The 68,673-nt window shown below is 47.9% G+C and overlaps 2 protein-coding genes across 2 annotated transcripts; both read left to right on the top strand.

Annotated features, from left to right (window-relative positions):
• Positions 1 to 5,958: 5,958 nt before the first annotated feature.
• On the top strand, positions 5,959 to 11,590 carry ZNF683 (zinc finger protein 683). Its single transcript, XM_007935885.1, has 5 exons — positions 5,959 to 6,072; positions 6,706 to 6,916; positions 8,190 to 8,875; positions 9,921 to 10,049; positions 11,282 to 11,590. The coding sequence occupies exons 1-5, from the start codon at positions 5,959 to 5,961 to the stop codon at positions 11,588 to 11,590; spliced, it is 1,449 nt and encodes a 482-aa protein (XP_007934076.1).
• A 16,443-nt stretch (positions 11,591 to 28,033) lies between these two features.
• Positions 28,034 to 51,331, top strand: CRYBG2 (crystallin beta-gamma domain containing 2). The gene is made up of 19 exons (XM_007935768.2): positions 28,034 to 30,514; positions 30,940 to 30,987; positions 31,075 to 31,187; positions 31,340 to 31,460; positions 33,566 to 33,705; positions 34,557 to 34,683; positions 34,916 to 34,951; positions 35,269 to 35,405; positions 35,557 to 35,683; positions 35,948 to 36,087; positions 36,197 to 36,323; positions 36,553 to 36,585; positions 36,726 to 36,838; positions 38,747 to 38,876; positions 40,411 to 40,550; positions 40,935 to 41,058; positions 49,550 to 49,708; positions 50,976 to 51,135; positions 51,243 to 51,331. Exons 1-19 carry the CDS (start codon positions 28,034 to 28,036, stop codon positions 51,329 to 51,331), a joined length of 4,545 nt encoding a protein of 1,514 aa, XP_007933959.1.
• Positions 51,332 to 68,673: the final 17,342 nt, after the last annotated feature.

The raw sequence follows: 68,673 nt of genomic DNA, 5'->3' as shown, positions 1-68,673 counted from the left end.
GATGCTGTGCTGGAGTCATTCACTCAGTTATGCCAAGAGATTTGGAAGACAGCTACCTGGCCAACTGGGTGTGGAAGAAATCCATATTTGTACTCATTCCAAAGAAAGGTGATCCCACAGAATGTGGGAATTATTGAACAATATCATCAATATCACATGTAAGTAAAATCTGAAGATAATTAAAAAATGGTTGCAGCAGTATACTGACAGGGAACTTCAAGAAATGCAAGCTGGATTCAGGAGAGGACGTGGAATAAGGGATATCATTGTTGATGTCAGATGGATCTTAGCTGACAGCAAAGACTACCAGAAAGATGTTTACTTATGTTTTACTCACTATGAAAAAGCATTTGATGGTGTGGATCATAACAAATTATGGATAACATTGAGAAGAATGGAATTTCAGAACACTTGCTTGTACTCATGAAGAACCTGTACATAGATCAGGAAGTTGTCATTCAAACAGAACAAGGGAATACTGCATGGTTCAGAATCAAGAAGGAAGTGTGTCAAGGTTGTATCCTTTTGCCATACTTATTCAACGTGTATGCTGAGCAAATAATCCAAGAAGCTGTATTATATGAAGAAGAACGTGGCATCAGGATTGGAGGAAGACTCATTAACAACCTGCGATATGCAGATGACACAACTTTCCTAGCTGAAAGTGAGTGTGACTTGAAGCATTTACTGATGAAGATTAAAGACTTCAGTCTGCAATATGGATTACATCTTAACATAAAGACAACGAAAATCCTCACAACTGGTCCAATAAACAGCTTCATGGTGGATAGAAAAAAGAATGAAGTTGTCAAGGATTTCTTATTACTTGGTTCTCCAATTAACACCAATGGAAACAGCAGTTAAGACATCAGATGATGTATTTCATTGGGAAATCTGCTGCAAAAGACCTCTTTCAAGTGATGAAGAGCAAAGATATCTCCTTGAAGACTAAGATGCATCTAACCCAAGCCATGGTATTTTCAATCACCTCTTATGCATGTGAGAGCTGGACAATGAATAAGGAAGACTGAAGAAGAGTTGATGTTTTTGAGTTGTGGTGTTGGAGAAGAATGCTAAGAGTACCATGGTCTGCTAAAAGGACTAACAAATCTGTCCTGGAAAAGTGTAGCTGGAATGAATGCTCCTTGTAAGCGAGAATGGCCAGACTTCATCTCATCTATTTTGGTCATGTTGTCAGAAGGAACCATTCCCTGGAGAAGGACATCATGCTTGGTAAGCGGAGGGTCAATGAAAAGGGGAAGGCCCTCAACAAGATGGAGAGACACAGTGGCTGCAACGATGGGCTCAGATACAGCAAGGATTATAAGGCTGGCACAAGACCAGGCAGTGTTTTGTTCTGCTGTGCATAGGGTTGCTATGAGTCGGAGACAACTTGATGGCACCTAATAACAACATTAGCCCTGTGGTCTAGTTTCTTCTTTGAGCCTTTGATTACCTTCATTCCTTTTCGCTCCATGTGAGCAAAGACCAGTAGTTTTATTAATGCAGAATCCTTGTTTTGTAAGCTGCAGAAACTACTTCAGGAGGATATAAGTAAAAAGAAATTTATTGGAAATATATTGGAGGAGCTCACAGAAAGTCTAGGAAGGCCACAGAGCCAGTCTTAGAGGGTGGGCCGGATTTAGGGAGGTTGGGAGCAGCCAAGACTACAGCCACAATCACACCCCAGGACCAATTCAGTGAAGACTCTGTGGCCAGCTCTGGACCCCTTTCTTTCTTCTGCTTTCCTGGAAGCCAGCTGCAGCCCCACCACCACTTTCAGAGTTGCCTCCACTGCCCTGCTTCTCAGGACCATTGTTCTCTGATCCATAGTCTGGGCAGGGAGGTTGATGTCATGTGTCCATGTCATGTGCTGGGGGAGGGGAGATCGGAGTTAAGCATCTGGCCATAGTGGCTTTTATGGTGGGAGGTGTCCTTTATTTCCTTCAAGATTCATGCGAGGGAAAGGTCCAGATGCCGGGCATCTAAAAGTGCTACAAATGTCTACACAAAATACAAAGATGAGTAGACAGTGGTCCCTGTCCTTGAGCCACAGATATGTGTTGTTGTTAGGTGCCATTGAGTCGGTTCCAACTTATAGTGACCCTACGTACAACAGAACAAAACACGGTCCAGTCCTGTGCCATCCTTATAATCTTTGCTGTGCTTGACTCATCATTGTATTAATGCAGCATCCTTGTTTGTAAGCCACAACAATTACTTCTTATTCAGGATCTTCCCCCTTTTCACTGACCCTCTACTTCACCTAGCAAGATATCCTTCTCCAGGGACTGGTCCTTCTGACAATATGACCAAAATAGGTGAGATGAAGTCTGGCCATTCTTGCTTCTAAAGAGCATTCTGGCTGTACTTCCTCCAAGACAAGTTTGTGCATTCTTCTCTCAGTCCATGGTACATTCATTATCTTCACCAACACCACAATTCAAATGTATCAATTCATCTTTGGTTTTCCTTATTCATTGTGCAGCTCTCACATGCATATGAGGTGATTGAGAACACCATGGCTTGGGTCACAGGCACTTCGAAGTGACATCTCTACTCTTAAAAACTTTCAAGAGGTCTTTTGTAGCCAATTTGCCCAATGCAATTACATTGTTAGATTTCCTGACTGCTGCTTCTATCGGTGTTGATTGAGGATCCAAATAAAATGGCATCCTTGACAACTTCAATCTTTTTTCCATTTATCATGATGTTGTTTATTGGTTCAGTTGTGAGATTTTTATTTTCTTTATGTTGAGGGGTAATCCATACTGAAGGGTGTAATCTTTGATCTTCATCAGTAAGTGCTTCAAGTCTTCTTCACTTTCAGCAACCAAGGTTGTGTCATCTGCATGTCACAAGTTGTTAATGAGTCTTCCTCTAATCATGATGTTGTGTTCTTCATATAGTCTACCTTCTCAGATTATTTCCTCAGGATATAGATTGAATAAGTATGGAGAAAGGATACAAGCCTGACACACCTCTTTCCTGATGCATCAACCCCTTGTTCTGTTCAAAAGGCTGCCTGTTAGTCTCGGTATAGATTCCTCATGAGCACAATTCATTGCTCTGGAATTCCCATTCTTTGCAATGTTGTCCATGATTTGTTATGATCTACACAGTAAAAATCCTTTGCATAGTCAATAAGACACAAGTAAACAACATTTTGGTATTCTTTGCTTTCAGCCAAGATCCACCTGATATCAGCAATGATACTCCTCATTCCACATCCTCTTCTGAATCCAGCTTGCACTTCTGGAAGTTCCCTGTCGATGAACTGCTGCAACCACTTTTGACTTATCTTCAGCAAAATTTTAGTTCCATGCTATATTAATGATATTTTTTTGATATTTCTTGCATTCTGTTGGATCACCTTTCTCTGGAATAGGCAAAAATATGGATCTCTTCAAGGTGGTTGGACAAGTAGCTGTCTTTCAAATTTCTTGGCATAAATGAAGAAGTGCCTCCAGTGCTGCATATATTTGTTGAAACATCTTAATAAGTATTTTGTCAGTTCTTGAAGCCTCAGTTTTTGCCAATTCCTTTAGTGCAGCTTGGACTTCTTCCTTCAATACATCAGTTCTGATCATATACTACCTCCTGAAATGGTTGAGGGAGCACTGGTGGCATAATGCCTAAGGCATTTGACTGATAACCAGAAGGCTGAAGGTTCAAACCCACCCGCCACTCCTCAGAAGGAAGACTGGGCAATCTACTTCTGTAGAGATAATGCCTTGGAAAACCAAGGAGGGGTAGCTATGAGTCGGATTTGAAATGGTTGAACATCAACCAACTCATTTTGGTGCAGTGACTCTGTGTATTCCTTCCATCTTCTTTTGATATTTCCTGCATTGTTCAATCTTTTGTCCATAGAATCCTTCAATATAACAACTCAAGGCTTAAATTTTTTCTTCAGTTCTTTCAGCTTGAGAAATGCCAAGCATGTTCTTCCCCTTTGATTTTCCAACTTCAGATCTTTGCACATTTCATTATAATTATATGTAGGGGTCAGTTATGTGGACACATAATTATGACAGGAAGTGATGGAGGCCACGGTGTAGGTGAGAACTAGATCCAGGGGCTGAATTGGCAGAGAAGCATCAATAACATGCCTCTTGGTCAAGATGAAGAGTCTGAGATGTCGTGCATGCTCTACTGGGGTGGAGTTTAAGGATTGACTGGGGCTATGTCACACTAGGTCAGATGTTGTGGGACTTGGATACACTGTCCATGTAGAACATGTGTGTAGCCTTTGGGGTGATGCACCTTCTCCTTGCTCAAAGGAATAATGGAGTCAAAGAAGCTACTTCAAGGCCTTTGAGTCCTCCCTTTTGGCATCTTTCTGTGTCTTTGGATTATCTCTTGCCATGTCTGGGCTCAGATTTCTATCTGAGTTCAATGACAGAAGAGAATAGGGAGATCAGAGATGGAACCATAAGGAGGAAGAGGCTGTATCCTGGCCTCTGCTCTGTGGCACCAGATCACTGTGCTATTCTTTATCTCACTCCAAATCCTTCTTTGTTGCTTGTTGTCTTGGCCTGTTCCTGTCCTTGTCTGCCACCATCTCTGCCTTTTATGTTACCATCTGTGCCTGTTCCTTGTCTCTGGTTATCACCATGATGTTTTCCCTGTCATCATCACTGCCTGTCTCTATCTCAACTTCATACCCCTAGAAGGACCAGCCTTGAAGCCTTGCTATGTTCCTCTACTGCTCAGTCATACTGGCTCTCTGAAAACCAGAGGTAGTTCCCTTTCTCCCCTGCCCCCCACACACAGAAAAACAGAGAGAAATTCCAGTAGCCCTAGTTCACTGCAGTCCCAAAGCAGCAAGTTGCCCCATAGAGTTGCCACAGGTAGGTAAAGGCTGGGTGGGCAGCTCCTCTTTGTTAGGATTTGCAGGCCCTCCAAGCTTGCCTACCCACCCCCCTCTTCCTTTCTATTTGTGGCAACTTCAAATGAAGCATCTTCCTGTCATCTCTCACACCCACTGGGGCCTCAGCCATAGGCAGCTACTGCCCCTCTGCCCACCTTCCTTCCATCCCCAGCCACAGAGGACTGCTGCAGAATCAGGTGAAGACTCTCATGTACGTGGCTCTTTTAGGGTCCTGGTACTTTTTTTGAGGCTTGAGCCAGGTTTGGGAGGAGTCAGGAAAGAGGAAAAGGAGAAGGGGTTTGAGGCTGAGACAATGGAGTGAGAGGGTGCTGGGGTGTGAGGAGCATTTGGACTTAAGAGGGAAGGGTGATTGCTGAGGAGGAAGGGAAGGAGTCTTCGGATGTTTGTAGGTCTGAGGTAATCCCTGTGTCGTGAGGCCTGAAATGAAAGGTAGCAGAGAAGCAAGGTACTAAATGAGCAGACAACTGGAAACTCAGGGTAGTTCCCTGGTTAGTGAGGGCATGTCAGTCAGGGAAACCTGGAAAGTCTTGGCCCACTCTCTCAGGCCTCATCCCTGGTGAGGGAGCTGAGCATGAGGCAGTCTAGGTGGCAGGACACTGGGATTCTTCTTGATGGAGCTTTTGTTGGTAGAGTCACAGATCTCTTCCAACATGGAAGGAGGTAGCTTTTCAATTCCCTACAGCGCCAAAGTAATCTGGAATGCTTCCTCAGATCTCTGGGCTTACTTGGAAGCAACCCCCATGAGGACCTTCCTCTCTCCTCTGTTGGTCCCTCTGGGATGGGGATCAGGCCAGCACCTCACCTCTGATTGGCTAGTCTTCAGTTAATCCCCTTTTTACCCCTACCAGGAGAGTGTCATTTGCTTCTAAATGTCAACACTGAGAGTCTCCTCATCAAGCAATTCAACTCTCCCATTTTGCAGATAGGGAAACCAGTCAGGAAGGGAAGTGACTGGCCCAAGTTTGCACAGCATGTTAACGGGAGGGGTAGCCCTAGAACCTGTCTCTTATATGGAGGACTTTCGCTTTTCACCGGTGACTGTCTTCTCAGCAGGTAGTGGAGGTATGAAGGGGGAATTCTCTCCAAAACTGGACTGTTGCCATAAGCCCAAGCCTCTAGTGGACACAGGAAGCTCTCTGTCCCCCAATCTGGACTTCCAGTTCTTCCAAGGTGACCAGGTAAAGTGGGGTCTCTGCCCTATCTTTGAGATCAGTCTGCTTGTGGTTGAAGGGAGGTTAAGAGGAAGTAGGGAACGACTGAAGGGGCCCAGAGCCCCATTCTCCCCTGTTATGAGCGCTCACTACCTCTGAAACATCATGGGGATGTGCCCTTGAGGTGTCAGAAACCCTCTCCCCTGCCCCAGATGCCCAGACTCTCCTGCAAGGAATGAAAGGGGGCAGGGCCATACATAAGTCTTGGCTGTTGTGATCATGGCTTTGGGTCTTAGTGGGAGGGGAGCTCAGGACCATTCTGTGAGATTTCTAGTCTTCAATGAGAATTTTTCCCAAGTTCACTTTGGCTCCATTCAAAGCACAACGGATGATCTAGTGGGACCAGGGTGGTTAGGAATGACAGGGGATGAAGACAGGGTTATATGAGGATTCTGGGGAGTGGAGCAGGGAAATTCTTGGTGAGGATGAGAAAGTTCTTGGAGAAAGAAGTCTTTGGATGGGAGAAGGGTGATAGACATAGTGGTGGTGGTGGGGCTTAGCTTCTCCTTTCCCTTTGGAAACCAGAGGAGAGGGGTCCCATCCCAGGGACCCAAGAGTTTCAGCCACCAGCCCCCAAGTCCCTTGCCACTTGCACTCTAGGTTTCCTCAGCCTTCAGGCCACTACCAGACACAGACATAGTGAATACCCATGGCCAATCCTGTGCCAGCTGGCTGTGCCCCTTGCCACTGGTACCAGCCAGGTCTGCCCTGCTGGCCTGCCCTCAGGGCCTGGACCTCTACCTGTGCACCCTGCAACCAGCACTCCTGGGCACAGCCCCACAGGGCTTCAGAGACGACGCCTTGAATACAAGTAAGCCCAGGTCACGGGTCTGCACTTTGGTGCAGGTTGGAGGTGGGAGGCACTATTAGTTGTGGGGATGGGAGGGGGAGGGGAGTCAGTGTCACTGGTGAGGACAGAGCCTCAGACATATTTTATTTTCACATTTTGGCCTGGAGTTCTGGCCAGGGGATGCAGGAGATTTTCAAGGTGATGACACCTGAGTTGGAGGGGTCAGGTAGTGGCTTTCTCAGGCATGGTGGTATGGGAGCTGTGGAGGTATAACTGGTCAAAAGGGTTGGGATAGCACTTGTCTATCTAGAATATGAGTCAGAGGGGACCTTGTTATAAGCACATTGAACTGGGAGGCAAGGAATCGGGGTGGGATCAACGTTCCGCCTTTCTAGCTCTATGACCTTGGACACAGCACCACACTTTTCTGAGCCTCAGTTTCTTCATCCATAAAAGTAAGATCTCACCTAGACCCATGTCCTAGGCTTTGTTGTATTGTGATAGGCCATTTTCTTGGGCAACTGTGACTTCCTGTAGGGCAGAGACTATCCTTCTGTCTCCTTTATTTCTGGGACACCAGACAGAGCACAGAGTGCAACAGCTGATCCAACGAGACAATGTTTATGGAACTGCTTCTTAGTATTTTCTTTTTAGTATTTTACTTTATATCACTCCTGGTTTCACTCCTACCTCACTGAGTATCACATCTCAGTCCCCTTGCTAATTCTTCCTCTTCTGCTTACCTCCTGAATATTACTGTGCTCCAGAATGCAGTCCAGAGCCTTTCTCTTTTCTAGAATCATGCTGTTTGAGAACTTTCTGCAATGATGGAAACATTCTGTACCTGCACTGTCCAATACCAGACCTAGGGAGCACCTGCCTGTGGCTAATACAACTGAAGAGATGATTTTTTTATTGCATTTATTTTAATTAACTTAAACCTAAATAGTCACATGGATAGTAGCTACTATTTTGGACAGAGCAAATCTATATAATCTCATCCAGACCCATGGCACCCAAATTTATGTTTCTAGCTCAGATCTCTTCCTTAAACTCCAAACCAGTGTGTCCAGCTGCCCACTTCTCTACTGGATGTCTAATAGGCTCCTCAAATCTTTCCTATCCCTGAAATTGTTAAGTGTGACAGAAATGCTAGCAGTGCCATTGCAGACCAGGAAACTGAAGCCCAGAGAGGGGAAGTGTTCTTGCCCAACCTGAGCTGGGCAGGTTTGATGGGGAGCAGAGCTTGGCCCCAGGATGTAGGGTTCTGACCTGTCTTCCCTTTCTTGCTCAGAGCACCAGCCACTGCGGTTGCAGGCCAGCGCCGCTGATGACGAGAAACTCACAGCCAAGTACCCTTCAAGCAGGGAAAAGATGGGAAGCCAGCTGGAAAGAGCTGGCGAGGGGCCCCTGCCCTCCCCACCTTGCAACAGCTCTTCCCCAACCCCTTGGCAAAATCAAAAGAGCTCCAGCCCCTTGGCTTTCTGTCCTTGCCCCCCTCCCACCCCCACCTCCAAGGAGCTCCCATTCTGCCTCCACCCCTTCTACCCCACATACTCACTTCTGCCTCCTCTTTATCTGTTCCCCTATGGGGCCCTCCCTTCTGTCCAGTACACCCACCCCTTCATGCTGCCCCAAGGTACCTCCTACCCCACTATGGCTGTGCCCAGCTTGCTGATGACTACCAATGAGCCTGGGCATCACAACACCCATGGGGAGACCCTGCTCCCCAACCAAGGGGCCTTCCAAGCCTCTGGCCAAACCTTGCCCTCCCAGGCCCAGAATCAAGGCCTTAGAGCCGCTCGGACTCGCTCCTCAGGGCTGGAGCATGCTGGTGTGGTGGCTTCCACAAGGCGGGCCCCACATGGCTCCAGGGCAGGCACTGCATCCTTGCCTTACCCACTGAAGAAACAGGATGGCAAGATCCTGTACGAGTGTAACGTGTGCAGCAAGAGCTTTGGGCAGCTCTCCAACCTCAAGGTATCTGTCTCCTGGGTACGGCTGCCCTCCTCAGCACCTTTCAGTGACCCCTCACCCTCCTGCCAGTCCTTCCCTGGAATCAGGGCCCTGAAAGCCAGAAGGAACTCTCAGTCTGTGTACGTAACTTCGAATGGTTCATTAGGCTCCTCTGGGCTCTAGTCTCCCACCTGTAGAGAGACGATACAAGATAAAGATGGCTACAGTGTCCGCTCCACCCCAGAAGGCTGCCTATGAGCTAGTGTCATTTAAGTTAAAAACTAGGGAAACTGAAGATCCTAATAGGAAAGGTTTGCCCAAGGTTACTTTGAAATAATGGCGGAGTTAAGCCTTGACTTCAATATCCCAAGGTCTAGTGCAGAGCCCTTTCCTTGACAGCCATCCTTTTTGGACTCAGGTCAAGTATCTTTCCTTTACTGAAGGTCAGATGGGGAATTAGGTAGGTTTTAGTGAGTCTAAACTACAGACCTGACAACTAACCTTCCTCAAGGGGGATCCCACAAATCAGCGCCTGTCTGTCGATGCCATCATTTGCATCACCCAGCAGAGGGCGATCATGGACACGTTGCTGTGTATTAGTAAAATTATGAGTATTGGGATACTTAATCATCTGGGGTCTTAAACTTTAATGAGCTTCAGATCACCTGGAAAGGTAGCAAACATGTAGATTCCTGAGCCCTACCCCTGGATTTTGATTCAGCAGGTCTAGGGTGAGGCCTGAGAATGTTTCTGACAAGCTCCCTGGTAATGCAGATGCTGCTGGCCTGTGACCACACTTGGAGTAGCATTGCTCCAGAATATACTGGTGCTGCTCCTTACATGGCTTTTGGACCATTGTTACCTCCTCTCCCAGAGGGCATCAGAAAGAGTGGGATGCTCTAGACAATGGTAAAAAGGGCCTGAGCTGAGTGATAGAGAGGAAAGGGGATTGAGAGCCTTTGATGTCCAAATGTGGTCCTGTGGGGACCTGGGTAGAGACTCGGAGAGGAAACCAGCCCTGCTGGGTGGTTCTGGGCAGTCAGCAGCATTTCCCCCACACCTGGCTCAGGTTCACCTGCGCGTGCACAGTGGGGAGCGCCCGTTCCAGTGTTTCCTGTGCAAGAAGAGCTTCACTCAGCTTGCCCATCTGCAGAAGCACCACCTGGTGCACACTGGGGAGCGGCCCCATGAGTGCCTGGTGAGACTTTACTCCCCTCCCCTGTCCTCCCGCAGCTGGTGAGGAGCTCCAGGCTCCTGGAGTGATGGCACCTGTAGCCTCTGCCCCTAGTTCTCCTGAGAAAGCAGAAGCAAGGAGAGAGGTGGGAGGCAGACAGGTGAAAATGACCCTCCTCAGCCTGGAGGCTCTGGGATGAGATACTGGAGGGCACTCTCAGGGCCTGGAGGGGGAATAAAGATGTATATCTGTCAGGGTAAGTTGGGGGCATCCTTGGGGATTAGATACCCTTCATCACCCAGGGTTGCTGAAAGGGTTAATGCTATAGTGTATATAAAGTACTAAGTGGAAAGAACCTAGATCAGTGTCAGATCCCTCCCTGTCTGAGCCTCACTACAACCCTGGGAGGTCAGAAGGGTAGGGATTCTTTCCCTGCTGTACAGAGGCAGAAATGAAGGCAGTGTAGTGGTTATAAGTCTGGGCTATAGAGTCAGGCTGCCTGGGTTCAAATCCTATCTTGGCCTCCAACTTGCCATGTGACCTCGAGTTGGTGGCCTTACCTCTCTGAGCCTCTACTTTCTCACTGTAATACAGGAGATGTACTAGTACTTAGTCATAGGGTCTTGGGGCAGACTACATGAGACTATAGATGTACATTGGGTCAAGCAATGCCTGGCATGTGGCAACACCCAGTTAATTATGGACATAATGTTAATTATGTTCACTGATGCCTCAGCCCCGTGAACTGGGCCAAGGGTTCTATGTCATGATCTCATTCAGTCCACCATACCTTTGAGGTTAGATATTAATAGTCATATGTTATCAAAGGGAGCTCTGGTGGTGTAGTGCCTAAGGCCTTTGACTGCTAACCAGAAGGCTGGCAGTTTAAACCCACCAGCCACTCCTGGGAAGGAAGATTGGGCAATCTACTTCCGTAGTGATACCACCTCGGAAACCCAAGGAAGGGTCGCTATGAGTCGGAAACAACTCAATGGCAGTATGCTATCAACATGGAGAACAAAGCTTGAAGAGGAGATGTCATTTATACAAGGTCACACAGTGCATTAAAGAACCAGTATACTATATTCAGTATGTGGGCTCCAATGTGCCAGGCACTGTGGGTCCCAGTGAGAAATCAGTGGGTGAAAGCTGTTGGGCTTTGTTGTCAAAGAGGTGGGTGGGACTGTTACCAAGATGGGGAGGGGAAGAGAGATCCTGAGCCAGACAGAGATGACACCTCTACCCGTTCCCATCAGCTGTGCCACAAGCGCTTCAGTAGCTCCAGCAATCTCAAGACTCACCTGCGCCTGCACTCGGGGGTCCAGCCCTTCCAGTGCAGTCTCTGCCCAAGTCGCTTCACCCAGCACATTCACCTGAAGCTGCACCACCAGCTGCACACCCCGCAACCCTGCAGCCTCCCTCACACCCATCTGCCCCTGGCCTCCCTTGCCTGCCTTGCCCAGTGGCAAAGGGGGCCACTAGATCTTATGGCAGCACCATCAGGGAGAAAGGTGGGCTGGGACACAGATAAGGACAAGGTGTCCTTAGCACCCCAGGGAAAGTAAGAACAACCAGCCTGAATGGTGATGCCAAGACTGCTCTGGGGTGGGGGCAGGGGCTGAGTAATTAAAGCATTTTCTCTATGACAAGTTGAGGTCTCTTGAGCTCCAGTGGTGGAGGAGGGAGCCACGGTGTATTTGCCAAACTTCACACATCACAGGGGCAACAGCCGGAAGAGCCTGTGTTGTTCATGCATGGGGTGGGTGCTTGCAGCCAGCTAAGTCAAAGCTGGGTTTGAGTTCTGCTGCCTGTCTGGGCCCTGCCTGGGAGCAGCTCACGGATGGGAAGTCCAGCTCTCTAGGTCTCTACAAAGTGCAGACTGTGCTGCCAAGCACAGGGCACCGTGCCTTCTTTAGGACAGATGTTCCAGTCATCTGTCCAGATGTTTCTCTGCTGCTTCCCACCACCTCCTGGTCTCATAGTCACTGTTGCTGCTAGGCACAAGGACTTCTCAGCTGCCAGCCATGCTGTGGTCAGGTGAGGTGTGTGCCTCCTCCTGCACATGGCAGAATCTGTGGCCCCTGCAGGAGTGAAGAGGAAGATATAAGGATGCTATGTCCTCTCATGATGCAGAAGCATGATATTAAACAGGACCAGTCACCACACGGGGCAAAGGGCCAATGTGGTGCAGCACTCAGGGAAGGGCCAGAGGCCCTAGAGGGACTACAGACAGGGAAGACCTGCCCAAGGGAGCTGGGGAATCAGGACCCTTCTGATGGTTTTACTCTCTGAAGTCCCAGAGGATTCCCTCAATGTGCAAGATGTTCTCCACACCCTTCATGACCCTCATGAACCAGAGAGGCAACATTAGTTAGGAAAGGGAGATAGGAAGTCCAGGTTATAATCCTGGCTGCTGTCTTGCTGTCTGACCCTTTTCTTCTCAGGGTCCCAGTTTCTCCATCTGTAAAATGGGGGCATTGGGCTAAATGCTGTCTCCAGCTCCACAAAGACTTTCACTATTCAGGATGTCCTCATATACCTCCAAAGGCAGCTGGATGAAGAACACAGCCGAGCAGAGGACAGTTGGTGGGACTGGTATCCAGGCCACAAAACTGTCTAAGATGGAGGTCCCACTTGGCCACTTATCCTGATTACCTTCTGGCCCATGTCCAGTCCCACAGACTGAGGCAGGGGGAGGGGGGATCCCCTGCTGCCTACCACTGCCTACCTATACCCTTCCATGACATCTTCCGTGTTAGTCCCATTTTCCCCAGCAGAGTATAAAATGAATCCCTCAATGTCCATCAGGCCAAGCCCTTACCCAAAGCTACACTGCCCTGCCCAGGTGGTGCCAGTTGCCCATGTACACAATGAATGATCTTCCTTGGCCACTTTGGTTTGGATTGGCCTCTGAACTCTATCTATGTGCCCATCTGACCTCAGCTGGGCCCACTCTGACTCCAGCTGGCATCCCCAATAGCACTCTTAACTCTAGTCCAATACCCCCATTCCTTCCCAGGCCCTCAAACAAGACCCAGCTGCCTAACAGCTGCCTCTTGTCTTTCCCCTCCCTTACTCTCTCCCATAGGAGCTCTGGTAGCATAGTGCCTAAGACACTTGACTGCTAACCAGAAGACTGGCAGTTCAAACCCACCAGCCACTCCTCAGAAGGAAGGTTGGGCAATCTACTTCCATAGTGATACCACCTTGGAAACCCAAGGAGGGGTCACTATGAGTTGGGTCCAACTCAACATCACATAACAACAACAACACTCCCCCCCACAGCCCCCCCCCCCCCGAGTTCTTTCATAGAAACCACCACTAATCACATTACAGCAATTAAATCATAATACCTTGAAGGGTAGAAATGATGATTCCCATTTAACAGAAGAGAAATCTGGCTCAAGGAGGCTGAGCAACTTGCCTGAGTCGATACAGCAAATGCCAGAGCTGTGATTCATACCCAGGTATGTCCCAGTGAAGAATCCTGTCTGTCCCATGACCCCCACATCTCTTCGTGCCCATGTATTTAACAGCACACTTATGTAGGATCATGGAATGTCACAGGAGTAGAAAGAACCCATTTTCCATTTCACAGGTCACAGTATGGTAGGGAGAGGTCTTTAGACTGCCCTGCAATAGGAAGCCAGGAGTAGGGTGGGGAGGAGATGGGAAGAGAGGGATGCACAAAGAGGAGCCTGGAGTGTGTGAGGAATGGTGAGCAGTTCTGAGAAGCTCCAAGGCAGCAGTGGGGTGGGAGAGGAAGAAGGGGAGGCTGGGAAGTTTGGAAAGAGGCTTGCAAGTTGTGAAATTTGCCCCCAAAGGAGACATGGTAAACAAATCAGATTGGTGTTTTAGGAAGGTCACAGAGGGTAGGTCAGGGGGACAAGATTGCATCGAGGCAGGGAGCTCATTAAGAGGCTGTCACCAGCATTTATGTGTGAGGTTTTAAGTCTGAATGAAGGCAGTACCCGCTGGATGAAGACTTGGGGATGGGCCTGGGAGCTCCTTCTGAGGCACGGTCAACAACAGGTCTCAGAATTGATTGGATATCAGGGTGGGAAGAAGAGGGAGAAGACACTGAGGTTTTACTGGCTGGAGTGTTGGAGTGGATGACTCATTCACTGAGACAAGGAGCCCAAGAAGGGAAAGAGAATTCAGGGAAAGTGTTGACTTCAGTGTCAAGTATAAGGGGCCTGTAGGCCACCCAGGGGAATGTTCTATAGGCAGTTGGAAATGTGGTCTAGACTTAGGAGAGAGAACAGGAATACTGAGGCAAGATTAGTCTTTAGTCACTTAAAGCCCAATCTCTGCGGTACTACAGACCTGGGTTTGAGTCCCTGTCCTGCCACAGTGCTTGTGACGTTGGACAGGTTATATTACCCCTCTGGGTCTCAGCAGCCTTTCCTGTAGCAAGTGCTCAGGATCAGTCAGATGAAGAGCCTGGTTCGGTGGCTGGTGTTATAGGTGGTGATGTTAGCTGCTATTAAGTTGGCCCCAAGTCATGGTGACCCCATGCACAACTAAATAAAATGCTGCCCAGTCCTGCGCCTTCCCTCAGGATCTGTCGTGGATTGGACCATTGTGATCCAAATGGTTTTCATTGGCTAATTCTCAGAAGTAGATTGCCAGGCTTTTCTTTCTAGTCTTTCTTAGTCTGGAAGCTCTACTGGAACCCATTCAGCATCAAAGCAACATGCAATGTGCATGAGGCACATTGGCTGAGAATCAACCCAGGTCTCCCACATGGAATGTGAGAGTTCTATCCCTGAACCACCACTGTCTGCATTAGAGGCATAAAATAGCTGTTAGCTGTCTGACTCACGGGGATCGTACGTACAACAGAAAAGTATGTTGTCCGGTTCTGCATCGTCCTCACACTCACCAATGCTGCAGAGTCCATCATTGTGGCTAATGTGCCAGTCGGTCTCACTGAGGGTCTCACTTGTCCTGCTAGCCCTCTACTTCACCAAACACGATGTCCTCCTCTAGCAAACGATCCCAGTAGCTGTCAAATAATTTTCAGACAATGCGTGAATGGACGGTGTGGTGGTTATGTTTGTGTGTCAACTTGGCTGGGTCTGGTTGAGTGGCTGGGCAGCTGGTGGTAGTTATTCCCCATGATGAGACTGGCAATCAACTCCATGGTGGGATCTACCACAAGCAGCTGAGTAGCTGCCTTTGGGATGTGGTCTGCTTCCTGTATATAAGGAGAAACTTTGAGAACGGTCTCTAGCCTATGGCACGCTTGGACCCTGCATGTAGCTCTGTTGTTGCTCAGCAGCCTGCTATGCTCTGCCGACCTTGGGACTTACAGTGGACTTAAGTTAATAGCCTGCCGTGTGGATTGGTAACATCGCTACCATGCCTTTTTACTTGTCAACCTTGGGGCATCTCAGCCTCCGCAGCCAGCAGCTGTCTGAGTGAAGAAATGCCTCTAGCTCCAGTGGGCTGGGAGCAGGAGGCAGAGCTGGATCCCAAGGCTGAGGGGCTTCCACCCAGCCCCTAGAGCCTGGCACTTTGAATTTGAACTCAAAGCCTCCAAATTTTAAGAATAAACTCCTGTTTGTTAAGGCCATCCCATTTGTGGTATATTTCTGTTAGAGTGGCACTAGGTAACCAGAGGGAGCTCTGGTAGCATAGTGGTTAAAACACTTGACTGCTAACCAGAAAGCTGATGGTTCAAACCCACCAGCCACTCCTCGGAAGGAAGGTTGGGCAATCCTACTTCCGTAGTGATACTGCCTCGGAAACCCAAGGAGGGGTCGCTATGAGTCGGGCCGACTGGACGGCACATAACAACAACAAAAGGTAACCAGAACAGACAGGTTCCCTGGCCAACTTCCAGCAGGGGGCACCATTCGCACCCCTGTCGTTTTAGTGTCCTTTTCCCCCACGGGGTACTGGGCGACAGATTCACTTATCCCACGCGGCCCGCCTTGTGTCTTAGGTGTCTTTACGACCGAGAATGAGAATCCTGACAGGGACCACACCATTGCTGGGCAAATAGCAGGATCAGTTCAGCCCCCACCAGTAATCAGGCTCTAGTGTCATCCACCCCTTCACCTCTTTGGCCCCGCCCCAGCAGGGTTAGGCCCACCCCTTTGACACAGACCTCTCCCATTCCCGCCTCCGACCGCGGGCACCGCCTCTGATTTATAGCCCCTCGTTCTCGGGAGAGCCCCTTAGCCATCGCTCTGCCAACACACACAAGCCACCAGCCCAGGCCCCCCTTCTCCAGCCTCATCTAGTGCGGGTCCTGCCCGGAACTGCTTGCACGCGGCCGCCCCCCTTCCCCCCGGCACCTGCAGAAGCCTGAAGAAATAACGCAGAGTGCGCCGAGAGTTGGGGCTCTAGCGGGCGTGGGCTCAAGCGCGCATCCTCAGGCCACGGTCTGGGATGGGGGGCGGCCCCTTGCAGAGCGCACCCCAGACCTAGGCACCCGCGGCAGCTGGCACCGGGTTCCGCCCGCATCGGCCGCAGGCGGGGCCGCTGTTTGCTCAGGGGGGCGGGTCAGAGGAGGGGCGTTTCTCTGCAAATGCAGCGGATCCGGGTGGCCCCGAGGTCCGGAGCGGTCGATGCCCAGGCGGCCTGGGACTTGCCCTCGCCATGGCCAAACAGCGCCGGGGCCTTGGGGCCCGCCTGGGCCGCCTCCTGGCCAGGCTCGGGGGCCGGCGGGAGCACAGGGGGAAGGAGACCCCAGAGGATGCCGGAGCCCGGGATAGGTGAGGGGAGGTGGAGGTCCGGGTGGTGCCGCGCGCCCTTGGGCCCTAGGACGTGAGTGTGTTAGAGTGTGCAGTGAATATTTAAATGGGCGTGCGTGAGTGTCTCAGAGCATAAACATGTATGTATCAATGTACCATAATTTTGAATATGTGAATCTGAAAAAAGTGTTTTTAAAAAATTATTTTATTGTTGTAAATGTGTAACACCAAAACCAAACCAAACCCATTGCAACAGAGTTGATTCTGACTCATAGCGACCCTACAGGAAAGGGCAGAACTGCCCGTAGGGTTTCCAAGGCTGTAACCTTTATGGACGCAGTCTGCCACATCTGTATGTACACCTTTCTCCCCTGGAGCCCTGCTGGGATGGAACCGGCTGACCTTTCAGTTAGCAGCCAAGCACTTAACCGCTGCACCACCAGGTCTTTTTTACAAAACACAACCTTTGCCAGTTTAATGTTTGAACACATTCTTTTTTAAAGTCCTTGTGGGTCTTTTGAAACTTTAAAACAACTTTTACAATTTCCTAAGTATGACAGGTGACATGCAGACAATGATTTCCTCTCTGGAGACAAGTTAAAGGCAAACATAGTAGTCCCTCCTGCCACATTGGACTTTGAGTCCTGTTTACCCCTGGTCATGTCCCTTTGTTATCGAGTGTGCAGGAAAGGTTTTCCCCAGGCATTTCTGCAACCCGGAGACAGCTCTCAATTGTAATAATAAACTTCTATTCAGAGCTAGCTTCTTGCTCCTTACGTGGATTATCTCATTTTATCCTCACGGTAGTTCTATGAGGTAAGTATTCCATGTGATTCAGATAAGGAAATGGAGGTTCAGAGAGGTGAAGTCATCTGCCAAAGTTGCATAGCTGTAAAGTGGTGGAATGGTCTGACCCCAGAACCTATGTTCTGAAACTACGTGGCCCTGTTACCTGGAAAGACTGCTGGACTGCAAACCAGGAGGCCTGGATTTGGTCCCAGCTCGAGCTGTCACTAGCCATGTGACCCTGAGCAGATTGCTTCATTTCTTTCAGCCCATTTACTGGTAACTGAGGGCTCTGATGTCTGAATGGAAGTAAAACACTCTATGGGTGGCAGGGTCATATGGTTGAGAGGGCTATGGTGAAAATCCAGTGGGCCCAGTAGTTCACAGGCCCAGTAGCCACAGATAGCATGGGTGTGCATTTAGGTAAAAGGGGGTATTTATGTGTCTGTGCAGTTACTGGGCAATTTGTTCTGATCTTATGATACAGCTGGCTTCAGTCAGCCTGGGAGAGGATGGGGTGTGGTGGGGGCAGAGTGAGGGGAGGAGTTTGCATTGTTCTCTCACCCTAAGGAGGGAGGGGAGGGGAAGGCCCTAGCCACCCTATGCCTGGAAGCCTGGATGCCTGGGAATACCCACCCTCTGCCAAGGTGCTGCCCTCCCCCACCCAGTAGACATGCCCTTCCACTTTACCCTGCCTGGCAGAAACTTGCCCTATAGGCCCAGGTGGCACTGCCCCTCCCTCTTGGAAGAAGGCGGGGTTGGGGTGCAGGTGAGTCAAGGGTGGGGAGGGCAGGGGAGGGACTGTGGAGGCTCCCAGGCCTGTGTGATGACACATGCCATGCATCTATCAGGGCTCAGTTCTCACCAGCTGTGGGAACAAGTCCCGGGCCTTGAGGTATAGGCCTTCAATCCCTGCTGACTCCCTGGGACAGGCAGGCAGAGTACACAGGGGAAGGTTACACTTTATCACTCTGGGCTTCGGTTTCCTTATCTGAAAAATGGAAACACTAATAGCCACATTCTGGGAGCTCTGGTAGCATAGTGGCTAAGGCACTTGACTGCTAACCAGAAGGCTGGCGGTTCAAACCCACCAGCCACTCCTCAGAAGGAAGATGGGGCAATCTACTTCCATAGTGATACTGCCTCAGAAACCCAAGGAGGGGTCGCTATGAGTTGGGTCCGACTCGACAGCACATAACAACAACAACAACAACAATAGCCACATTCTAGGATTTTAAAAGGCATAAGGCCTAGTGCTAAGCCTGGCACATGGGAGAGTCACAGCAGGTATGAGTGTTAGAATTATTGGGACCTTGTTCTTTCTCTGGTGGCATAGTGCCTAAGGCATTTGACTGCTAACCAGAAGGTTGGAGGTTCAAACCCACCAGCCACTCTGTGGAAGGAAGACAAGGCAATCTACTTCCATAAAGATTTACTGTCTCAGAAACCCAGCAGGGGTCGCCGTGAATCAGAATCGACTCGATGGCGGTGAGTTTGGGTTTTGTTGTTGTGGTTCTTTCTCTGTGTTCTCTGATACAGGTCTAGTCCCCATTTTGGTCCCAAACTCATCCCTGTCTCTATCTCTGCCTCTGGAAGTGGAGTAGACAGCCGGGGAAGGGAGTAGAGAGGAGGCTTCCCCAAAAGATTTCAGGAGCTCATCCTACTGGGCTGTGGGCCAGTCGGGGTGGTGGTGGTGGTGGTGGTGGTGGTGGTGGTGAACAGGAAGAGGCTACTTCACCCCTTTCTCCTGTGCTTCCTTCCCAGGCCCTGGGGTGGCCAGAGCTGCCCTGACCTGGCCCGGGGCAGCTCCAGCAATCTTGACCTCAAGGTAGGAGAGAAGCCAAAGGGGTGGGGTGGGGAAGGGGGCAGAAGCTCAGGGAGGGCCTGTGCAGGCTTGAGAACCCTGGCTTACAAGTCAGGCAACTGGATTTCTAGTCTTTCGTCTGCCACTGATTCTTTATGCATGCCCCCCCTGCCCCAACCTCACAACCTCAGTTTCTCTGTCTGCAAGTGGGGACAATAATGCCTCTGTCTTAGGGCTGCTGTGAGAAATAAGGGAATGGATGTGGAACATCCAGCATGGGGCCTGAGTGCTCAGGAAACATGAGTGTCCTAATGCTGGGGCCCTCTGAGGAGGAGGTAGCAGGGGCTGTGCCTATTACCAGGGCCTCCTTCTCTATACCCCCTATCTTTGGTCCCTTCTTTCCTCCACTTCCCAGCATGGCTTCTCAGGGATGACCCTGAGTAACTTGCTTCATCTTCTGGCCACAGTTTCCCTATCTGCAGTTTAGATCTGAACCATGGATTGGATGGTGACAGGGTGTCCTTCCCTTTGTGGGGGCAGAGGACAGCCTCCTTGGTGGTGGTTCAAATAGCTGTATGTCTTTCTCTGACCCTGAATGCCATTAATAATTTCTTTGGTAGCATAGTGCCTAAGGCACTTGACTGCTAACCAGAAGGCTGGCGGTTCAAACCCACCAGCCACTGCTCGGAAGGAAGATGGGGCAATCTACTTCTGTAGTGATACTGCCTCAGAAGCCCAAGGAGGGGTTGCTATGAGTCAGGTCCCACTCAACGGCACATAACAACAACAACAACAACAACAATAGTACAGGTGAATGCTTGTTACATGCACTCTGCATGGACTGTCTCATACAATCTTCACAGCAATCCCAGGAGGCAGGTACTGTTATTCTCGTTCCTATTTACATATAAGACAGGAGAGGTCTTAAGTCCAGGCTGCCTCACTCTAAACCAAAACCAAGCTTGTTGCCATGGAGTCAACTCCAACTCATGGTGACCACATGTGCTACAGAGTACAACTGTGGTCCATAGGATTTTGTGAACTGAAATCCTTAGGGGAACAGATCACCGGCTCTTCTTCGTTGGTACTGCTGGATGAGTTCATACTGCCAACCTCTGTATTAGTAGTTGAGAGCAAACTGCTTGCACCATCTACAGGCTTCCAGGCCTCCATAGTTAATCACTACTCTCCTACAAGAGGCTGTGGGGTTCATTAACCGGGATGTCACATGACACCACGACCCTAAAACTTCAAACTAATAAACCAAATCCCCTTAGGTATTTAGCTGTACATAAACAGTCTCATTGTTTGTTTGTTTTTTTGTTACTGTAGAACATATATCACACATTTGCCAATTCACCTTTTTACAGGTACACAACTTATTGGCCTCAATTACATTAATTGAGTGTGCAGCTATTACACTTAATCAATGCAAATTTTCCATCACCATGAACAGAAACGCAGTGATCCATAAGCAATAACTCCCCCTTTCTCCCTCTCTCCTGCTGTTGTTTATGTTGGCAAGTTCCATTGAGTTGGCTGCAACTTGTAGCAACCCTGTGTACAACAGAATGAAACACTCACCAGTCCTGCACCATCCTCACAATCCCTGCTAGGCCTGAGCCCGTTGTAGCCACTGTGCCAACCATCTCCTGGTAACCACTTGTTCTAGTTCCCTAGTGCTTCTCTGACAGGCATCTACCACAAATGAGATGGCCTTAACAAACAGGAGTTTATTCTTACAATTTGGAGGCTTTAAGTCTGAGTTCCAGCTGCCAGGCTCTAGGGGCTGGGTGAAAGCCCCTCAGTCTTGGGCTTCAGCTCTGCCTCCTGCTCCCGGCCCACTGAAGCTAGAGGCTTTGCTTCACTCAGACAGCTGCTGGCTGGTGAGACTGACAAGCCCAAGGTTGATAGGTTAAAAGGCACAGTCCCAGTGTTACCAAACCACACGGCAGGCTGTTAATTCAAGTCCATCGAAAGTCCCAAGGTCGGCAGAGTATGGCAGGCTGCTGGACAGCGACACAGCCACTTACAGGGTTCAAGCATGCCATAAGATGGAGACTGTTCCCAAAGCTGCTTATTATATATGGGAAGCAGACCACATACCCAAAGGCAGCTACTCACATGGAGTTGATTACTAGTCTCATCATGGGGAATACTACATCCAGCTGCCCAGATACTCAACCAGGCCTAGCCAAGTTGACACACAAACTTTACCACATCACTTATAAACTTTCGTCTCCATACAAAAAATAAAAAAAAAAGAGGCTGTGGGGTTGTATTTCACAGATAAGTAAATCAAGGCATTTGGGATTAAGGGTCCCTGCTAGGAAGAATTTCAACTCCACATTTGTTTCCTCTGTTGCCAAGGACATAATCCATCCTTGAGAACAGGTTGGGGGCCAGGGTCCTATGGATTTGGGATCCTGAGCCCACTCTCTCACTCCCACAACCAAGCTAGGCCCCAGGGGAAGGAAACAGACAGAGGTCAAGTGTTGTGCCACTTTCAGGGGGACCCTCTTGCCTGGTTCCCTCATGCCCCAGGTACATCTCTATGCCTAAGTACCTCCTCCCAGGTGTGCTGTGGGACTCTCAGGCTGGGAGGGGTACCCAAGAGGTGATTGCAGGCTTTCTGGAAGCCTAAAGCAGGCAGAGGCCATGAGTACTTGCAGGAAGCATGTCCATACAATCCCTAATCCCCAGTGCAGCTTGGGAAGGCAGCAGTTGGCCTGAGAGGAAGCCAGGGTCATCACCCTTGGGAGATGTGGGCAGGCCCCAGGTGCCTCCGTCGCCTGGAAGGCTGTGTGGTGCCTGAGAGTTGGGAGTCCTCCCTGACTTGCGGTGTGACCTTAGACATGTCACTGTTCTCTGAGTGGAATGTGGAGGCCTACATTCCCCATGTGTGGAATGGGAGGTGGTGAATTAAACGCTGAAGGGCCTCTCTGGAGTTTTGTCCCTTTGTTCAGCTGTGGTGGCCCTGGATGCCTCTCCCTGGGGCAGTTCTGCTTGGTACCAGAACCCTGCTCAACTACCCCTGTGCCAGGTGGGCAGCCAGGGGTGTTCAAGGGTGTCTGGAGGACAGGGGGAGAGGTCACCATGCCCCTGCCGCTCTTGATGCCTGTTTCTGCTTTCCCCAGGCCCAGAGCTGCTCAGAATGGGACCTTTGGGCAGGGAACCGTGGGACCTGGCTTTGGAAGCGACGACATAGCTCAGAGGGCCCTGCTCAATCCCTGGGACGCCTGCAGAGGCCAGCTGTGGGCAGTGCCTCTGACCTGGCTAGCTATGCCTCTATGAGGCCTGACAGCCTGGCACTGACAGTGGCCTCAGCAGAGCCTACCTGTGCCAGGAGTCCCTCATGGCTGGTGCCAGCTCCTGGAAGTTTGGAACAGGGACCCCCAGACTGTGCTTGCCCACAGCCCCCATGCACAGCTCCAGAGGCCTGTCTGAGGCCTGAGGTACCCAGCAACCTGAAAGAAGTACACCTGCTGCCCCACCCAGCGTCTTTCCCCATGGCAGAGGGGACAAAGGGCAAGCCTGACACCACAGGGCCAGCACTGACAGAGCCAGCCCCAACTCTCTATGGGAGTCCCTCTACCAGGAGGACCCGCTACCACATCACCGTCACCCTACAGGAGTTTGGGCAGGCACCTGGGGAGGAGGGTGAGGAGTCTGAACCGGCCAAACCAGATCTCCACCCCTGCGGCCCTGAGGAATCCAGGGGCTGGCAGGAGCCTCCTCAGGGGCCCCGCCCCATCTCGGGGTGCCTGACCGACCCGCCCCAGGAGTCCTGGCTGAGAACTCAACCACATCAGGGGAGCACAGCTCAGCAGCAGGAGCTCCAGACTAGCCAGACATCTGGGTCCCCACAGAGACGGTGAGCGGAAGTTGGTCCTTGCGTGGGACAGTAGTGGGAGGGGAGGCAGGTCTCGCTGCCCCATTCTGGGTGTCTCTGCTGTGTCCCTGTGCTTCTCCAACTCAAAACCCATTCATTCAGCTCCCTGAGCCCAAGCTAACTCAACCACCCCTCCTTCCCCACTCCAACTCTGCCCTCCTTCCCTACCTCCACCCTGAGACTACTGCTGCTCTTCTCTTCCTCGGTCTACAAAAGAAGAAAACCTTGTTCCAGGGAGGATGGGGCTGCCTTCTCCTCAGCAACACCTGCCATTCTCGATTCTGTCTAGGAGGCCACAGACCCTGCCTGGGAGTTGGCACCCAGCCAAGGTGCTGGGTGGCCTGGGGCAAGTTGCTTAACCTCTCTGGGCCTTGAACTGTTGAATGGATTTGGTAGCTGGGGATCAAGCAGAAGGAGGTGGTTATAGGAACATGCTTTGAACTCCAGAGAGTTGGGCTGCTAAAATAGCAGGGATGCTTATTAATAATGCCTTGGTCACAGCAATAATTACCCCCATCTGGCTCTGTGCTGGTGGCCACAGGAACAGGGGAGATTCCCAAGCCTTGGCTTTTATTTATGTTGAAATGATTCTTCTAAATTTGCCTGGTGGGCTCAGAGATGGAAGGATGGGTCCCCCAAAACTTACTGGAAAGGGGAAGAATGTGCCCCCCGCCCCATCCCGGATGTCCAGGAAGGGGCACTGGGTCTCAGGCAGGGCTTTAAAAAGTTCCTGATGATAGTGGTGGCTGCCATTTATGATTTATTTTCTAACCATGATTGTATTTAACCCTCATAACAGCTCCAAAGAAACAGGTACTGACCCTGCCCCCCTCCCTTGCCACCAATCACAATAGGGAAACTAAGGCTCAGAAGAGTTAGTTCACGTGGCCAAATTTGGACAACTAGGAAGGAAGAGGCCAGAATCGGAACCACTAGGAAGGAAGAGGCCAGAATCAGAATCCCCAGCTAACTCCATGTCCTTGCTGTAACCATCACTCTGTCCTGCCTCTCAAAGAGGCCTCTTCGGCTGTTGCAGAAACCAGAGGGCTGAGTGTGGTGGATTTGCAGACTCTGAGATTTTCTGTAATCCTGTGGAGGTGGATTTGGCAGCCACTATTCCTAGCAGAGGCAGAACCAGGGATGCTCAGGTTTTCCGGGCAGGGGTCAGTAGGTCTGGCGTTGGTCTCTGGGCTGAGGAGGAGAAAGGACTGCAGAGAGAGGGAAAATACATACAAGAGGCAGGAGTTCGGGGTGGTGGTGGTGATGGGGGGGAGTAGGAGGTTCAGCTGGGGGACGCTGGGCTCTCCCTGCCACTCCCTGGCTATTTTGGGCCCAAATGGATAATGACAGACTCGGGCAGGAGGCTGGGGCTCACTTAGGGAAGAAGATGACCTCAAGGATACTGTCTTGTATATTCCTGGGGGGGGGGGGATTCTCTGGGCCAGGAGGAGTAAGCAAATAGGTGTGTGTGTGTGTGTGTGTGTGTGTAGGATACAGTTTGGGCTGCAAATCGGGATGTGTAAGAAATGTGTGCACCCAAGTGTGTGCTCATGTTCAAGTTTAGGTGAGTTTCAAGGAGAGGAGAGCTTGTGGTTGTGAATTACTTATATATTATGAGTATGTACATGGGAGTCACTGTGTATATGTGATTTGTGTGTCTGTTGTGTCTTTGTGTATAACTCTGTTACTGGGGCTTTTTTGTGTGTCTCAGTGTGTGCCTGAGTGTGTGCTTTTGTGTCTATGCATGTATCCTTGACTATGCATGTCCAAGTAAGTGCCTGTGTGATTCAGTGGGTCTGTACCTGGGTCTGTGTGTCAGTGTGTGCCTGTGTGACGCATGTGTTTGTCGGCGTGTGGGCCTGTGGACTGGTTTGGCCTAGTTTGGGGGTGACTCACAGGTAAGCGGGAGAATCCAGGACTTGTTGGGTTAGACAAAGCTCTTTCCCACACTCCCCCTGCCCCCTCCCCAGCCTCTCCCTGCCCAGGCCCACACATGTTGTTTGGAGATCACAGGTCACCATGCTAACAAATCCATTTCTGGTCTGGGGCCCTGGAGAAAAGAGGGCTGCTGGGAATGGGCACTTTGGCTGGCTCAGGAAGGACATCTTAAGCCATTAAGGTATGTTTTCAGAGCAAGGACAAAGGGATGGGAGGGAGCTATAGGCAAGCAGATTCTAGCACAGTTTGAAGAACATTCTAACAGTCATGACCATCCAGGAATGGGACTGGTGAACTGTCAAGTGGTAACCTCCTTGTCCCTAGAAGTATGCAAGCAGAAGCAAATGACCACATGTTTGTGGAATGAGTGACTGCCAGGGGTGTTGTCCATGGGTTGGGTTGGGTTGAGAAAGGCATTAAGTTCTGATGGTCAGGAGGTCATTGACAAAATCTGATCTGATTATCTGATTACTCTCCTGTCAAAACCCACATGTGGTTCCTGTTCATGTCTACTTCTTTGATCCCTGGACTCTTAGGTTACCACATTCATGGGGAAGTCAGCTTTGAATGGACCTAACCCACATCTGACCCATCACTTGGCACAAATAATATTGAATGAATGAGAGAGTGAATGAATGAGTTAGAACTCAGGCTCTGCCACTTATCATAAGCGCCACTAGGGACAAAGAATCTCAGTGAATGGTAGTTGCTATTATTCAGAAATGCAGAGGATACACGGTAAGCGAGTGAAGGACTTATGGGGGACGACTCAGTGAAGGGGTAAAACTCCACGTGCAGGTGGACCTGTGAGGAGGTTAAGGGTTCTCTGAGAAGGCTGGGAGATCAGTAATGAGGATAGGGAGAGAGTTGGGGCCTCAGTGAAGGGCTGAGATCTAGGGCCTCAGGTGTCTAGTGTGTTCCGCTCTTAGGAAGCTCTCAGGAAGCCTGGAGAAAGGAGCCCACGCTCCTCCCATCCCCACATGTTCATGCCAAGTCAGGCACTGTCATAGCCACCAGCAGTCCTAAAGTCAGGTCAGGCTTCACTGGCTTCCCTGTGCCTCAGGTCCTGTCATCTCTGCCCCTCATAAAACCTGAGTCACTGCTGGGACACAGGGCAGGGTCAAAGTTCTGGGTTCTACTGGCTTCTCAGGAGAAAAGGGGGTGGAGATGGGGTTGGGGGTCCTTATCTTGAAAGTTGGGGACACTGGGTCTATTTCTGGTTCAGGGTGGGGTCTCTGGGGGCTGCCTTGTGAAGTGGAGGTAGAGACCTGAAGATAGGCTAGTCCTGAGGCTGGAGATGAACAGGACATCTCTGGGGACCTTGGGGTCTGAGAATAGAATTCTTTTGGTCAGTGTAGCTGAAAGAGGCTCCTAGAGTCAGGGGCTGGGAGAATGGCCCCTCCAGGAGTGCTGTGGTTTCCTTTAAATGCAAACTTCAAAACCAAAGAATCTCAGTTTGCCAGATAAATACATTAAAGAATTTGGCATAGTGGTTAAACACATGGACTTTAGGCCCAGGGTTCAAGTCCTGACTCTGCTATTTTGTGACTCTAGGCAAGTTACTTCATTTCTCTGAGCTTCTGTCCCCTCATCTGTAAAATGGGATTGTTTATAATTTATTAACACTTTGTTCTTTATGTGATATCAAATCCATGGGGTTCTTCTAGGATTCAATAGGACAATAATTGCAAAGCAGTCAGAAAGGTGTTTCACACAGAGTAAACCCACCAAACCTACCACTGTCAAGTTGATTCTGACCCATAGAGACACTATAGGTCAGGGTAGAATTGCCCTATATGGTTTCCAAGACTGTGAATCTTTAAAGAAACAAGCAGGTGGGTTCAAACCATCGAATGCTTCAACTACTGTGCCATCAGGGTTCCTTTGCACGGAGTAAGCCCTCAATAAATGGCTGTTACTGTTATTACTATTAATACAGAATGACCCATATTCCTTTATGTTCTGTTCCTTTTCTCTGTTTCCAGGCTCAATCCTTAGCTTTACCTTTCAAAGAACTCTGGCCTAGGGGATTGTTATGGTTACCTAGTGCCCTCTGACAAGAATATACCACAAATGGGATGGCTTGAATAAATAGTTTATTCTCTTACAATTCAGGAGGCTAGAAGTCCAAGTTCAAAGTGCCAGGCTCTAGGGGCTGTGTGAAAGCCCCTTGACCTTGGGCTCAGCTCTGCCTCTTGCTCCTGGCCCACTGAAGCTAGAGGCATTTCTTCACGCAGGCAGCTACTGGCTGCTGAGGCAAGCAAGCCCAAGGTCAACAAATAAAATGGCACCATCTCGATGTTACCAAACCACACAGCAGGCCATTAATTCAAGTCCATTGAAAGTCCCAAGGTTGGCAGAGCATGGCAGGCTGCTGAACAATGACTCAGCTACATGCAGAGTTCAAGCGTGCCATAAGCTGGAGACCGTTCCCCCAAGGCTTCTCCTTATATACAGGAAGCACACCACATCCCTAAAGCAGCTATTCAGCTGCTCACAGTAGACTCTACCATGGAGTTGATTACCAGTCTCATCATGGGGAATACTACATCCAGCTGCCTAGCCACTCAACCAGGCCCAGCCAAGTTGACACACAAACTGAACTACCACAGGGATCACCTAAAAATGGGGATAAGGGACCCTGATGAATTGAGTCAGAGATGAGAGTATCATGCCCATATTACAGATGAGAAAACAAAGGCCCAAAAGGTCAAGGGATTTGCTCAAGGTCACCCAGCCTGACCTTGGCAGTAGTAGTTATTCTGTATTGAGGGGGAGCCACTCTCACCATCCCCTGACCCTCATCTATCTTCTTCCTGGCACTATCTGCAGGGAGCTGAACCACAGTGAGACACGGACACCTCAGGACACCTCAGGGCCCAACATGGAGGAAGCAGCTGGGCCCCCTGCCCGGACCGAGGCCCGAGTGGTGAGTGCCACACTGATGTGGCGGCAGCAGCCTCCTGCTCAGGAAGAGATCAGACACCATTTTCACAAGATGTCTCTGGTGTCAGGAACCCGGATGGAAGCCCCCCGGGAGGAGATGTTTGAGTACAGCCACCATCGAGAGGAAGTCAATGGCTTTGCTATACGGGAAGAAGAGACTGTGAATTATCAGGGTCCTCGGAATGGGACTGGCCTGAAGAGCTTCCAGAGCCATGGGCCCATCTTTTCCAAGAAATATGCACCACCTCCCAAAGAGAAGAGGCCAGTGGTGAGGCCAAAGGACTCTATAGACCAGGGTGACAGCAGTCTCCAGCCTCCCAGGACTGAACCCCCAGGCCCAGGAGCCCCAGCCAGGACTGAGTTCTTGGTGCCCCTGCCTGGGCCCCGTGAACTGAGCCCTCACCCAGGTATGGGTCTTGCCAGTGAGGGCCCCAGGCTCCACGAGGAACGGCGAGTGACACGCACTGTGCGGACTACCACAGTGGTGGCAGGACAGGTGGACCAACGAGTGAACAGCTCTGTGACCGTGAGGCCAGTGCTATCGGGTGAGGCCCTGCCCAGAGGCCGCAATGCTGTCCGCACAGTCCGGGCAGTGGTGGTGAGCCCCCAAGCTGAAGGCTTACCCAGCCGCAGCCAGGCCTTGGAGCTGCTAACAAGCCTGGTGCCTCCTGAACGCAGCCCACCCGCCAGTCGGATTCCCAGGCCCATGGTCGTTGTGCCAAGGAGCCCAGGTCTGGGCGGCATAGGGAGGGCAGCAGAACCAAAGGACAGATCTGCCCTGGCCCCTGTAAGCATCCCAGCAGGTGCTCACCCACCTCAATACCCTGCAGCGCCCCCAGACCAAGACCAGAGCAGAGTCCTAGAGACCAGGACTCATGAGGCCCCCAGGGTACAGAGAGCCTCCAGTCCCACTCAACTTTCACTCCAGACTTCTCAGGACCAAGTGCCAGGACCCTCCTCCCCCAAACTTCAGACCCATACCCCCTCCCTGGAACTAGTCCACCCACCAGAGCAACCTGTGGTGTCCACTCACCCCAGGACTCAGCACACTCTCAAGCCCAGGGTGTCCCATGACCTGAACTCTGTAAAAAGGGAAGGGCTCACGGAGCCCTTGGCTGCCACCACCCTGCCCATGGTGAGGAATGGGGTTGTCATGACCCCTGGGCAACTTCTTGCTCCGTCCTCTACAAAAAGGAAGGCTGCTTCTAGCCCAGGAGGTTTTTCTGCTCCATCATTCCCAAGCAGTAAGGTTGTTCAGGACTCTGAAGACATTCCTTTCTTCTCCCTCAACCAGAAAGAGGGAGTGGAGGACCCTGGTGCTCCTGCTGCCTCTTCACCCAAACCATCCAAGGTTACCCAGGACGCAGAGGGCAACCCTAGCTCATCCTCCACCCAAAAAGAGGTTGGACAGGATGTTGAAGGCAATCTGGCCCCTTCCCTCACCAAAGAAGAGGTCGTCCAAGGCCCAAGTGCTCTGGCGTCTCCATCCCCCAAACAAGAAAAGGCTGTCCAGGGTTCTGAAAGCAGCCTCATCTCATCTCCTACCCAAAAGGAAGTTGTCCAGGACTCTGGTGCTTCTGCTGTCCCATCTTCTACCCAGAAAGTTGTTGTCCAGGGCCCTACTGTCCTCCCTGCCCCAGTTTTCTCAGTAGACAAGGTACCCCTCAGCCCAGGAGGCTCCCCTGTACCCGTGCCATTGGGAGCAGAGGCCAGCCTGAAGTCCCAGTTTGTTCCTGACTCCACAAAGAACAAGACATTCCCAGAGCCATCAAAGGAAGAGGATGAAGTGGCCCTGACTGCAGATTTGGAGATTTTCCTGGATACCCTGCGGAGCATGGAGCCCCCTGAGATCCTTCGCACTCACAGACTGCCACGAGCCCCCCGCTCCTCCTACCTGGCCATGTACGCCACACTCCCTGCCATCGAGGAGGACCAGCCTGGGCCACGGGTGCTGGGACCCAGCCCCCAGGAGGCGCCAGCACTAGAGCAGGGAGAGGAGGAGGAGGAGGAAGAGGAGGAAGAGCCAGAGAACCCCTACCTGAGCGATGAGGAGAAGCTCCAACACAGGCAGGAGAAAGCTGGGCCTGGCCCCTCTTGGGACCCCCGCCCTGCCAAGCCTCCTCAGGACTTCCGCTCTCCTCTGGAGATGATGAAGAAGCATGTAGCAGGTGCCAAGGGCTCCAACCCAGAGCTGGGGCTGGAGTGGCAGGCCGGTAACAGGCCCACTTCCCGTCTCGGAGGCAGCCTTCTCTTTGGTGGTCTGGTGCCTGGTGTCAAAGAGCCACTGGGCACAAAACTGTCTGCTCTGCCACCCCATGGGACACCAGGGCTCAGGAAAGTGCTGGGACAGTTGCCTCTGCTGTGCAGTGAAAGGCCAGCGCCAGAGAAGCCCACCCGAGCCCAGCCCCTGGAGGGGTGGGTGAGTGAGGCTTGGGTGGGCAAGGGAGGGTACTTGGTCTCCCCTGGGTCAGGACTTTGGGTGGCGTGAGGAGCCCTGTACTGGGAGTCAGAGTCTCTGGAGGCAGGAGGTTCGGGTCTGAGGTCCAGTTCAGTGTGACTGGGTGCTACCCACTTCTCTCTGAGCCTCAGTCTCCCCATGTGTACAGCAGGGGGTTTGTACTGTGGATTTCAAAAGGCTTGGTGGCTCTGAAGCTGGGGAGTGATGGGTACCCAGCCCCTCGGACAGGGTTGATGAGACCCCTAGGGGTTGAGAACAAGTGTGACATACTCTGTGGGCCAACTCCTTGAGGGTATAAGAGAATAGCAAGGATGAGGGATCCCTGGAATGGCAGGTGGTGGGGAGGCGACCCCTGTAAGACTTCTTATCCCTCCCCTCCCTCCCAGAGCCCAGCATTGAAGACCCAGGGCAAGCTGAACACTAGGCCTGGAAAGGTAGGTGTGTGGGGACAGTGGAGGCAGGGCAGCAGGAAGCAGGGGTCTGGGGACAGGGCCTGAGTGCCTCCTCTGTGCCTTGTCCAGGTGATTCTCTTCTCGGAGCCCAGCTGCCAGGGCAACAGTAGGGAGGTCTGGGAAGACATTGCCGATGCCTCAGGCTGGGCACTTATGGCCTCCATAAGGGTGGTTCGAGGCTGGTGAGTGAGGAGTACCCAGTGGGTGTCCTGGTTGTGAACCTGGGGATTAGGGGGCACTGAGAAGTGTCCAGCCCAACCTAGCAGAAACCCCATCAGCTGCCTTGTGGGTACATCATCCTCTCAACCCAGTGCTCACAGCTCTGTGCTCACAGCTGGGTGCTGTATGAAGAGCCGGAGTTCCGGGGCCAGAAGCTGGTCCTGCCTGAAGGAGATGTAGAACTCCAACCAGCGTGGAGTTCCAAAGGCATTGGTTCCCTGAGGAGGGTTGTCCAGGTGAGTAGGCTGAGGATGGGGATGGGAGACCAGATGTTGCCCTGTCTGCCCTGTGCCCTGCTCTCTGGAATCCTAGTCTGGAGCGAAACATGAGCCAGTCAGAGGGAGGAGACACTCCAGTCTGAGGAGGAAGACAGCCTCAGTTGCCTAGAATTGGAATCTCTGGGTTTAATTATGGCCGAACCTATGGATTCCTGACCTTGGAGCCAACTAGGGGAAGAAAAGGGTTCTGGGGAATGTGCAGAGGCTGGCCTGAAGAGGCAGGGCCAGGCAGAGGCCAAGTCCCAACTTGGGAAAGCAGCCTGAGGAAGTGCTGGCTGGTGCTACAGAAAGACTAGGTGAGAGATGAGGAGAGATGATGTGTCTTAACTAGGGCAGTGGCCCAGCCAGGCAAAGCTTTCAAAGCTTCTGAAACATACAGATGTTTCTGGATAATTTATTATGGGCCTCTTCATGGGAGTCATCTGTCACCCAGGGCCCAGGCTCTTAGGCCCACAGTCAGACTCATGGATGCCATGGGGTGTTTGTTCGTTCATTTGTTCACAGATGCTCACTGATGCCTGCTGTGTGCCAGGCACTGTGCCTGGCAATGGGCGGGCAGGGGAGACCTGCTTTCTGCCCTGCAGGCCTCATAGTTAAGCCAGGGTATGAAGCTGGGTTTAAAGCAGGAAGCTGAATAACCAGATTGGGGATTTAGAAATGTTTGTCAGGTTGGCAGGTGGAGGCCTGGAGACCAGGAAGGGCTGTGATTTCCAGTCCAAGGGGCACTGCTGAATTTTGAAAAAGGAGGATGTGGCTTGAAAAGGCATAGTCAACACTATAATTTCCTATTATGAAAGTAGAAAAAACAAAAGAAAAAAAAAAAAACTCTATTGTTTTCCCAATATAAATTTGTAAACTGCAAAAATTAAGTTTGACCAGAAAACCATCCTGACATTAAGGAAGACCCAGAAGAGAGAGCTGGGGCCTGTAGTTTTTTTTTTTTAATTGTGATTGGAGTGAAAGTTGACAGAGCAAATTCATTTTCCACTTAACAATTCCTACACATTTTGTTTTGTGACATTGACTGCAATCTTCACAATGTAACAGTTCTCTTCCCACTTCCTGCCTGTGATTACCTTTTCCCTGTGTCCTTCCTTTTTTTTTTTTTTTTCCCCAAATGAAAGAATGGGTTACTCCAAGTGCGGAGCATCTCCTGGTGAGAGATGATGAACAATGATGAGTCTTAACTAAGGCAGTGGCTCAGGAAAAGGAGGGGACAGGAGTTTTCAAAGCTTCTGAGAAACACAGAGATGTTTGTGGATAATTTATTGTGAGCCTCTCACAATAAATTCACCTTTGTGTGGGAGGTAATAAGGTACAAGAGAGAAAACAATGGCTTTGAAGTCAGATGGACCTGGAGTCATTTGGTTCCTTCAATAATAATTGGGTGCCTACTGTGTGCCAGGCATATGGGAGGTGCTAGGTGGTAATACTGAACAAAAACTACGAGGATCTATTCTCAACTTTGCTACTTACAAGCTATGTGACTTTGGAAAGGTTGCTTAAACTTCTCTGAGCTTCACCTTCCTCATCTGTGAGTGGAGTAATAACACCCACTGGGGGGAATAACTGACATGAGGAAGTGTCTTGCACTCAGTAGATGCTTCATAAGTGCTTGATGAATGAGTGAGTGAGTGAAAAATGGTCCTAATGAGGAAGACACATCCAAAATGCCGAGGGCCTGCTGCTTCCTGTGATGAGATGGAGGCAGAAGCCAGCCCTGCTAGAGGAAGAAGTTGTGCATAAAGAAAGGGTCAAAGTTAGACCTCAGTAGCTGTCAGTCTTGCCTGTCCCTCTACCAGCTAGAAAGGCAGACTACCCAGAAGCAGTGGAATGGGCATGGCGCCTCACCAGTTCCTGCTGGGCCTGGAAAGGCTTTGGTCTCAGGCTTGTCTGGCAGACCTTGTAGAGAACACCCAGTTACCTCCTGACACCTGAGGGAAATGGTTTCCAGAAGCCCCCTGGGGCCCTGGCTGGGCACACTGGGGGAAGCAGGTAGGGAACAGGGGTGGTCTCCAAGAGGCTTGTTTAATACTTAATTTTTCACCCTTTACCTTCCTTAGGACTATAGCACCCCGGAGATCAGCCTATTCTCTGAAGAGGGCCTCAAGGGGGAGCAAGTGAAGCTAAGCAAGGCCTTGCAGGACCCCCAGGACTTGGGAAGGCCCCTGAAGGTAGCATCCATCACTGTCTCCGCAGGACTGTGAGTCTGAGCTGTTCTGGTAGTTAATATTCATTGTGCTGGGTGCTGGGGACACAGAGGTGACAGGACACAGTTCCTGCCTTCAAGGAATGCTCAGTCTACTGATGGGGACAGGCAAGTAAAGAGTAGCAATCCAGAGTGCCAGACTGACAGTGGGGGAGCACAGCGCTGTGAAAGCACAGAAAAGCACCAAACCAGCCTAGGAGGTGGTGGTGGTCATAGAAAACTTCCTGGAGGAGGTGGTGCCTCATCTGGGATGCGCTAGAGTGGCCCAAAGAAAATCTAAGTTCCATGAGGGCAGAGATTTTTTTGTCAGTTCACCTTATCCCTCCCTGATGCCTAAAGCAGGGTCTGGCATGGAGTAATTGCCCCCAAAGTATTTGCTAATTGAATAAGCAGGGAAGGAGTATATCTGGCAGAAGGAACAGTTCATGCAAAGGCCCAGAGGTGAGAGAGCTAGACTTTGAAAGTTCTGCCTGGCCAGTATAAGGGGCAAGTGTGAGGACAAAGGCAGGGGTCAGATTACACAGGCCTCTTTGTGCTGCTGGGCTGTGTCGTGAGGGTAATGGGGAATGATTGCTTTTTGGTTTTTTACTGGGGGTTTTTAAGCAGATATGTGTGCTAGAAAGAACTCGGCCACTGCTGTGTGTAATTCCGGGGGAAGGGGAGGAGACTAGAGGCAGGGAGGCCGATGAGGTAGCTACTGCAAGAGATTATGGGGGCTTGAAATATCCTCTAGATTACCCTCAATGGGGGTCCTTCCTGAGACCTCCCACTCAAAATCTTCTCTCCCATCCACCAATCTGTGTCCTTGGGGTCTAGGGTTCAGCAGCTCCTTTGCTGTCCCCCAGGTGGCTGCTGTACCCCAAACCCTTTTTTGAGGACACTCCCTGCATCCTGGAGCCTGGAGAGTACCCCACCTTGGAGGCCTGTGGCACATCCGACCCCTTTGTGGGCTCCTTGAAACCCATGACATTGGTAAGGGGCAGGGCACACCCACAGTCTGGTGAGGTATATGGGAAGAGACAGGGCCTGGGGGCTCCCACTGGGCATAGGAATTGGAGGAGGCTGCATTAGACCAAGGGGTGGGGGAAAAATGAGGTCATGGGTGGTCATTTTCAGGGGTCTCAGGATCAAGAAAATCCTGTGTCCCTAGCCCATCTGTCTTCCCCATCTCTGGCCTGGTGTCTTAGCTCTGTTTCCTCTGCAGGGCTGCCCTAGTGTGGAGAGGCCAGGGGAGCCCAAGGTAAGAGCCTCAGGGTCCAAGAGGGCCTCTGGGAAGGATGTGGTTGTCATAGCATGGACTGGAAGGCTGGAGAGAGGGTGCTGGGAGTCAGAAGTTGAATCTGGGAGGATGCAACCTGATGTGCTTGCTGGGGACCAGCTTTTGATGTGCCAGGACCAGGTCACAGGTCAGAGTAGACAGGAGTTAGGTAAAGGCCTGAGGCTCCATGAGGGGTGGGAGCTCTGAGCTGATACTGGACCGAGCCACTCCTAGGCTGGTTGGGTGTTTGGGCCCAGACTACTCCCCCTAACCTAACCCCTGCACTCTCATGCCCACAGGCTGTGGTGTATGAGGCTCCAGGTTTTCAGGGCCGCAGCTGGGAAGTGAGCAGAGATATCTACAACCTTCAGCAGCCAGAGGACAGCCAGAGCCCCTGCCTGGCCTCCATGGGGTCCCTGCGTGTCCTTGGGGGCTGGTGAGGACTCAGGACCTTTCCTCCTACCTTACCTCCCACACCAGCCTCTACCCTGGGGCCAGGGAGTGACCAGGGCACCTGGGGGTGGGGGCAGCTGTCTTACCCATTCATAGGCTTCCTGTGACTATCTGTCCATTTTCCCCCTCCCTAGCTGGGTGGGCTATGAGAAGGAGGGCTTCCGGGGCCACCAGTACCTGCTGGAGGAGGGAGAGTACAGCGACTGGTCACACTGGGGAGGCTACAACGAGGTGCTGACCTCCCTGCGGGTCATCCGCACGGTGAGCAAAGGCAACTGGGCCATCCCTTGTCTTTGGCCACAGCCAGGCTTCTCCTCCAGTACAAAATTGTACTGGATTGCACCTGGATGTGTTCCCTGAACTCTAGCCTCTCTCTCTCCTGCTGTTCTTCCTCAGACTGCACAGATGCCTCACCCCTAAGTCCCCGGGTGGGCTGCGTCCCTGGGGCCTGGGCACTCCCAGGGGTTTCTGTCCATGGGCGGGAGGGGCTGGCTCCGACGAAACCTGACTGACCCTGGGGCCCAGGATTTTGGGGACCCGGCTGTGGTGCTGTTTGAAGCCATGGATTTCGAGGGGCCTGGCGTGGAGGTGAGCGAGGCATTGCCCGACCTGGAGTTGGCCGGACACGGACCCCGCACACAGGCCATACACGTGCTCAGCGGCGTGTGAGTGCGCACGGCTCCCTGAGGCGGGGCGAGGCGGGGTGAGGCGGGGGCGGTTCCAGGGGAGGTACTGGCTCCGCCCCCGCCGACCCGCAACCCGCCCCTCCTGCAGGTGGGTGGCCTATCAGGAGGTGGGCTTTTCCGGGGAGCAGTACGTTCTGGAGAAGGGCGTGTACCGCAACTGCGACGACTGGGGCGCGGGCAATAGCGCCCTCGCCTCTCTGCAGCCGGTCCTGCAGGTGAGGGCGGCCGCCGGGGGCGGGGTCTCTGCGAGGGGCGGGACTTGGAGGCTGGGTCTTGCTCTCAGCTGAAGGGAAGGACCGGCTCGGAACACGTGAAGGGGCGGGGCTAATGCGGATTCCAGAGAGGGAGAGCCATATTTCAGGGTCTGAGATATGGAAATGCTGGGTGCTAAGGCGAGGGGCTGGTACTCTTCTTAAGTCTCAAAATTTTGGTCCCTTCCTTCAGGTCGGGGAGCACAATCTGCACTTTGTCTCAAAGGTAAGGAGGAGTTTCCTTAGGGAGCTGATAGGGGCATACATACGTCTCCTCTCCCATTTCAAACCTTTTCCCCTCTTTACCATTCTCGCTCCCCAGCCCTATCGCCCTCCTTCGCTCTCATCTCCCCGTTCTGCCCCCAGATTCAGCTTTTCTCTGGCCCCGACTTCCTGGGTGAGCATATCTCCTTCGAAGATGACCAGGCCTCTTTGCCGCCCTCCTTCCAGGCTCAGTCCTGCCGTGTCCATGGCGGCAGGTGAGTGCGGGGAATTGCAGGTAACCTTGGAGGTGCAAGTGGGCACACCTGCCTTGAAGCACTTAGCTTGGGAATCAGAGCTTGCAGGAGAACGTCTGCCTTTCCAGTAAAAAGATGATTTCCTTCCTTTGGCCTCGTTGAGACTTGGCTGTTTTGTCCTGAGTAGTTCAGTCTTAAAGTTTTAATGGACAGTTGCCAAAGGGGCAAGGAGGCTGCATATTCTGACCTTCTCTAACCCACAAGAGAAAGACAGAATCACCATCAGCAGCCCAAGGGCTATTCCTGCGAGGCCAGACATGCTGCCTCCCTCCAGCCCTTTCACCAACTGTGGCACTCACCGTTCTTCCTACAGCACCCACCACCTCTCTGCTGGGTTCGATAAGTCACTACAGTGACCACACAGAACTCACAGGTTTATTACGGAAGCAGTAGGTTACAATTCAAGTTCAGGAACCTGCTCAGTCTCTAGCAGCCAGCTGTCTCACTTAGCAGCTGGCAATCTCTCTCTCAGCAGCACATGTCTCTTGCATCTCTCTCTCTCAGCAAGTACGTGTCTCTCAGGAGCATGTTTCTCAGCAGCATGTCTTTCTCAGCCAGCAGTCAGAGAGACTCCTACCTCTAGGAGGGCTCCTTTTGAGCTTGGCGGAGTGGCCAAACTAACCAATCCCAACATCAGAATTCTATACACCTGAGAGACAGAGAGAACTTTCCAGAAAATTTCTTCATGCTGCTCCCAACAGAAATACCCTACGTGGGTAAATTTAACAATCAGGAGGTACTCCATTGCTCATTGCAAATTCCAGCGTGGAGTTTACAAAGACTTATGGCTAGAAAAGCCACACTATGTAATTTACTACACTGCAACAATATAAAATGTATGTACTTAATATAGTATAACAAATCCCAATCTTGTTTCATCTATCCCTCTGCTGTGTGCATGTGTGGAGTATTTTAAATCCCAGACCCATCATGAAATTTCTCAGTAAATACTTAAAAATATAACTCTAGTTAGAAAATATTTTTCCCCTACAGAGTCACAAGGTATTATCACTGTGCTTCTGCTTTGTGCATGTGTGTGTGTATGGAGTGTTTTAAATCGCAGACCCATCATAGAATTTCTCCAGTAAATACTTAAAAATATATCTCTAGTTAGAAAATACTTTTCCCCTACAGAGTCACAAGTTATTATCACATTACTGCAAGTAGTGCTGCAATGAATAGCCTTGTGCATGTGTTATTTCATGTTTTGAAGAGTGTCCTTAGTATGTTAGCAGATGCTGTTGAGTCAGTTTCAACTCACAGCGCCCCTATGCACAACAGGACAAAGCGCTGCCTGGTCTGTGCCTTCCTCATTGCTGTGCTTGAGCCCATCGTTGCAGCTACTGTGTTGATCCACCTGGCTGAGTGTCTTCCTCCCTTTAGCTTACCTCCTATTTAACTGAGCATGATGCTCTTCTTATCATATGTCCAAAGTACACAAGACCATCCTCACTTCTGAGGAGCATTCCAGTTATACTTCCAAGACAGATTTGTTCTTCTGGCAGTCCATGGTATATTTACTATTCTTTGCCAACATTGTAATTTAAAGGCAACCATTGGTCTTCTTTATTCATTGTCCAGCTTGCTAGGATAGATTCTTAGAAATGAGTAATTGCACTTGCAGTTCTGCTTTATACTGCCAAATTCCCATCCATAGGGGCAGTATGATTTCATTCCATCCTTTCCTTTCTTGAATCTGACCTCAGTCCCTGATGCTGCAATGCCTGTTTTTTTTTTTTTTTTTTTTTACCTCTCCTGTACTAGGGGGATCCCTGGCAAGTCTGCATTCACTCTTCTGTACCTCAGGAAGCCCTGAGAAGGCTGAGAATAGGGTACCCACTTATGTTCCCTTCTTTTCCCCTTCCACAGCTGGATCCTGTTTGATGAGAAGAACTTTGAGGGTGACCAACACATTCTCTCTGAGGGCGAGTTCCCCACTCTCACGGCCATGGGCTGCCTAGCCTCCACGGTCCTGGGCTCTCTCCAGAAGGTTCCCTTGGTGAGTGCCCCTGTCCACACTCAGGCAACCCCTGAGGCAGGGAGAGCTGCTGGACAAGTCCTGGCCGCAGAACCTCTTCTCATTGAGAAATAGGCTGGTGAGGGTTCAACCCAGTCTTCTTCAGAACCACTCAGATCCCTTTGACCTTGAGACTTCAAAGCCAGTTCAGTCCACTATATGTTTAGTGAGTTTCTGCTGAGATAGGTCCTAAATTGTGTTGTTGTGTGTGGTCGAGTCAATGCAACCCTGTATGACAGAGTAGAACTACCCCATAGTGTTTCTTGTCATTTTTACAGGAGCAGATTGCCAGGTCTTTTCTCCCATGGAGTGGCTGTTGGGTTCAAACCATCCATCTTTCAGTTAGCAGCCAAAAGCTTGACCATTGTACCACCAGGCCTCCTTGGTCCTAAAATAGGGACACTGAAAAATATTAGACACAACCTCACTTTTAAGGAACTCATGGTCACATGGTCACATGGACATAAAGATGATAATGCTGAGTGATGTGTCCAGATAAAGAAGAGTACAGGGACAGGAGTGACTGCTCCTCAGGGTGGGGTGGGGGCTAGCACTGCCGAGGTGAGAATTCTATGCAGGGAAGAGTGGCAGGTCAGCTAGAGGAGTGACTGGTTTGTTGCTGCAGTAACCCAGAGTACCTGGTGATGTCCTGCACTAGGGAAGAGATGGAAAGCTCTGACACGGCTATATTAAGGGGCTGGAGTCTATGGGACCTGGTGAGTGAGTGGACAGGCTAGGCTGGTGGCCCCTAATCAGAGAAGCAGAGACATTCCCCAAACAGGGACTCCATACCAGGCAGTGTTTTGAGAACTTCCCACATATTAAGATGTTTAGTCCTCACTACAACCCTATGAAATATGCTACTGTTATAATCTCCCTTTTAAAGATGTGGAAACTGAAACACAGAGAGGTTATGCAACTTGTTTCAGTTCTAATCCCGCAGAGCCAGGTTCTAACCCAGGTACTCTGGCTTTAGAGTCCAAGCTCTTTACAACCAACCACACATTAGGTTCTGTGGACAGATAGACCTAATTTTGAAGGCCAGCTTTGGGGCTTTGGGCAAGTGTTTAATATTCTCCAACCTCACTTTCTCTCTGTTAAGTGGGAATAATAATAGCATCTACCTCTTAGACTTGTTGAGAAGTCCCAATGAGATGGGCTAAAACACTTAGCACAGAATTGGCAAGGGTGTGTGGAACACCCTGAATAAGTGAGAAGTACTGTTATGACCAGTATTATGGTTATTGTTACATTGAAGACTAAAAGGAGAATGTGAGAATGAGCCCCAGGTTTCCTCCTGGGGCTATCAGTTCTTAGAAGTGCCATCATCCGGGAGGAGGTCTGAGGGAGGACTCCAGGCCCAGGCTGGGGGCCCAGCCAGCAGTGTTGAGGTCAGTGGACCTGGGGGTGGAGCTCAGGAGGGAAGAGGACCTGAAATACAGATCTGGGTCGTGGGGCTGAGTCTGAGACTGGGACTCTTGTGGCCTCACCCCTCCTTCATCCCCCGGCCCCCCAGCACTTTTCAGAGCCCTCCATTTTCTTGTATGGGCTGGAGTGCTTCGAAGGGAAGGAGATTGAGCTCAACGGTGAGGTGCGGAGCCTACAAGCCGAGGGCTTCAACAACCACGTGCTGTCTGTGCGGATCAAGGGGGGCGTGTGAGTGTATTTTGGAAGTCCTAGGGGATGTGGGGGCTGCTGGGGGATGAGTGAGACCCCTGGGGTCTCTGACCTCTTCTCTCTCTCCTCTACCCTCCTCCAACCAGGAAGGAGGGAGGAGTGCAGACTGAGAGGGGTCACTGGCTTTAAAGGGTGGGAACCCAGCCCTCCATGGCACAGCTGGCCTCTTTAGGACCCCACTTTGCCCTGCAAATCCTAAATGACTTCCAAGCTTCCTTCTCCACCCTCGGGACCTAACTCCAGGCAGAGCAATCCCCACATGGGAGAAAAGGAGGTGGAGAAGACTCTAATGTCTGTATTTCCTTCCCCACTTGTCTGTCTGTCCGTGTTCCTCTTTGTGCCTCTGGCACTTGCTGGGCCCAGCTGGGTGCTGTGTGAGCACAGTGACTTCCGAGGCCGTCAGTGGCTGGTGGGCAGCTGTGAGATCACCAACTGGCTAACGTACAGCGGGACCCAGAGGGTGGGCTCCCTTTATCCCATCAAGCAGGTGAGTTGCACATCTAGGGTTAAGCATGTCTGTGCTGACCCGTCTGGATGTGTGTCTGTCTAGGTGTGATCTGTCCATGTTTCCGAAACTCAGCGTTTGTGTAGCAGTGTGTCAGTCAGGATTCTATAGAGAAACAGATTATATCTCTATCTGTTCACACCCACTGTTTCTCTGCACATGTGTGTGTTCATTATTTTTTTCTGTTTCTGTGTAGAACCCTGACTGATACACAAATGTTGTCTCACTCTATAATAAACCAACCTGCTACCATTGAGTTGATTCTGACTCATAGTGATCCTATGGGACAGAGTAGAACTGCTCCATAGGGTTTCCAAGGCTATAAATCTTTATGGAAGCAGATTGCCACATCTTTCTCCTGCTTCTCTATCTCTGTGTAGAGAGAGGCATTGGCTCATAAGACTGTAGGGACTAAAAAGTTTGCAATCTGTAGGCCGCAGGCTAGACATTCAGGTAGGATTTCTCTGTTACAGACTTCAGGCAGAATTCCTTGTCTGGGAACTTCAGTTTTTGCTTGTAAGGCCTTCAGCTGCTTAGATGAGGCCCACCCACATTATTGAGATTAATCTCCATTACTTAAGAGTCAGCAGATTGTAAATGTTAATCACAGCTACCTGATACCTTCACAGCAATATCTAGGCTAGCGTTTGACTAAACATTCTGCACCATAGCCTAGCCAACTTGACACATAAAGTTCACTATTAGAAGCGTTGTCACAATTTTTTCCACATTATCATTTTTCTAGAACTTTTATCTACTTACTATTTTTCTCTAAATCAACTCACTTTCTTTCTCACTTTATCTTTGTCCAAAGGAATGATATCCATGAAATCAAGTGTTTGATGTACATGCATGATTTTTTCCTTAATAAATAGGATAATAATAAATTACTGTTAAAATTCTTTATTATTTTTTTAAAAAATTTTATTGAGATTTGAGTGAAAGTTTACAAAGAAAATTCATTTTCCATACAGCAGTTCATACACATTTTATTTCATGACATGGACTGCAATTCCCCACAACGTAACAGCTCTCTTCCCACTTCCTCCCCATAGTTACCTCTTCCCTTGGCCTTCCCTCCTATACACTCCTGCCCCACAAGCTATCTCCCTATGCAAACACTGCCCTTTTGTTCTCCCATGATTGATCCCTCCAAGGAATGTATCTGCCTGATGTAAATGTTCACCTCATATGCCTGTCTATTTTTTGGCTGGAAGCCACAAAAGTGAATTCAGTTCCAGACCTGAAGGGTAACTAGGGGCCATAGTCTCAGGGGTCTCACCAGGCTCTATCTGACCAGCAAACATGGTCTCTTTTTTTGTGATTCTGAGTTTTGTTTCAAATTGTTTTCCCACTCTATCCAGGATCTCCTGCACTGATCTCCTTCCAAGTGGTTGACAGTGGTAGCTGGGCACCATCTAATTTTTCTGGTCTCATGGGCATATAGGCTAAGGGTCACATGGTCTACTAGTCCCTTGGACTAATTGTTTTTGTGCATCTTTGGTTTTCTTCATTCTTATTCTTCTTTGCTCTGGGTGCTTTTTGCATCTAGATGGCCGCTTGCAAACTTTTAAGACCCTAGTCATTACTCACCAAAATAGGATGTAGAACAATGTTTTTGTGTAGTATATTATGCCAGTTGAGCACGATGTCCCCTGTAACCATGGTCCCGAGTGAGCCCCCAGGTCCAACTACTCGCTCCCTCAGGGTGGTTGGCTATGGCCAATAAGCCACCATAAACTTGCCCCTTGTCAGTTCTGCTATATACCTGGACATTCTTATAGCACATAAAAATGCACATGTAGAAACATTGTCTGCCATCCCTGTGTGTGTTCATGGGCACACTCCCCCCTGCCTAGACGTACAGTACTGTGCATACAAAAGGGTTCATCTTTGTTGTTTGTACCTCTCTATGTCTTCTTCCTCAGTGCCACTGTGTTGATCACTCACTTTTAGTACATTTTCCTTTCCTTCACTCAAATAAATACTTGTTTTTATCTATCTAGCAGTGTTCCTTCCTCTTCCCTCCCTTGCTTCCCATCCCTGGTAACCAAAAAAGAAAACTTCCTTCTATGTATAAACGTTTCCTTGACTTTTTACTATAGTGAACTAATATAATATTTGTCCTTCTGTGATTGACTTATTTCACTCAGCATAATGTCTTCCAAGTTCATCCATGTAATGTGGTATTCTGCAGATTTTATATTATCCTTCAGGGTTGCATAGTATTCCATTGTGTGTATGTACCATAGTTTGTTTATCCATTTTTCTGTTGATAGGTACTTAGGTTGTTTCCACCTCTTTGTTACTGTGAATAGTGCTGTGATGAACATGGGTGTGCATATATCTGTTCTTGCCTTCGCTCTCACTTCTTTAGGATATATACCTAATAATCAGATTACTGGATCAAATGGTATTTCTATTTCCAACTTTTTAAGGAATCATCATGCTGATTTCCACAGTAGTTGTATCATTTTACAGTCCACCAACACTGTACAAGAGTCCCAATCGCTCCATATCCTCACAGTATTTGTTATTTTCTGTGTTGAACTTTGCTATTAATGCTGGGGTGAGATGGTATCTCATTGTTTTGATTTGCAGCTTTCTGATGGCTAATGATCATGAACATTTCTTCATGTGTTTGTTGGCTGCTTGAATATTTTCTTTGGTGAAGTGTCTATTCATATCTTCTGCCCATTTTTTAATTGGATTGTCTTTTTGATGTTGAGGTGTTAGAGTTGTCTGTAAATTTTAGAGATAAAAGTCCTTTGTGTGATATGTTATTGCTTAATATTTTTTTCCCATTCTGTAGGTTTTCTTTTTACTCTTTTGGAGAAATCTTTTGAAGCACATAAAAATTTAATTTTTAGAAGATCCCATTCATCCACTTTATCTTCTGCTGTTTGTGCATCTCGAGTTATGCTTGATAGTCTATTTATGTCATAAATTAGGACCCCTGAGTTTACCCCTACTTTTTTCTTTGATGAACTTTCTAGTTTTAGGTTTCATATTTAAGTCTTTGATTCATCTGGAGTTAATTTTTGTATATGGTGTGAGGTATGGATCTTGTTTCATTTTTCTGCAAATAGATAACCAGTTTTGCCAGCACCATTTGTCAAAGAGACTCTCTCTTCCCCATTTAATGGATTTTGGCCCTTTGTCAAAGATCAGCTGACCATAGGTCAATGGATATATTTCTGGGTTCTCAATTCTATTCTACTGATCTATGTGTTAGGAAGGAGCTCTGATAGCCTAGTGCTAAGGCACTTGACTGTTAACCAGAAGGCTGGCGGTTCAAACCCACCAGCCACTCCTTGGAAGGAAGATGGGGCAATCTACTTCAGTAGAGATACTGCCTTGGAAACCCAAGGAGGGGTCGCTATGAGTTGGGTCCAACTCAACAGTACATAACAGCAACAACAACAACATGTGTTAGGAGCTCTGGTAGTACAGTGCCTAAGGCATTTGACTGTTAACCAGAAGGTTGGTAGTTCAAACCCACCAGCCACTCTGTGGAAGCAAGACTGGGCAATCTACTTGCATAAAGATTTACCACCTCGAAAACCCAGTGGGGGTTGCTTTGAGTTGTCATTAACTCGATGGCAGTGGGTTTGGTTTTTTTTGTTTGGTTTATTCTATGTGTCTGTCATTGTACCAGTACCAGGCTGTTTTAACTACTGTGGCTGTATAGTAAGTTTTGAGATCCAAGAGTGTGAGACCTCTTACTTTCTTTTTCTTCAGCAGTGCTTTGCTTATCCAAGATCTCTTTACTTTCCATATAAATTTAATGATTGGTTTTTCCATGTCCTTAAAGAATGCTGATGGAATCTGGATTGGGATTGCACTGAATGTATAGATTGCTTTGTGTAGTATCGACATATTCACAGTTTTCAAGCTTTTTATCCATGAGCTTGTTGTGTTCTCCCATTTATGTAGATCTCTTATGGTTTCTTGAAGTAGTGTTTTGTAGTTTTCTTTGTACAGGTTTTTTGTGTCCCTAGTGAGATCCATTCCCAAGTATTTTACTTTTTTGGTAGCTATTGTAAATGGTATTGATTTCCTTATTTCTTTTCTGCAGTCTCTTTGCTGGTGTAAGGGAATCCAACTGATTTTTGTATGTTGATCTTGTATCCTGCCACTATGCTAATCTCTCAATTAGTTCCAGTTAGTTTTCTTGCTGAGTCTCTTGGGCTTTCTATGTATAGGATCATATCATCTGCAAATAGGGATGGTTTTATTTCTTCCTTACCAATTTGGATGTCTTTTATTTCCTTTTCTTGCCTTATTGCCCTGGCTAGGACTTCCAATACAATGTTATAAATAAAAGTGGTGTTAGAGAGCATCCTTGTCTGTTTCCCATTTGCAAGGGGAGTGGTTTCAGTCTCTCTCCATTGAGAATAATGTTGGCTGTCGGTTTTGTATATATGCCCTTTATTATGTTGAGGAATTTCCCTTCTATTCCTATTTTTCTGAGAGTTTTTTTTTTTTTTTTAATCAGGACGGGGTATTGGATTTTATCAAATGCCTTCTCTGTATCAATTGATACGATCATGTAGTTCTTTTCCTTTATTTTATGTGATGGATCAGATTGATTGTTTTGCTAATATTGAACCATCCTTGCATATCTGGTATGAACTATAATGTATTATTTTTTTGATACGTTGTTGGAGTCTATTGTTTAGAATTTTGTTGAAGATTTTTGCATCTATATTCATGAGAGTTATTGGTCTGTAGTTTTCCTTTTTAGTGATGTCTTTGTCTAGTTTTGGTATCAAGGTTATGCTTGCTTCATAAAGTGAATTTGGGAGAGAAGACAGATTTGGAGTAATCCCTCACAGATAGCCAAACACCTTGAGAGAGAGAACCACTAGGTCTGCTGATTCAGGACCATAGTATTGGGGGACACGAGCTCAATTGGCACAACATAATACATAAAAATGTTGCTCTATAACCTATTTTGGTGAGTAGTGACTGGGGTCTTAAAAGCTTTCGCGTGGCCACCTAAGATGCAGGTAATCATTTCCTCTTGTCTGAAGTGAAAAAGAGTGAAGAAAACCATGGGCATTTGGAAACAATCAGCCCTCTGATATGATGGACCTTGAAACCAGAACTAGATGATGTCCAGCTGGCAATGCCAACCACTTGGGAAGGGATCAAAACTGGAGCTCCTGGATGGAGTGGGAGGGAAAATGTGGAACAAAATTCAAAAACACAATAACAACTAGAATTACTGGTTGGACGGAGTCTGGTGGGATCCCCAAGACATTGGCCCTGGGATACACTTTGGGCCTGGAATAAGACTCACTCCCAAGGACTGGCTCTCAGCCCAACAGTAGAAATACTTAAATGCAGAGCACCCAACCCAGGGTGATGTACCCACCTAGTCTATGGAGATATACACCTTGGACCAATAGGACATGGGGCACCAGAGGGCCAGCGTTCACATGGAGGGAAAGCTGAACAGACAGGAATGCATAATGAAGAAGGGCACAGGGATAGGGGAGTCACAGGGAAGGGAGAGAAGGAGAGTGGGTTAGAGTTAGGGATGGTAATTGGGGAGTGAAACCAAAATGTACATGAATTATTAAATACGAAACAAATTCTGCTCTGTAAATTTGCACCCAAAGCACAATAAATAAATAAAGAGGTGCAACTATACCAAAAACCCAACTCACTACCATTAAGTCAATTCTGACTCATAGCGACCCCTCCTTGGGTTTCCGAAGTGGTATCTCTATGGAGGTAGATTGCCCAGTCTTCCTTCTGAGGAGTGGCTGGTGCGTTTGAACCGCCAGCCTTCTGATTAGCAGTCACAGCACTACGGCACCAGAGCAGAGCAGAGCTAAAAGAGCTTTGCAGCACTTGCCTGAGCAAGGCAGAGGCCAGGCTAAGAGGCCAAGGGTTAGAGAGAGACATGTCTTTGGGCATGGCCAAGGGGAAGTGATCCTGATTGAAGAATTGTATCCTGAGTGTTCCTGAATCTGAATTGTAACCTGATATTTCCCTAATAAACTCCCTAATTATGAGTTAAAAAAAAAAAATTTGGGAGGATTCCATCCTTTTCTATAATCTGGAATAGTTTGAGTAGGATTGGTGTCAGTTCTTCTCTGAACATTTGGTAGAATTCTCCAATGAAACTGTCTGGGCCAGGACTTTTTTTTTTTTTTAATTTTATTGTAATTTGGGTGAAAGTTTACAGAGCAAATTCATTTTCCATACAGCAGTTCACATACACTTTGTCTCGTGACGTTGACTACAATTTCCCACAATGCAACAGCTCCCTTCCCATTTCCTCCCCATAGTTACCTGTTCCCTGTGTCCTTCCCTCTCATGCACTCCTGCCCCCCTCGAGCTGTCTTCCTGTGAATGCACAGCCCTTCTGTTCTCCCCTGATTGATCGCTCCAAGGAGTTTATCTACCTTATGTAAATGTTCAGCTCATAGACCTGTCTTTTGTCTGGTTGGAAGCGACAGGAATGAGTTCAATTCTAGATCTGAAGGGCAGCTAGGGGCCATAGTCTCAGGGGTCCCACCAGACTCTATTGGACAAGCAAACCTAGTCCTTTTTTTTTTTATGATTTTGAATTTTGCTCCACATTGTTCTCCCTCTCTATCCAGGATCTCCTACATAGAGATTGTCAGTGGTAGTTGGGCACCATCTAGTTCTTCTGGTCTCATAGTCATATAGGCTGAGGATCACATGGTATACCAGTCCCTTGAACGAATTGTTTTCATCCATCTTTGGTTTTCTTCGTTCTTCTTTGCTCTGGACAAGGAGAGACCCATCATTGCACCTAGATGGCTGCTTGCAAGCTTTTAAGATTCCAGTTACCAGTTACCAAAGTAGGATGTGGAGCGATGTTTTTGTGTAGTATGTTATGCCAATTGAGCTTGATGTCCCCTGAGACCATGGCAGAACTTTTTTTTATTGGTAATTTTTTTATGACCTGTTCAGTTTCTTCTTGTGTTATGGATCTGTTCAAATTTCCCACCTCAGCCTATGTTTAGGTAAGTACTATGTTTCTAGAAGTCTGTCCATTTCTTCTAGATTTTCAGATTTGTTGGAGTACAGTTCTTCATAGTATTCTGGTGTTATCCTTTTTATTTTGGTTGATTCTGTTGTGATGTCACTCAGTTCATTTCTTATTTATGTTATTTGTATTCTTTCCTTCTTTTCCTTTGTTAAGTTTGCCAGTGGTTTATTAATTTTATTAATCTTTTCAAAAAACCAACTTCTAGTCTTATTTTTTTCTATTATTATTAAATTAAAAAAAAATAAGTTTATCCATGTAGGTCTAAAAATTATCTCCTGTATCAACCACCAGTCATAAGCATGTTTCACTTTGGGATATGCTTTATCTGTAGGGTCTGTCTGTGTGCATTTATGTGCATGTGCATTTACATGGAGTCAGCCATGGGGTCGGTGCATGTGTGTGCATGTCTGAGGGTACTTCCGTGCCCACAATGTGATTTGTGTCCCTGTGTCTGTGTGCCTCGCAGGTGCACCTGTGGTCTGGGAATGCTCATGTATCTGCGGAAGTTTGTTTATGACTCTGCATGCCCGTCTTAGTGACACTGGTGAGAGTGTGCATGTGTCATTGTATGGTGGTAGTTGTGTAGTACCGTTAGCGCTCAACAAAAACATCATTGCTAGAAGATATCTTGGAGAACATCTCTGTCCCTCACATTTTGCAGATGGGGAAATAAAGGCCCAGAAAAGTAGACAAGGATTTGCTCTGTAACCTTGGGCAAATACTGTTATCTCTGTGGACGTCAGTTTCCTCATCTTTGAAATGGGGATAATATATATCATGGAGTAGTTGTGAGGACTGAAGAAAAGCAATGTATATAAAACCCTTAGAACAGTGCTTGCATGTATCAGCACTCAACAAACGTTAGCTGTGGTGATGATTATTTGTATATGACCATCACCGCCATCCAAGACCCCAGACTGATTTGTAGCAGAACCAGGTCTGATGTCTAGTCCAGTGGCTACCACATCATGGCACTTAAGTGTTTGCATGCATTTCTTTCTGTGAGTGTGTGTGCCTGTCTGGGTTTCTACATTCATCTGTCCCTTTAGCAAGCTTGAGTGTCTGGCATGGAGTAGGCAGGGCAGGCCTGTGTGTTGGTTAGGCTGTGTGAGCTTGGATGGCTTTTCATATTCATGTGTTTGTATCTGCTGTGAACATCTGTGCAACTGTGTGCACCATGAGTGTATCTGTCAGTGTGTCTGTCTGCACACATCTGTGGGTAGGTATCTCTTTTGATATGGAGCTGTGTGTGCTATGTATGTGTTTTTGAGTGTATGTGCGTGAAAGAAGGAAGGACTTAGAAGCAGGTCGGAGGAAGGTTAGAGGCAGGAAGGAAGGTGGGAGCTTGATTCTGGGGGGCTCTAGAGTTAGAGGTGCTGGGGCCCAAGTGGGAACATCCCTGACCAGAGGCCCCTGACCCTTGGCTCCCCTCCCCACCAGCGCCGGGCTTATTTCCGCCTTTGGAATGCAGCCCTGGAGGGATTCCTGGCAGTGCCGGACCATGTTGAGGACATGAAGGCGGGCCGGGTAGTGGTTTCTGAGCCTCGAGCTGGAGGCAGCTGCATCTGGTACTACGAGGATGGGCTACTGAAGAACCAGGTACCAGCTGAGGGGCTGGGACAGGGACACCAGGGCCCCAGCCACTAGTGGGCCCACTTTGGGAAGCCCAGGGCAGTTAGAAACAGGACCCACCCTTGGGCCAGACAGACAGAGAGATACACCCAGATGCCAGGACCCTTGGGAGGTGGAGAATGTAGCCTGTGCACCCCACGCAAGTCATGTTCACTGAGCCTCGGTCTCCATCTGCAGAACAAGAGTGTTGAACCAGATGCTTCTAGCAGACCTCCGCACCTCATAGCCTGTGACAGGACTTGAATCTTGATAACGGACAGATTCACTCCACATTTACTAAGCACCTACTATGTTCCAGCCCCTGTCCTAGGTGCTGGGAATACAGCAGTGAGAAGATAGAAAGGACTCCTGCCCTCCTAAAGCTTATATCCTAGTGGAGACAGATGAGAAATGACAGAAATTCGTAAAATAGCTTAGTAGCTTACATGACACAAAGTGTTATAGAGGAAAAACACATCAAGAGAAGAGAATAGGGAGTCTCAGGGAGCTAAACATTTTGAATAGGGTGGTTAGGGAAGCCCTTCCTGAGAAGGTACCATTTGAAGGCAGCCATGAGGGAAGAGTGTTTCAGGCAGAGGGAATAGTCAGTGCCAAGGCCCTGAGGTAGGAACATGGCTGGCATTATCTAGGACTGAGCAAGGCCACCTGAGTAGCTGGAGTGAAGTGGGTGAGGAAGAAAGTGCCAGGAAATGAGATTAGAGAGGCTATGAGAGGTGTAGGTCTTTGTAGGCTATTGAAAGGGTTTTGTCTTTTACTTGGAATGAGAGAGGGAACACTTGCTATATGCCAGGCACTGTATTAAGCCCTTCACATGAATGCTCATATAATCCTTATGGAGCATTGTGGGGCAGGTCCTACTATACTCCCTGTTTTATAGGTGAGGACACCAAAACACAGAGAGGTTGAGTAATTTGCCAAAAGTCACACAGCTAATAAGCAGAGCTGGGATCAGAGGCATATCTGATGCTAAAGCCTGTGCTTTGGGAGTTAAGTCATGGAAGATTTCTTGGAGGAACTAATATTTTCCCAGCCCTTTTATAGTTCCTACATTGAACCCTCACAACAACCAGCTTCCCATCCTTAAGGAAACCAGAGCTCAGAAGGAGTAAGCAACTTGCCCAAAGTCAGATAGTCATAAGAGCCAGGATTCAAACCTGGGTGTGTTGAGGGCATCTTGGATTTGGTAGAGTCTCTGTGGGGAGGAACAGTACCTGATGATCTTCTGGGGCCTCAGGTGGCCCCCACCATGAGCCTGCAGGTGATTGGGCCCCCCAGCACGGGCTCCAAGGTGGTGCTGTGGGCTGAGAGCCGCCTGCCCCGCCAGACATGGAGCATTAAGGAATCAGGCCACATCTGCAGCCAGATGTTTGAAGACCGGATCCTGGATGTGAAGGGTAAGGTGTGGATGTGTGTAGGGAGAGGGCACTGTGGGGGTTGAGGGCAGTGAAGTCAGCAGCTGTCTGTAACTATCTCTTACTATCCATCTCTTACCACCCCCCAGGAGGCCGGGGCTATGACCGGGACCATGCAGTACTGTGGGAACTAGCTGAGGACAGGGCCTCTCAGATCTGGACCGTCCACGTGCTTTGAGCCCCTACTCCTCTCTCCCACATTCTTCTGGAGCCCTGGAGGCTGTTGCTGAGATAAACTATTTTTTACAGGTTTTTGTTGTTGTAACATAATCTGTTTTCTAATATACTCCCAGGCACCCTTGTCTGTGCTCCTTGATATTTGGGAGGTAGCGGGGTGGAGAGAGTGCTTTGTCCACCTGCCGTCTTGCTCTAACCCTCAAGCTGCTTTCTTCCCTCCCTGCCCTAGTTCAGGAGCTCTGGTGGGGTAGTGCCTAAGACATTTGACTGCTAACCAGAAAGCTGGTGGTTCAAACCCACCAGCCACTCCTCGGAAGGAAGACTGGGCAATCTACTTCCATAGAGATACCACCTTGGAAACCAAGGAGGGGTTGCTACCAGTGGAATCCACTCAACCGCAGTGAGTTAGTGAGTTAGTTAGTTAGGGGCTCAGAGACAAAGCCTCTCTCTGCCAGCAGAGGGAGCCCTGGGACTGGACAAACGGGTGTAGCTCTGTGCAATCAGCCTAAATGATAGGTAGTTATAAACCTGCCTTGTGCCTGGTCTCGCAGGGGTGGGGAGCTCTTTGAGCCTCTGTAATAGGGGATGCCCAAGGTCTAGGTGTGTATGTGTGGGTCTTCTGGGAGCATCACTCCCAGAAATCAAGGGACAGGTGAAGCAAATACAACTAAAAAGAGATGGCATTTCTAGGGCTCATCCCTGCAAGGGGAGGAGCCCTCAGCATTTGGACTTTGGGGTAGGACAGCTGGATGGCAACTCCCTGGTGCCACCTCTCTGGCTCATGGGGTTGCTGCTGCAAACCCAGCTCCTAGGGCCCTGCGATGCCCAGTGATGACACACAGGACCCCACTCCAAGTACAGGGATAACTTTATTGATCCTCATCTATGTGGCACTTGCTCCTCCACATCAGGACCTCTTTGTTTTAGCCATTGCCCCCAAAGTGCTGCTCTGTTGATTCCCACAACCTGATGATATCTGGCATCAACCCCTCCTAAGGATTAGGGGGGAAGGAGATCTTGCTAGTCATGGTGGCAGCTATTTCAGGGGCATGGGCTGAGGCATGCCACTTCAGCTGAGATGGAAGAGGTGGATGAGGGTGCTGGTCAGGAGGAGGAGGAGGACACTGCTGCTGCCCAGGCTGCCGAGGTTGGAGGCCTCACTCATGCTAGTTCTCTTGGTGGTGAAGTTTGAGGAGACTGCAGTGTGTATCTGCAAGAGGAGATGTGGGGGAAGCTTTTGAATCTCATGTTTGTTATTTAAAGGCTTAATACCCCCGCCCCTAGTGAAACAGTGCTCACTTCTCTCTCTCATATGACTACTGCCTCTGCTACAAGGTCCTGGTGGGCCCCCTTGGCTGCTTCCTTCCTTGGCACAGACAGCAACAGGATTGGTCCCTGATCTACCCCTCACTGAGCCTTCATTTCACTTTTCACAGGCCACCAGTGCCTTCAGTGTCAAGGGACAGGAGGGCCTGAACCAGTTTCTGCAGGAAGTCAGACCCAAAAGCTGTGCCCACAGCCCTTGACCTTACTACATGGACAAGGAATGTAACCTCTCTGAGCCTCAATTTCCTTTTCTTCTTCATAGGGAGAAGAGATCTTCACAGTTGTGAGGGTTATGTGAGACAGGGCTGAGTGAGAAGGCACTTGGTAAAGGATGGATGTGTGGGTAGGTGGATGAGTGGGTGGGGAAGGTGAAATTTCGTTTCTGAAGAAATGGCCAGATGGTGATCAAGCTGTTCTTACTGCTTGATCAAGCTGTTCTTGATGGAGATTAAGCTGTTTTTGATGGCGGTCAAACTGAACTTGATGCTTGATCAAGCTGTTCTTGATGGATATTTAGCTATTTTTTGATGATGATAAGACTGAACTTCATGCTTGATCAAGCTGGTCTTGATCAAGAACTTGATGGCTCCTGATTTCTGTACTGACTAGTCCCCTTTGGGCACATGGGATGCTGCCAAATCTGCCTCCCAGAAGGGCAGTTGATTTTGAGATCCAGTTGTTTCTGGAATGGGAGCTTTCTCTCTCCTTGGCATTCCCAAACACCCAGGCTTTTCTCCCCTGTGGGGTCCCCTACCACCTGCAGAACGAGAGCAGCTCTACTTGTCAATTTCATGCTCCCCCTCCCATAGGACTATTTCCCGTGTGGATTGATGCCATCCTCGCTTAGGACTATCTTCCCAACCCTCTTAATTCATTATTATTCCAAAACACCCTTTGTGTGCCCCAGTGTGCCTCGCACCCTGTAAGTGCTCCCTCGTCTCAGCTACCAAACTTTTGCTCAGGAGAACTAAGCAATCCAACTTCAGCCAGAAGAGCCGGGAGGCTGGGCATCCAGGCTGCCTGAGTCCCTAGTTCCCCTGCTGAGACCTGTCTGCTTCTGTTGCCATGTCAGGAAGCTGGGCCTCCAGGAGCCTGCATTTCTTCCTTCCTGTCCCAGGCAGGGATGGGGAGGTCTGGGTGGTGGTATCAGGGGATCTGAGGGGCTGCCCTTACCTGAATCATGAGCAGAAGGCTGATGGTGAGTAGGAGGAGGAGGAAGCCCTTCATCCTGGGAGGATCTTGGAGGCTCTCTTGCTTAGTAGCTGTTGGAGATGATCGCAGGGTTGTCTGTATGTCTGTTTGGGCTTGGCTGCTTTTGAACCAGGAAGCAGAGGAGGCGGGGTGGTGGGAGAGGAAGGAGGGCCTGCGGAGGAGTGGGGACTACTTCCTTTCTACAGACCTGGGGATTGATGATACCTGACCCAAGGCTCTAAGGCCCTGGCAGATGATGGGTTTGAGATAGGGACCAAGTCAAATCCAAGGCGGGGGGGCGGGAAGAGAGCAAACCAAGGGGCAACTGTGGGACAGTGACTAGGACACTGGGCTTGCATGAGTCATGCATGCTGGGGATTGACTCTTAATCCCAACACCTGCCCCCTTTAAGACCCTGGGCCAGAAAGTGTACCTCTCTGAGCCTTTTAACAATAGCGGCCAAAGGATGAAATGCAATCACTTGTTTAAAAGTATTGACAGATAGTATTCTATTGATGTTTTTAAAAAAGTAGATTGGGGCAGAGGATAGGAGCTTCAGGAGAAATGATTGGGGGTAGATTTCAGTTTCCAGGTAAGGTTGGAAGCAGAGCCACAAGTTCAGAATGATGGCTTGGGAACATTAGAAGAGGGTGGTGGACTTCTGTGGATGACGGAGCACTGGATCAGGAGTCAGGAATCCTGGCTTCTAGCACAAATCATAGCATGACCTTGGGCAAGCCCCTTGTTCTCTCTGAACCTCAGTTTCTTCATTTCAAGTGAGAAGACAGAAGGGGATGGTTTCTGAAGTTTCTTAAGGCCTAGTGATTTGGGTAAAGAAGCCCTATGGGGCGGTTCTACTCTGTCCTGTAGGATCACTGTAAGTCGGAATGAACTCCATAACAGTGGGTTTGGTGAACCTCTGAGGGTGAATGATTGTAGGGGTTTGTGAGAGCTAGGGAGGAACTGGCCCATAAACTAGGACCAGTGGGAGGTGTGCTCGTGGAAGGAAAGGCAAGTAACTAGACTCCAGCAGAAGGGGATTTGAGGCAGGGGTGGCCATGGGGTCTCGGCTGGAGGTGGGGCAGTGAAATGAATCATAAAGATGATTGAATGAAATGAATCATAAAGCTGATTGGTTGGTGCTCCAACTTTTACACCTCCTCTTTTTTCACTCAGTGAGGCTGTGCAGTAGGTTTTATAATTAAACCCATTTTCCTGATGAAGAAACTGAGGCTTAGAGGTTAAGTGACTTGCCCAAGGTAGTAAACAGTGGAGCCAATCTCATTTGAACTTGAATCCGGGTCTATCTGAAGTCATAGCCATGTATATAATATCTGGGGCTGCCTTAGAATTTACGGGTTAAGTCCTGATTCTTTACCTCCCAGCTCAGCTTCCTGGAAAACACTGCAGCCAGTTCCTGCCTCACCCACTCTCCCTTTCTTAGTCTATGTTGTACCTCATTTGCATGCCTCATAGTAAGGGGGGACTCCTCCACCCCAGTTCTCTTCTATGTTTATGGGCCTTGTGTTGCATACCTGGGAAAAACCCTGAGTGGGCCCTTAGAGGCCTCTAGCCCCTAAGATTATATCAGAAGGAAAAAGGAACTGAGATTTAGGACTAGCAAGAGAAAACCTGAAGAGGAGGAAGGCAGGAGCCTTTGGGGACCTGGGAAGGAAGATTAGGGAGGGAAGTATGAGGAGCCCCCAACTCCCTATCACTCCTGGCTCCCATCTCCTTCACCCAGATGTCTCTCCTGACCTCTGACCCAAATTCTTGCCTGGGTTGGTGTAGCCGGTGGTGCAGTGGTTAAGGCATTCAGCTGCTAACCAAAAGGTCTGTGGTTCGGACTCACCAGCTGCTTTGTGGGAAGAAAGGTGAGGCAGTCTGTTTCCATAAATATTTACAGCTCAGGAAACCCTATGGGGTGGTTCTACTCTGTCCTGTAGGATCACTGTAAGTTGGAATGAACTCCATAACAGTGGGTTTGGTTACCCTGTGAGGGTGAATGATTGTAGGGGTTCGTGAGAGCTAGGGAGGCTGCCAGAGGCCTGACAAAGGAACTACCCATAAAATAGGAGGCCCATGTTGAAATCCAACACTGCCTGGCTTCTTCACCCTGGGCAGTCATCTCCCCTTTATGAAGAGGTGGCTGGATGAGATGAGCCCTGGGGAGAGGAGTGCTGGTTTCCCCATGCTGAGGAGACATGGGAGGATTCTTATGTGCCAGATTCCTATTAGTGAAAATTTGCTTACAAACCTCATGTCATACTGTACTTGTATCCCCCAAACTGTATACCATCTTGGCTGGGCCATGATTCTCAGGGGTTTGGCAGTTATGTGATGATATAATTTGGCAGTTATATAATGATGTTATCATCCCCTGTGCTGTGATATGATGTGATCAGCCAATCAGTTGTAAAGGGGTAAGGGGGGCATGTAACACCCTTACTCAGGTCACAACCCTCATCCTATGTAACAGGAGTTTTCCTGGGGTGTGTCTGTATCACACCTTTTATCTTACAAGAGATGAAAAAGGAGAGAAGCAAGCAGAGAATAAGGGACTTGACTACCACCAAGAAAGAATAGCCAGGAGCACAGTGAGTCCTTTGGACCCGTGGTCCCTGTGCCGAGAACCTCCTAGACTCAGGGGAAGATTGATGCCAACATACATGAAGATCTCCAAGGAATGCCAGGCTCACAGATGCTGGAAGGAAACAAGTACTTCTCTCCTAAACTGAGCCAACAGAGACAGAAAACCTTTTCCTAGAGCTGCCACTCTGAATTCGGACTTATAGGCTCCTAAACTGTGAGAGGATGAATTTCTGTTTGTTAAAGCTGTCCACTTGTGGTATTTCTGTCACAGTAGCACTAGATAACTAAGACACCTCAGAGGTTTCATTTCTACATCCCGGGGCTCTTTTGTGGGGTGAGACTGAGCTGGTGGTAGTGGGACCCTGGGAGGTGCAGGGGAATTCTTTAAGAGTCTCCAGGATTTAGGACATGGAGAGATGTCTGGAGCCTGTTAGTACCTGAGAAAAGAGGTAGGACCTTCCGGCCTTTTCTCTCCTGCCCTCTGAGCAGTTTCATCCTTTCTTGACAACACCTGAATGGACAGAACCCTGATCACCAAGCAAAAATAGCTCTGAGAAATCCCCATGTTACAGTGGCACAACTGAGGGCCCAGGAAGGTCAGGTTAATGGCAGAGCTAGAAGCTAGATCTCTCGACTTCTGTATCCCACTGTGTACCATCTCCAAGCCTGATCTCTGCACTTTAACTACTAGGATGGAAAATTTTGGTCCATACCTCCATCCCCTGCAGATCTCCCCAAGAGTCAAGACCAGACTCCTTAGTGTGACATTGAAGGCCCCCACCTTCCTTCTCTGCCTCATGTCTTAGGTTCCACAACCATCCCCTGCCCAATGCACACTACTTCCCAGTCTTCAGTCACACCCCCACAGGTTCCACAACCATCCCTCCCCACCCCATACATATCACAGGCACACTCTCTTGCAAGCTTCCCAGTTGCCCCAGGCTCTTTGCACATTATGTATTTCTGGCAAGGAAAGCCCTTCTCCCAATTTTGCACCTAGAAAACTTATTCTTCGAGACTTTGTTCAGACGCCACTCTTGTTAGTAAACTCTCTCAAAAAGTTGTTCCTAAGTGTTCCAAGAGCCCCTTCTGTTGACTTCTACTCTAAGGATTGTGTTTACTAAGAATATGGGCTGGCACTGAATTGTTCACACAAAAAATAAGCTGAAACGGTAAATTGTTATGTATATTTCAACACACACACAAATGGTGATGATCATGGTCTGGTCCCTTGAGGGCTGGGGCCAGTCCTTACCACCTCTCTAACCCAGCACTGCACAGGGTTAGGACATGGTGTCAGAGAGTGCCAAGTGAATGAGTGAATATATGGTGATCTCCCACCTCCAAACCTTGCATGCATACATGAATTCATTCACTCAGTCAATATCTATTATACAATCAGAGCAGACTAAGTCTTGGAGAGTTAGCAAAACAAAGATTTACAGAGCTCTTTGTTTGGGACTGCTTTTTCCCTAAAAATTTTTGCCACTTCCAGAAGAGGCAACTGAAAACCTGAGCAGAGCTTTCTAGAAATTTATGAAGCTAAAGGGATAAAAATTGTAATTCAAGGCCTGCTAAGGAAGTAGGACCCTGGCAAACTCCATGCCAGGCTTTGGGTTGGGACTACAAAGGTCTACAACCTGGGAGGAAGAGTGAGTAGCAAACAGCCTCGCTCTCACAGAAATTGAAGACAAGACCAAAGAAGAAAAATAACAACAACAGTAAAACAACTGATACTAGAAACAGTTCCACAGACTATTCAGATGTGGAATTATCAATTCAACTTTAAAATAACTATGCTTAATATATTCAAAGACATAAGACAAGACTGAGAATTTTGCAGAGAACTGGAAATTACAGAGAAGAGCCCAATGCAAATTCTGAATTGAAAAATGCAAAAATAGAAATTAAGAACTCAGTGGATATGTTTAGCATCAGATTGGACACAACTGAAGAGAGAATTTTGAAGGGAAAAAGAGGTCGTAAGAAAATACATATCATGGCATAATACATTGAGCATACAGAAGTAAACAAAAGGACACAGCTCCTGCCCTAATTGAGCTGACATTCAAATGGAAGAAGACAGGTGATAAATTAAAAATAATGATAATTTTGGGTTTCATTAAATGCTAATGAGCAAATCAAGAGGGTAATGTGAGAAGAGAAATGGCGGGGCATGAGGGGAAGGAGGATATACCCTAGCTGAATGATCAAGGAAGGTCACTCAGAGGAAACGTGTTGAGACCTGCAGAACGAGAGTAATCAGCATGCAAAAGCACCTCAGACTCCCATCCCTGTCCTGGTCTCACAGTGTTCTTTGATGACTCTCTCCAGGAACTAGCACAGTCCCATGCAGGGCAGGTGCTTAATATGTACTTGTTCAAGAATATGTACTGATCTAACTCTTGCGTCCTCACCGAGAGAGGGTGTGATCCCAGTAGAATCATAGAGCTCTGCAGGGTAAATCATTATTCATCCATTCATCCATCTGCCCACCCCGCCCACCATCAGCCAGCCATGCTGCTTCTTGCTCATTAACTCTTTCAGTCAGTTTATTGTATCTACAGGAGTTCTGGTGGCATAGTGCCTAAGACATTTGACTGCTAACCAGAATGCTGCCAGTTCAAACCCACCAGCCACTCCTTGGAAAAAAAGATTGGGCAGTCTACTTCCATGGAGATACCACCTTGGAAACCCAAGGAGGGGTCACTATGAGTCGGATTTGACTCGACGGCAGTGAGTTGAGTTTTACTGTGTCAGGAAAGATGAATGAGTGAGCGCACCTTCCCTTGAGGAGTTTATGCTCCCAGGGGAAAGCTCGTACTGAAATAATCACAAATCTGAATAGAAATACTTCATGGCAGGAGTATTTAATATGAGAGTATAGAGGACGGGGCGAGTAATTTGCTGGAGAGGAGTAGGTGTGAACCAGAGAGTTTCACAAGGAAGAAGACATTTGAGCTGGCTCTTGAAGGATTGAGTTAGATTTTCCCCAGGTGGAAATGCCAAAGGAGGATGTTACTTTTGGAAAGAGAGGCCTAAAGATAAGAAAAAGCAGGATAGTTTCTTTTCTTTTCTTGGTTAGTTTCCCTTTTGATAGTTTGTGCATAAAGTGTTCCATGACATTGGTTGCATTCTTCACAGTGTGTCCTCCCCCATTTCTATCCTGGGTTCCCCACTTCCTTTTGTTTGGATTTTCTACCCCTTCCTACCTTCTCATCTTTGCTTTGGGAAAATGTCCTTTTGATTTCATATAATTCATTGTTCTAAGGAACACATTTCTCTTGAGTGTAACTGCTTATTTTATGGATTGTCTGTTATTTGACTGGAAGGTGGTCTCTGAGAATGACTTCAGTTCCAGGTCAGAACTTGGTATCCTAGGACCATATCTTGGGGGTTCCTGCACTTTCTATCAGAACAATAAGCCTGGTCTTTTCTATGAATTTTATTTTTTTGTTCTACATTTTTCTCCTGCTCTGTCTGGGACCTGTTTTGATCCCAATCAGAGTGGTCAGTCGTGGTAGCAGGGCACCATCTAGGTCATCTTGTCTCAGGTGATATAGGCTGTGGTTCATATGATGCACTAATTTGACTAATTGCTCCCTTGAGTCTTTGGTTTTCTTTGATACAGATGGGAAGAGACCAGTAGTTGTATCTTAGATGGCCACTTGCAAGCTTTTAAGACCCCAAACACTATTCACTAAAGTGGGATGCAGAACGTTGTCTTTATGAATTATGTTGTGCCCAATTGATGTCGATGTCCCCCAAGTCTATTGTCCTTTGCTTTAAGCCAAGGAACCAGATACCGAAAGGTGTGTGAGAAGTTTCCATGACTGTGCCCCTGTGTGTTCTATTGTCTATATTAATGTACATGCAGCACCTACAATTATATGTGTAGAAATATCCACAACCAAACCTGTATCTGCAGATAGGTGTGCTCCCTTACACTTTTCCATACCTCTCAAGTATACCTGTCTACCTATGCATCCATTTGTAAATTATTGTTCAGTACTATTGTTGCAGGATTGTCTATGTTATAGTAATACCATAGTTGCCCTTTATAGCAGGATAGTTTCTGAAACATTGAGGAAGGTGGAGGGAAGTACTCAGAATGTAAAGGCATTAAATGATACACTACATTAAAAGCTAGAGATGATGAGGGCTTTATCTAAGACAGTGGTGATATGGGTAGAGAAGAGAGTGAAGATGGGAGCGAAAGCTAGATTTTTATTCTGGAGGAATCCATAGGCTTGGAGGGCCTCTCTCTCCTCTCTTATTTACCTTTCCCGCCTGAGCTGATAGACTCTTTAACTTTAAAGGGATCATAGTTGATAAGGATCTTTCAGGAAATGACCTAAAAGCAAAATAGGGGAGAGCTGTGGACTCTGTCTGCTCTCCCGGATAGAGACTACTAAAGCCATCCAAGGCCAGGGCTAGTTTCACTTCCTCATTCTACAGGTGGGGAAACAGGCTCATACCTAGGAATCAATTCAAGCAGAGATGTGAAAGACTTATTAATGGAAATGATAAAAGACCTCTAAAAGAGATTAAACCAAACCAGACTCACTGCCATGGAGTTGAATCTGACTCATAGGGACCCGTCTTTGGGTTTCCGAGGCGGTATCACTATGGAAGTAGGATTGCCCAATCTTCATTCCGAGGAGTGGCTGGTGGGTTTGAACTGCCAGCCTTCTGGTTAGCAGTCAAATGCCTTAGGCACTAATGCCACTAGAGCTCCAAAAAGAGATTAAAGAAGACTGGAATAAATGGAATCTTGTTCTTTGGTCATGGATTGCAAGATTTAATACTGTTTTAAGATTTCACTATTACCCAAAGCGATCTGTAGATTGAATACAATCCTAATCAAAATTACAACAGTTTTCGTTACAGAAGTGGAAACACTAATCTGCAACTTTATAGAATGGCAAGAGGCCTCAGTAGCTAAAGCAATGTTGAAAGAGAAGAACAAAGTAAGAGGACTCACTCTTGCTGATTTTAAAATACTTAGCTATCAAAACATGTAAAAACAGCCTGATACTGGTATAACAATAGACACACCACCAATGGAATGTATTCAGAGTCCAGAAATAAGCCCTCTCATCTATGGTCATCTGATTTTTTCCCTAAATTTTATTTTCTTGTTGTTGAGAATGTACACAGCAGAACATACACCAATTCATAGTTTCTATATGTATAATGCAGTGGCCTTGACTACATACTTTGAGTTGTACAACCATTCTCCTCCTCCTTTTCCAAGTGGTTCCTCTCTCATTAACATAAACTCACTGCTCCCTAAGGTTCCTATCTAATTTTTTGACTTGCTGTTCACAATTTGATCCTATATAGATCATTCTTAAAAAGAGTATAATGCTGAAGGCAGACCTTTTTCTCTATGTAAGCTAAACTGTTGTTTGTTTTTAGGTAGACTTCAGGGGATGTTATTAATTTAAGGCTTAAACATTGTCTTAGGGCAATAATTTCAGGGGTTCACCCACCCTCCATGGCTTCAGAAAATCTGGATTCCATGAGGATTTGGAATTCTGTTCTTCATTTCCCCCCTTTTGATCAGAAATATTCTATGGAATCTGATCAGAATGTTCAGTAGTAGTAGCCAGGCACCATCCAATTCTCGTATCATAGCAAAAGAGGCAGTTATTCATGGGAGTAATTGGCCACACTTTCCATATACTTCTCCAATTTCTGATTCTTCCTCTGTTACTCCAGGTGAATAGAAACCAATAGCTGTGCCTTGCATGGCTACTTGCAAGTGTTTAGACCATAGGTACTACTCAACAAACTAGAAGGAGAACAGAATCACTAAACACAGTATTAGGCCAATTAACTGGGAAGTGTCATGAAACCATGACCCTAAACCTCCAAAGCTAGGAATCAAAACTCATAAGGTGTTTGGTTTCTTGTTCAGCAGCAGCTACTCATTTTGTGTGACTGTGTATTTTGGTCATTGTTGTAAATACATCACACAACTTTTGCCAATTCAACTTTTTACATGTGCACTACTTAGTGACAAGGTGTCAGGATCCAGGTAAGGGGAGGGAGACAGGCCCCACCCATAAGGCAGGAAGGAGGGAAAGCCAGGGGATGACAAGGCAGCAGGATCCAGGTAAGGTTGGGGGCAGAGAGGTTTCAAACAGCTAAGGGAGGTGAATTTGTCTGTCAGTTTGTCATACTGTGGTGGCTTGCGTGTTGCTGTGAGGCTTGAGGCTGTGCCACTGGTGTTTCAAATAGCAGCAGGGTTGCACATGGTGCACAGGTTTCAATGCAGTTTACAGACTGAGACAGACTAGGAAAAAGGAAAAGGCCATCCACTTTTCAAGAATTGGCCAGGAAAAACCTTATGAATAGCAGAGAAACACTGTCTGATACATTATTGGGCAGATTTATGAATAGCCTGGAAACATTGTCCTATACAATGCAGGAACAGGAGCCCTTTAGGTCAGAAGGCACTCAAAATATGACTAGGAAAGAGCTGCCTCATCAGAGTAGAACCAACTTTAGTGATACGGATAAAGTAAATCTTTCGGAACCTCTATTTGCTGATGGGGCACAACTCAAATTGAGGAGAAACAGCTGCAAACATCCATTAATAATTGGAACGTGGAATGTACAAAGTATGAATCTAGGAAAATTGTAAGTTGTCAAAAATGAAATGGAACCCGTAAAGATTGATATCCTAGACATCAGTGAGCTGAAATAGACTGTTTTTGGCTATTTAAAATCAGACAACCATATGATTTACTATGCCAGGAATGACAATTTGAAGAGAAATGGCATGACATTCATTATTGCAAAGGATGTTTCAAGATCTGTCCTGACGTACATGCTGTCAGTGATAGGAAGATATCCATACACCTACGATGAAGACCAGTTAATACTGTTGTGTGCTGTCGAGTCGGACCCGACTCATAGTGACCCCTCCTTGGTTTCCAAGGCTGTATCACTATGGAAGTATATTGCCCAGCCTTCCTTCCAAGGAGTGGCTGGTGGGTTTGAACCGCCAGCCTTCTGGTTAGCAGTCAAGTGCCTTAGGCACTATGCTACCAGAGCTCCCCCAGTTAATACTACTACTATTCAAATTTACTCACCAACTACCAAAGCCAAAGATGAGGAAATTGAAGATCTTTATCAACTTCTGCAGTCTGAAATTGACCAAACATGCAACCAAGATGTGTTCATTATTACTGGTGACCGGAATGCAAAAGTTAGAAATGAAGAATTACTGGTAGCTGGAAATTTTGGCCTTAGTGACAGAAATAATGCTGGAGATTGCATGACAGAATTTTGCAAGACCAACGACTTATTCATTGCACATACCTTTTTTCAACAACACAAACGGCAGCTGTACATTTTTACTTCCCCAGATGGAGTACACAGGAATCAGATTGACTACATCTGTGGAAAGAGGAGATGGAGAATCTCATATCATCAGTCACAACATGCCAGGAGATGAATGTAGACCAGACCATCAATTGCTCATATGCAAGTTCATGTTGAAACTGAAGAAAATTAGAACAAGTCCACAAGAGCCAAAATACTACCTTTATTATACCCCACCTGAATTTAGAGACCATCTGAAGAATAGATTTGACACATTGAACACCAATGACTGAAGACCAGACAAGTTGTAGAATGACATCAAGAACATCAATACATGAAGGACACAAAAGGTCATTAAAAAGACAGGGAAGAAAAGACCCAAATGAATGTTAAAAGAGACTCTGAAAGTTTCTCTTGAATGGAGAGTAGTTAAAGCAAATGGAAGAAATGATGAAATAGCTGAACAGAAGCTTTCAAATGATGGCTCAAGATGACAAAGCAGAGTATTGTAGTGAAATGTGCACATCGGGAGTTAGAAAACCAAAAGGGAAGAACATGCTCAGCATTTCTCAAACTGAAAGAACTGAGGAAAAAATTACTTGAGTAGCAATATTGACAGATTCTATGGAAAAATATTAAACAATTCAGGAAGCATCAAAAAATGGAAGGAATACAGAGTTACTGGACCAAAAAGCATTGCTTGACATTCAACCATTTCAGGAGGTAGTATATGATCAATGGTATTGAAGGAAGAAGTCAAGCCTGCAATGAAGGAATTGGCAAAAAACAAGGCTCTAAGAATTGATGGAACACCCAATAAGATGTTTCAACAAACATATGCAGCACTGGAGGTGCTTACTCATTTATGCCAAGAAATTTGGAAGACAGGTACCTGGCCAGCTAAGGGAGACATGTCAGTTTGTCCTACTGTGGTAACGTGTTGCTGTGAGTCTTGAGGCTGTGCCACCGGTGTTTCAAACCTAGCCGGGTGCACATGGTATCAGCCCGGCTTACAGACTGAGACAGACTAAGAAGAAGGAAGAGACCATCCACTTCTCAAAGAATTGGCCAGGGAAAACCTTATGGATAGCAGAGAAACACTGTCTGATACATTACTGTGCAACTTTATGAATAGTCCAGAAACATTGTCCAATAGGTGGATTGACACAGTGGCTGTGACAATGGGCTCAAGTATAGCTAGGATCATGGAGCTGGTGCGGGATTGGGTGGTGTTTTATTCTGCTGTGCATGGGGTCGCTATGAGTCAGAAACAACTCAATGGCACTTAACAACAACAAGGTTCCTGGCCATCTGACTGGAAGAGATCCATATTTGTGCCTATTCCAAAGAGAAGTGACCAAACAGAATGTGGAAATAATCAAACAATATCATTAATATCACACGCAAGTATAATTTTGCTGATGATAATTAAAAATGGTTGCAGCAGTATATTGACAAGGAGCTTCCAGAATTGCAAGCTGGATTCAGAAGAAGACATAGTACGAGGGATATGTCATTTGGACAGCAAAGAATAGCCAGAAAGTTTACCGGTGTTTTATTGACTATGCAAAAGATCTGTGGATCATCACAGCTTATGGATAGCAATGTGAAGAATGGGAATTCCAGAACACTTCATTGTTCTCATGAAGAACCTGTACATAGACCAAGAGGGAGTTGTTCAAACAGAACAAAAGGATGTGGCATGGTTTAAAATCAGGAAAGGTATACATCAGGGTTGTATCCTTTCACCATACTTACTCTATCTGTATGCTAAGCAAATAATCTGAGAAAGTGGACTATATAAAGAAGAATGCAGATCAGGGTTGGAGGAAGAGTGATTAACAGCCTGCGATATGCAGACAACAGAACCTTGCTCGCTGAAAATGAAGATGACTTGAAACACTTACTGATGAAGATCAAAGACTACAGTTTTCAGTGTGGATTACACCTCAACATAAAGAAAACAAAAATCTTCACAACTGGACCAATAAGCAACATCATGATAAATGCAGAAAAGATTGAAGTTGTCAGGGATTTCATTTTATTTGGATCCACAGTCAGCACCCATAAAAGCAGCAGTCAAGAAATCAGACATCATATTGCATTGGGAAAATCTGCTGCAAAAGATGTCTTTAAAATGTTAAGAAGTACAGATGTCACAGATGTGCGCCTGACCCAAGCCAGGGTATCTTCAATCACCCATGCATGTGAAGCTGGACAATAAATAAGGAAGACTGAAGAAGAGTTGATACCTTTGAATTGTGGTGTCGGTGAAGAATATTGAAAATGCCATGGACTGCCAGAATAATGAGTAAATCTGTCTTGGAAGAAATACAGAAGGAAGGGTCCTCAAAAGCCAGACTTTGTCTCACGTACTTTGGTCATGTTGTCAGAGGGACCAGTCTCTAGAAAAGGTTATCATGCTTGGTAAAGTAGAGGGTCAGAGAAAAAGGAGGACCCCCTCAGTGAGATGAACTAACACAGTGGCTGCAGTGATGGGCTCAAGCATAGCAAAGACTGAAGATGTTGCAGGACTGGGCAGTGTTTTATTCTGTTGTCCACAGGGTTAGTGTGAGTTGACACTGACTTGATGGCACCTAGCAACAACAACTCACTGACATTACAATAATTGGTTGTGCAACCCTACCCTTAAAAATGATTTTTCCATCACTGTTATTTTTCTTGTTAGGTGCCATTGAATCAGCTCCAACTCATAGTCACCCTAGGTACAACAGAACGGAAACACTGTCCTGTCCTGAGCCACTCTCACAATCCATAGCTGCACTTCTTCAGGACAGATTAGTTCATTCTTTTGGCAGTCCATGGTATTTTCATTATTCTTCGGCAACACCACGATTCAAAGGCATAGATTCTTCTTCAGTCTTCCTTATTCATTGTCCAGATTTTACATGTGTATGAAGTGATCGAAAACACCTTGGCTTGAGTCAGCACATTTTAGTTTTCAAAGTGACATCTGGGCTTCTTAACACTTCAGAGAGGTCATTTACAGCAGATTTTCCCAATGCAGTATGATGTCTGATTTCTTGACTGCTGCTTCCATGGGTGTTGACTGTGGATCCAAGAACAATGAAACCCCTGACGAACTTCAGTCTTTTCTCCAGTTATCATGAGTTGTTTATTAATCCAGTTGTGAGTATTCTAGTTACTTTATGTTGAGGTGTAATGCATACTGAAGACTGCAGTCTTTGATCATCAATAAGTGCCTCAAGTCATCTTCACTTTCAGCAAGCAAGGTTGTGTCATCTGCGTACCACGGGTTTTAATGACTCTTCTTCCAATCCTGATGCCATGTTCTTCTTCATATAGTCCAGCTTTTTGGATTATTTGCTCACTGTACAGATTGAATAAATATGGTGAAAAAATACAACCCTGACATACACCCTTTCTGACTTTAAACCATGCCATATCCTTTTGTTCTGTTTGAACGACTGCCTCTTGGTCTATATATAGGTTCTTCATGAGAACAATGAAGTGTTCTGGAATTCCCATTCTTTGTATTAATATCCATAATTTGTTATGATCCACAGTCGAATGCCTTTGCATAGTCAATAAAGCACAGGTAGACATCTTCCTGGTATTCTTTGCTTTCAGCTAAGGTCCATCTGTTACCAGCAGGGATATCACTCATTCCATGTCCTCTTTTGAATCCAGCTTGCATTTCTGGAAGTTCCTTGTCAATATACTACTGCAACCATTTTTGAATTATCTTTAGCAATATTTTACTTGTATGTGATATTATGATATTGTTCAATAATTTCCACATTCTGTTTGTTTTGGTTACCTAGTGCTGCTCTGACAGGAATATACCACAAGTGGGATGGCTTGAACAAACAGGAGTTTATTCTCTTATAGTTTTGGAGGCTTTAAGTCCAAGTTCAAAATGCCAGGCTCTAGGGGCTGGGTGAAAGCCCCTCAACCTTGGGTTTCAGCTCTGCCTCCTGCTCCCAGCCCACTGAAGCTAGAAGCTTATCTTCACTCAAACAGCTGCTGGCTGCTGAAGCTGACAAACCCAAGAATGACAAGTAACAAGGCACAGTCCCGATATTACTAAAGCACACGGCAGGCCATTAATTCAAGTCCATTAAAAGTCCCAAGATCAGCAGAGCATGGCAGGCTGCTGAGCAACGACACGGATACATGCAGGGTTTGTGCGTGCCATAAGCTAGAAACCATTCCTAAAGCTGCTGCTTATATATGGGAAGCAGACCACAGCCCTAAACCAGCTACTCAGCTGCTTGTGGTAGATCCCACCATGGAGTTGATTGCCAGTCTCATCATGGGGAATAACTACCACCAGCTGCCCCACCATTCATCCAGGCCCAGGCAAGTTGACACACCACCTTAACTACCACACTGTTATATCACCTTTCTTTGGAATGGGCACAAATATGGATCTCTTCCAGTCAGTTGGCCAGGTACCTGTCTTCCAATTTCTTGGTATAAGCACCTCCAGCGATGCATTTTTTGTTGAAACATCTCAATGGGTGTTCCATTAATTCTTAGAGCCTTGCTTTTGCCAATTCCTTCGGTGCAGTTCTTAATCAAGAACCAGTGGTACTGAAGGAAGAAATCCGTTACCATTAACCCCCTTTTTTCCCTCCCTCCTGCCCCTGGTAACCATTAATAAACTTTGCTCTCTATACATTTGCCTTTTTTATTTTTGTCTTTTTATATAATTGAGGTTATACAATATGTATCCTGGTGTGATTGGCTTATTTTGCTCTCCGTAATATCTTTAAGCTCCATCCAGACTATAGCATGTATCAAGACTTCATATCTCCTGCTGGCTGAATAGTGTGCCATTATATGTATGTGCCACATTTTGTTGATGGGCATTTAGGTTGTTTCTACCTTTTTGGCTATTGTGAATAGTGCTGC

Source organism: Orycteropus afer, unplaced genomic scaffold (assembly GCF_000298275.1).
Source record: "Orycteropus afer afer isolate SDZICR_OR568_19922 unplaced genomic scaffold, OryAfe1.0 scaffold00031, whole genome shotgun sequence".
Classification (NCBI taxonomy): domain Eukaryota; kingdom Metazoa; phylum Chordata; class Mammalia; order Tubulidentata; family Orycteropodidae; genus Orycteropus; species Orycteropus afer.
This window is presented reverse-complemented; position numbering and strand designations above follow the sequence as displayed.

What these genes read in the sequence shown, in the direction of transcription:
- CRYBG2 (XM_007935768.2), top strand. Translation starts at nt 28,034, where the DNA reads ATGGAGGAAGCAGCTGGGCCCCCTGCCCGGACCGAGGCCCGAGTGGTG. An exon ending in CCCTGAGGAGGGTTGTCCAG is followed by an intron (nt 31,461 to 33,565) that starts GTGAGTAGGCTG and finishes TACCTTCCTTAG; the next exon opens with GACTATAGCACCCCGGAGAT. An exon ending in CTCTCCAGAAGGTTCCCTTG is followed by an intron (nt 38,877 to 40,410) that starts GTGAGTGCCCCT and finishes CCGGCCCCCCAG; the next exon opens with CACTTTTCAGAGCCCTCCAT.
- ZNF683 (XM_007935885.1), top strand. Translation starts at nt 5,959, where the DNA reads ATGAAGGGGGAATTCTCTCCAAAACTGGACTGTTGCCATAAGCCCAAG. An exon ending in AGACGACGCCTTGAATACAA is followed by an intron (nt 6,917 to 8,189) that starts GTAAGCCCAGGT and finishes TTTCTTGCTCAG; the next exon opens with AGCACCAGCCACTGCGGTTG. An exon ending in GGCAGCTCTCCAACCTCAAG is followed by an intron (nt 8,876 to 9,920) that starts GTATCTGTCTCC and finishes CACCTGGCTCAG; the next exon opens with GTTCACCTGCGCGTGCACAG.